Source organism: Cucumis melo, chromosome 12, assembly GCF_025177605.1.
Source record: "Cucumis melo cultivar AY chromosome 12, USDA_Cmelo_AY_1.0, whole genome shotgun sequence".
In the NCBI taxonomy this organism is placed as follows: Eukaryota; Viridiplantae; Streptophyta; class Magnoliopsida; order Cucurbitales; family Cucurbitaceae; genus Cucumis; species Cucumis melo.
In genome coordinates, this window is record NC_066868.1 from 13209303 (window position 1) to 13281391 (window position 72089).

The 72089-nt window shown below is 35.2% G+C and overlaps 3 protein-coding genes across 4 annotated transcripts; 2 read left to right on the forward strand and 1 right to left on the reverse strand.

The window, feature by feature from the left end:
• Window positions 1–5848: 5848 nt before the first annotated feature.
• LOC103499860 (protein FAF-like, chloroplastic) lies at window positions 5849–8368 on the forward strand. Its single transcript, XM_051079923.1, has 2 exons — window positions 5849–7007; window positions 8059–8368. Exon 1 carries the CDS (start codon window positions 6225–6227, stop codon window positions 6996–6998), a length of 774 nt encoding a protein of 257 aa, XP_050935880.1. The 5' UTR covers window positions 5849–6224; the 3' UTR covers window positions 6999–7007; window positions 8059–8368.
• Window positions 7978–27204, reverse strand: LOC103499840 (N-carbamoylputrescine amidase). 2 transcript variants are annotated; one of them, XM_051079922.1, is made up of 10 exons: window positions 26891–27204; window positions 26480–26581; window positions 25829–25877; window positions 25002–25093; window positions 24689–24840; window positions 24558–24604; window positions 24421–24454; window positions 14768–14934; window positions 8915–9011; window positions 7978–8321 (listed from the first exon to the last, which is right to left on the reverse strand). In XM_051079922.1, the coding sequence occupies exons 2-10, from the start codon at window positions 26566–26568 to the stop codon at window positions 8146–8148; spliced, it is 903 nt and encodes a 300-aa protein (XP_050935879.1). In that variant the 5' UTR covers window positions 26569–26581; window positions 26891–27204; the 3' UTR covers window positions 7978–8145. The 2 variants fall into 2 exon arrangements, with proteins under 2 accessions (XP_050935879.1, XP_050935878.1); XM_051079921.1 differs by having other exon boundaries at window positions 26794–26932.
• A 14566-nt stretch (window positions 27205–41770) lies between these two features.
• On the forward strand, window positions 41771–59751 carry LOC103499828 (mitochondrial fission protein ELM1). Its single transcript, XM_008462944.3, has 10 exons — window positions 41771–42191; window positions 42449–42687; window positions 42771–42867; window positions 52377–52526; window positions 52648–52774; window positions 57735–57847; window positions 57925–57988; window positions 58093–58186; window positions 58299–58407; window positions 59206–59751. Exons 1-10 carry the CDS (start codon window positions 42009–42011, stop codon window positions 59305–59307), a joined length of 1278 nt encoding a protein of 425 aa, XP_008461166.1. The 5' UTR covers window positions 41771–42008; the 3' UTR covers window positions 59308–59751.
• Window positions 59752–72089: the final 12338 nt, after the last annotated feature.

Sequence of the window (72089 nt, forward strand, 5' to 3'; positions counted from 1 at the left end):
GAGAATATACTAACAACTTAATTCTTGTAAGTGTAACCCTCCATTTTCAAATCTCAGATATAAGAATCATTATGCTCCCGAAAGTGGAAAGAAAATATGAAAACCGATCTAAGAGACCATATCATGTATGGAGTTCCCAATGTTCCGATTCCTATATAGCCTTCCAAAAGGAACATCACTCCAGGGCAGACAAGTAAGCACATATAGGAATCTCATGGTGCAACCCAATGGAAGAGACCGTTGGATGTGTTGTCACATATCTCTCACCCACTTACTATGAACTACTTCCCCTATTCACCTTGATATTGATCCATGCAAACACTCTCCAAAGGGAGTCCGCTCCTATGCACGGCCCAAAGCCCTACATGGATCTCACGGTGTGAACTCCTAGGGACGCTGGAGCTAAAAGTACGCTACTTTTCTCTAGCCGAAGTGTTCTAAGATGGTTTAAAAGGGTACTCAGAGAAATAGGATCATATTTAGGCTAACTTAAACATATCCTAAGTCTAGGTGAAACATTCGACATAACCATTATACCGTATTTTAACCTACGATGTCTTAGTGAAAAATAAATTTTATTACCTCACATCTCTCATGCATACTCATAAAACTAGGTTAACTAGGCTCAAGCACTAGTTACGATCTCCAAGTAGCAAGTGTTTCGTAAACCGTCAACTTAAGAACCTCCAACCTTAGTAATCTTATCTGACTTGTTGACAAAATCGAAACAAGGTGAGCCTATTGTAACCAATTATACAAGATATCGACCTAATTCTATAAAAAAATTGGTTGATATGTTTTTAGCCTAGGTGAGCATGCAAGTTATCTTGGTTATAGATTTTAAATGTCTAATTCATTGTACAGCACCTATAAAAGAATTAGGTTATCCTATAACATACATCTAACAATATATAACCGTTATATAAACAAATTGAGTAATATAGATTTTTTATTTATTTAACTTTTAATTAAATCATTTTTAATTAAGAGAAACTTACATAAATGTAACAAAACACCAAACTATTTACGACCCATATAACAAAGCCCATAAAGTTAGCAATTTTTAGGTTTGCCCTTCCATCTTTCTTTTGTGATTCGTCTTCCTCCTGCCATTTCGTCTTCCTCCTACGATTCGTCTTTCTTTTTTCTTATTTATTTTTGCAATTTTTTTCCATCATCTTTCTTATTTTTCAATTCTTTATTTACATCGTTTAATCTTTTCATCGTTTTTCTTCGTTTCCTCTTCCTTTTTTTTGTTTTTTCATCGTCTTTCTACTTTTTCTATTCTTTCTTTTTTTTCGCTATGATTTCTTTCCATCGTCTTTCTTCTTTTCCTTTTTTTTTACGTCGTGTACAAAAAAATAGCAAAATCTAAAAGATCGTGTATAAAGAAACTTGAAAAAAATCATTTAGATTGGAGTAGCCAAATTAAACGATCGTGTAAAAAAAATAAAAGATTATGTATAAACAATCTTGAAAAAAAATCATTTAGATTGGAGTAATGAAATGTAAACAATCGTTTAAAAAAAAAAGGTAAACAATCATGTTAAAAAAAAAAAGATCTTGTATAAATAATCTTTAAAAAAATCATTTGGATTGGAGTAGCCAAATTTAAACAATCGTATAAAAAAAAGTAAACGATCGTGTAAAGAAATCTAAACGATCATGTACTAAAAGAATTAGAAAAATCGTGTACCAAATTTTGAAAAAAAAAATTATTTAGATTTGGGTACCCAAGTTTAAACGATCGTGTAACCAAATTTAAACGTAACCAAATTAAACGATCGTGTAACAAAATTAAACGATAGAACCGAAAAGATAAATTGTAGCCATATCTAAACGATCGCGTATAAATTGTAGCCATATCTAATCCGATCGCAAATATATTACGTGTGCATTATTGACGGCGTGGTTGACGGGGCATTTTTGTTATTTTACACGGTAGACCTCTGGACTTTTTCCGTTTTTGGAATTGTTCTATAGAATGTAAATATTTTGCCACTTTTTTATATTTTTGAAAAGACCCATTTAATTAAATCATATTAAATTATATTATATTTAATTAAATTAAATAAATCATTAATTAATTAATTTCATTAAATCATATTTAATTAAAATTAACCTAATTAATTAAACCATTAATTAATCATATTAATTAATTTCCATATTAATTAACTAATATGCATATTATACATTATAACTATTATAACATACTTTTAATGCATAAACATGTTGACCTATGGTGGGATTTTAAATTTATATGGCATATATTATGCACATACAAATTTAATTTAATTAAAATATACGTCAGATGCGACTCTAATGATTCTTATAAAAAAATTATAGACCCTTGCAACAATAATTAAATTTTTTTAAAAAAAACTTAATTTAATTGCCAAAACCACTAATCCATTTTAGTCCATCACACAATTTATCAAATAAATTACAATACCCACCATATGCAATTGAGTAAAATCATGCATCCTCTGATACCACGTGATGAAAATCAAAACATGCGTAGGAAAGAATAGGAACAAAAATTTACTCTAATTGCATCTAACTTATTATAGATTAACATGCAAATTACCCTAATGAAAACTAAAATTAGGGTTAATAGAGGATCATACCTTTGATGTTTTCCAATTTCTCGAACTGGGACCACCACTAGTGTTTACTGCTATCCTCCAGACCTGTTAAGTGAAGGGAATTGAGAAATAGATGGAAATTGAAAGGTTGGAATTCAGGGTTAGAGATTTTTAATTTTGGAGATATGAAAAAAATTTAATTAAAAAAAGTCAAAAAGAAAAGGCCAAAAGTCTTTTTCAGTTTGAGAAGAGACCTATAAATAACATAACTACATGCAAAATTGCATGTAATTAGTGGGTCAAATCTCAAACACCTAACATTCCACTAACTCTTAGTGGGCTAGGTGTCTACATTTTATGTAGCCACTTGTCCTACTAACTTAGTCCAAGAGCATTTTGGTCATTTGACTATTAAAGTCAAAGTCAAACTTTGACTTAAGTCAAAAGTCAACATTTTTACTTTTTACCATTTTTTTCATCTTGACTAATTTCGACCTCTCGAGCATGAATTCGCATTTCTTTTTCTGAAATTCAAATCACATTGCAATATAAAGCAAGTCAAAGTTTAACTTTTTAAAGTCAAAAGTCAAACATTTTAACTTTTTAAAGTCAAAAGTCAAACATTTTAACTTCTTAAAGTCAAAAGTCAACATTTTAACTTTTTACAACTTTGACCATTTCCATCAATTCCGAGCTTTCAAATATGAATCAGTATTCATATTTTTAATATTTAAATCACATTTAAACATAAAGCTCTATCAAACATATAACCGATGGTTATATCAAATATATTTGTCGGTTTCTCTCTCTTTACCTAATTCAAACAATTCGAATTATTCCAACATATTGTTCTAAGTTAATTTCATATGAGCTAGTAGGGGAATCTAATGGACTTATAGATCATGGGCTCTAACCATCTGAGATTAACTCGCTAAATGCTTTTAGGCCGAGCTAATCAACATTCGTTAACTAACAGGTCATTCAACTAAATTCCCGTAGTTACACTCCCCTCAGTGTAGATATATTTATGTCCATCTGATCTAACCATGGTCAGTAAGTTAATCCTTCACAGGTTGTTCGTAACCTCGACTTGGTCAAAATATCGTTTTACCCCTAAGATTACATCTTGTTCCTTAAGTCCCACTGATCCACTATTGACGAATTGGTTTAAGGTCCAACCAACAAATCGAATCCTTCTCGGGCCAATGAAAGGTTGGGCCTCTTGTTCAAAACTTGAATTTAGTTCTTAATGGAACAACCTATTTACTAACCTTAAAAGTGAGTAGGAGTGAATTCCATCATGCACCCTATATCTTTAGTCATCCACCAGGTCTTACCCCTGACATGGGAGGTTTATTGGGCCAACACCGTTAAGCTGCACTCACCTATGCAAATCTAAAGATAATTCCATGTGAACAGAAGTTCATAGTTAGCTCAGGATTAAGATTAAGTTACCTAGGTCATTAATAATCAAAATAAATAGTTTTATATAGTCAACGGTGTTATAACTTAAAAGTCATTATTTCATGGTTCTAGTCATGTAAACTTTTTACATAAGATGCCCCCACTTCCATGTCTCTACATGAACGATTCAGGATCACATCGTTTATACTAACTACAAAGCGGGTTGCATCCATAGTGTTCCCAAAATAAAGCATCTAACCTTATTCATACACTATAGACCATTTGGGCTATAAACTCGAACTTGATCAGTGTTTATGTCTTTACATAAAGTTCAAGTCTATACTAGATAGCACCAGGACCTTAGTTTATTGGATTTAAGATTATAGTGTTCTATTTTCACTAATAAGTCCTCAATAACCAATTTATTGAATAGCATATATTTTAACTACAAACTACAAGTTTTAGGACATAAATTCCAACATTAGCGAAGCTCTTCCACTTAAACCTTGAGACTTTCACTAATTTTATAGCAGAAACAACTTAAGAAAATAACACATGTATATAACACAACGAAAAACTTGAACTTCTTCCTTATCAACTTAAGGCTTACAATTTACATATTACAAATTAAACTTTACTTTGCACAAACTAAACCCTCTGGTCTTCTCGCGTCCTTCTTCTTCCAGCAAGGTGTAGCCCTTCGTGTCATGGTGGAAGAAACTTAGTGAAACGCTCTTGGCACTAATACTCAGCCTCCGCTTTAATTACTGCCTCTTTTCCTTCTTTGTCTCTTCAATTACCTTTCTGAGGCAGGCGCTTAGAGGTGTGAACCATCTCTTTCTCTTCCTTACTTCATTCGCCCCACAACCTTGGGCTGGATGATAATCGTCAGGGCTTGCTTACCCTGCCTCAGCTATTCAAGATTCTCACGCCTCTCTTCCCTGTATAGTTGAGGTTCGAGTGTTAAAGAACGGCAACCTTACCAACCAACTCCTTGAATATAGACTATAGAGACACTCTGTCTTCTCTCCTTAGCTTGGCTACATAGCCTCAGAACTAACATTCGCATGGCCTCAACGCCTGACAACCTAAGGAGGGGAAACACTTAAAACGAAAGTTAAACGAACTTAGTGAACGACATATTTTAAAAGATCCTTTTTGGAGAAATCACAAGGAATCCACGATAAAATAAGCCATAAGCCATAACACATAAAGTTTGTCGCAACGAACAATAATCCAATCAAGAAATGCTTCCATATCTCTTTTCCATTGAAAATCGACAAGTCAATCTTCATCTTGTGATTATGTGTGTCATTTCGAGCTTCATATCTTTCTTCTCTTCTTTTTCTCGGTGCATAAACTTCATCATCTTGATCATCCTCACTTGTTGAATTCGAGTCTTGAGATTGTAGCATCCTTTCTTGAAGAATAGGTTGTCTTCTTGGATTTTCAGACGACAATATTCATCATTTTATAGAAGAGAAGTTAACCAACTTTCTTTACCCCAGCCCTTTACAAACAATCTCTCTGTACTTCTCAGGTATACTACAAGGGTATAAGAAAGCTTGTATATCCATTTTTATTCCCATATTCATTCACAACCCATCCCCTAAACATCAAGATATATATTTATTAAAAGAAATAGAAATTAATCTAATACAAGCTTGGCTGAAAAACTCCCGTTTTCTCTTCAAAAAAAAAAATAATAATAATAATAATAATAATGTCTAGAAAAACTCCATTTACCGCGTCTGAGAATAGATTCAATTATACTCTTAATATCATCCCTTTTTTTGAATGTTTTAGTATCCCTCTTATCTGGATTTAGAAAGATGGAAAAATGTTCTCACGCGTTTACTCTAATTTAACCTTAAGCACTTTTAACCATTTATGGCTATGTTTTCTGGTTTTAAATAAAACCAACATACATAATAATTTGAACATATCCTAAAGACAACATAAAAACCGATTCATAATAACCACAAAATTTAGATTTGGTTCCAAAACCACTCAACCACATTCCACTCAAACCAACAGATCCCCAAAAGCCAGGATCTCTCCCTTCTTTAAAGCAATTTCTTTTGATCAATTCAAACCTCATTACAATCCCCCCACCTCATCTTCTTCATTTTCAATTTCAACCATATAATAAACAACACAGTTTATCAACTTCTCTTTCTCTCTTTCTATCTATATATCTATCTCTCTGCAAACACTGCAGAGACTTATCCAGCCATGGCTGCCTGTGGAAGCCTGCAACACATTTTCGAAAACCCATTACCTGAAAATCCAACCCTTCTTGAACACCTCTCATCATGGAACCAGATAATGCCCTTGAAGCCGACCGAACCATCGTCATTTACAGAGATCTTTGGAGAGCTTCATTTCAAAGAGAGTTTTGTTCCCCATTCTTTTTCGTCATTGTCGTCTTTGACAGAATCATCGAACTCTACATCTGCTGCTGATGACCTGTGGAAAGAACCGTTGTCAAATGGTGAGCGTGAACCGTCCAACTTCCATAGGAAAAGCAATAGCTTCTCGTCGACCAATTCTGAAAGCTTGCAACTTTGCACAGAAGGGCTTGGATATGAAAGCTTAGATGATGTTGAGGATTTGAAAGGGGTGATGGATGAAAAGGAATGGCACAAGGAGGATGAAGAGGAAAGGACCTTAAAAAAACAGATTCAGTACCCAAATTTGAAGCCTGGAATGATTAACAGGACAAAATCAGCAAATATGGAAGATTTTCCTCCACCAATTTCTTGTATGGGAAAGAGTGGGAAGCCTTGGGTTGGTTTCAAATCTTATAGGTATGGTGGAAGGTTTATATTGAAGGAAGTGAGAGTTCCCACCCATGAATTTCTACATGCTTCCAGAGAAAATGGACGTTTGAAACTGCATATTCTTGTACCAAATGAGCAGACCAGAGAAGGCGAGGATGAGGCTGACGACAACCACGAGAACTGTGAAAATACTATTGGGAAATGCAAGGTTGAAACTAGGCCATGATGATACAAGGTTCACTTTCTTAGAATATTTCAAGATTAGACTTGTCAACTTCTCTTCCATAAAATGATGAATATTGCCGTCTGAACCTTATTTTTCCTACCTGGTTGTTGATTGATTGCCTTGTTCCCTAGGAATTATCATGTGTCCAATTCGATTCACTCTAACTTTGATGTTCTCTGTTTCATATTTTACCAAACACCATCTGGAATTCTGGACTAATACCAACTGAATTCCATAGGGTGAAGTCGTCAGAACTCAATAATTAAGAATTCTGATGATCAATTATGAATTGATCCTAACCTCTCACAAAATTGGAAAATTTGTAATTCTCAAGACCATTGTTAATATCTACAACAAAAAGAATATGGAAACCTCAGCACTATACAGCAAAATAGTCTCTGAAAAGCTGATAATGTTTTTAGAAAATGGCAAAGTTGGAAGAATATAATCCCAAGCATTATATTTAGGAAGAATGAACAAGGTTCAATAAAACAAAGAAACTAATACTCCAGATCACAGTAAATAATCGAGAAATTTGCAAATAGTTTCTAAAAACGAGTGAAAATTGGGAAGGTATAGAACTCAAATGTTTTGAACTAGTAGCCAACGAACCTTCAATATGATTGACAAGCAATGCAACTATATTTCAAAGTTTATTTCATGATCGTGTTGATTTTGCCTTGTTTGGAACACTAAATTGAAAAAGAGAGAGTAAAGTTGAATCTAAGACTCTTCTACGGGAAACTAACAACTAATATATTTGATAGATGCGAGTGTGTGAAGGAGAAATGGGCCCCTGGTGGTTTATATAAACAAACTAGCTTTTCTTAAGATGAACTGAAACTATGCAAAGATCACATGAAATCAAAGCCCAAAACTATAGTAATAAAGAAAAAGAGAACTGTAATTATGTGTGCAAATTGAGAACTCTAAGCATCTCCAATGTTTGAAGCAGCTAAATATTATGGATTGAATGAAATTGGGAACAGAAATCTGGTCAATATATATATTTCCACTTTCAAAACTAGATTATTGATTTAATAAATACTTCTTTCTGCAGATCTTAAGAAGATAAACAGGGGAAAGAAAGTTGTTTATGACTTTACAACTTTATAGAATAGAAAAATGACAGGGTTAAGACCGAAGTTTACAAAATGGGGTTGATGCCATCTAAAGTCAGAAGCACCTTGTATAGCTCTGGTCGGCGATCGCGAAATACTCCCCAAGCATGTCTCTTGGACTTGATTTTATCCAGATCAAACTCTGCTACCAAAACATCTTCATCTTTATCATTAGCAGCAGCAACAATTTCTCCAGTTGGTCCTGTTATTAAATAATTCATATTAATACAGTACCTTCTTTTAGTTTCTCTTCTGAAACCAGAAATGGGGCAACAACCCCACCAAATAAAGTAATCTCTCCTCATGATTGAAGGAGGAGAGAATATTCTTAATTACCAATTGACCCAAAAAACTTAAGCTAGTGAGTAATCGTAAATTTAATTATATATCACTAATTTCCCTCACTTGTATATGGACTTGAAATATGATAAGGATCCAATAAGTGGAAATGAATATTAATCGGGAGGAGGAAATAATAACATTGCAGGGGCTTCAACCCAAAACATCCTGAAGCAACCTGCTTTGATACCATCTTAAATCACCTATTAACCCAAAAGCTTAAGTTGATGGATTAAACTTAATTATATGTCATAATAGCTTATGTTGATGGGTGAATGTAAACTTAATTATATATCATAATAAATATAACTTGGAAAGCTCTCTTTTCTAAAAGAAGAATCACCAAGAGAGGATGCTAATGCTAAAGCAGCAATGAAATGAACTGCTAGGTCTCCACTCTTAACACCTTCTCACAAATCCAATTGTATTTAAAAAAAAAAAAAAAAAACACAGTACCTGCTATAAAAGAGTTCCCATAAAACGTGATCGTGCTTTTTCCATGTTCTGTCTCGATAATCTCTCTTCCAATGCGGTTTGAAGCCACCAACGGCACCTGAATGTTCTTACATTAATGAGGTCTCTTTATCATACAAAATGCATATGACTGTGTGGTATAGTGAAAATCTAAGTTTTTTTCTTTTTTTTTTTTTTTTTTTTTGAGAAACATTTAACAAAATTTCCATTGGTGAGATGAAATTAAAACAAGGCTATAGAAGCCATGTGTTTTATAACTAAAGCTATTCCAATGTGCAGTAAGAGATGTGAGTTTATAATCATAAAAGTGGGGTGAATTTACACCAAGATAAAGAAATATGAATAAGATGTTCCATAAACATAGGGAATGCAGTTTTTTGTCTTTAAAACAACGGTGGTTTCGTTCAAAAGAGGCTGAAGGGTTTGTTTGTGTGAAGGGAAAGAATCATGTCCATTCGAGTAAAATCTTCTTTGCAATTTCAATCAGGCCAGCACATGCTCTACTGATGTTCGAACTATGCTCCATCTATAAAGAGGCAAGTTTGTTTTTTATCTTTATCCAACCTCCATAAGAAGGGACTTTCTAGTCTTTTTCGAGTGTCTATCCCCATTTTTCAAAACTAACTTGCTAATCTCCAACTGTGCCATTGATGTTCACTAACCAGGCTGCTTGTTTGGGGCATTCACAAAATACGATGGCCTCATTGGCTTGAAAGGCACTAAGAGCAGAAATCATTGACGCTCTGTTCAAGGGCATTTAATAAGGCATACCAGTCGTCGTGGATATGTTGTCTACAGAGGATGACAACATAGGTACCAAGGTCAAAAGAAAAGAGGCTGTTGGGTGGGTTTGGAGAGTGGAGAAGAGACATTAATGCTATTTTGGAAGATGGATTTGTAAGAGGATGTAAACGTAAAATCAAAAAAAGGTAAGTTCTCTCTCTCCTTTCTCTCTTCTTCCCCCATTCCGTTCAGTCCGATCTCTTCAACCCGTCTTCTGCGGCAATCCTTTGCTTCACCTCCACCCTCCAACATCATCTCCAGCTCTTCTTCAACAACCTTCTGACGTTCATCTTTTACACGGCTCAGCTTCTTGACTTTTAGATACAATGGAAGTCGGAAGCTGTAAGGTTCTTCATTCATACTCCTGTGTTTGGTGGAGAATGAACTGAGTCCACTTAGAAGACCTTGAAGCTCAGATCATCTTGGTTGTTTCAGAGAGTCAATTGAAATGGTGTTCTGACGCCTTAGCAGAGCTTATCAGAGGTCCAGAGGATCACTTCTTTCAGAGATATGGAGAGTTAGACCGCAGGACATTGAAGCTGTCCAAATTCAGGGCAGACACCAGTTGGATTCTTTGCTGTGATCTTTGGCCGGCTTCAGGTGCATGCTCAACAATTAGAGTATCCCCGGGGAAGCAAAAAGGGGTGATTGTCATTCCTTCAGATGCTGGAAAATTTCATTTTGAATTTGGAGTACAAGAAATGGTTCTTGACCCCGCAGCCCCAGGTTTCAATACCCTCCTCCGGATCAGAGCTTTAGTTATGCCAGTAAAGTTAAAAATCTGGGCAACTCAACTTGTAAGCTGAAAGGAGTTGATCAGAGCATCAGTAAAGGAGAGAAAACAAGCTTTCACCCCCCTGTTTTGAAAACAGTTGTACAGAACCAGCAGACCCCTGCTTTGACACCATTTAAACAGAGCAGCTTCCATCATAAAAAAGACCTCATCCTATTGGGTCCACAAGAAGGATGAAGTTTTGAAGGAAGATTTCAGAAGCTTATGGGTTGTTTCAAGACTTTTCATGCATAATGATTGGAGGGATATCATTAAATTCTTGCAGGAACATTTTCAAATCAACACCAGCCTCAATCCTCTGTTCGATGATAAAGCTTTAATACGCTCATCAAGCAGAAAATTGGAAGACTTGATTAAGAACTGGGGAAATGGACGATATGTGCCGTTCTACTTTCCATTCGAAAACTGGAACAAATTTAAGCATGGTAGGCCAGATTTTATTAGAGGTGTTGGTGGGTGGATCTCCATCAAAAATCTCCCTCGTGACTACTGGACAAAGAATATCTTCACTGCAATTGGAAATTATTTTGGAGGCCTTGAAAATATTTCTTTAGAACACTATGAATGTGACCAATGTGTTGGAAGCTAAAATAAAAGTAAGACAGAGCCGCAGTGGCTTGTTGCCGGCAACTATAGAACTGAAGGATGAAGTCCATGGCAATTTCTTTCTTAATTTTGGTGACACTAATGCAATTGAAGAGCCTGCAGCCATTCAGAACACTCTTTTTATCAGGGATTTTACTAATTCAATTGATTTGGTAAGAATAGATGAAGCCTTAAGGATGAAGGAATAGATTTGAAAGTTCTGAAACCAGAATGGGCATTTCTCAATTCACTCCTTTCAAAACCGGATTTTGCAAGTCAGAGTGAGTTCCTCAATTTAGCACAAGCTTGCCCAGCCGGTGAACCATCCTCATCCTGCCGAAATTCTTCCCCCACTGCATTAAACTTGAAAAAGTAATTCAAACGAGGGGAAAAAATCTTGCAGAAGTTGAAGAGCCATCGATAGGAGAGACTTTTTTGGCTAGGCCATCTGTTGTGCCCAATGAAAAATCAGGACACATGCACACGCTTGATAAGAAATTAAATGCAGGTGATACTCCACAGAAAGAAGGCCAAATGGCATCCGGTTACTCTCCAAACGTTCCATTTTCTCCAAAGAAACGGTCGTTGTCCATTGCACAAGTAGAGCAGTTAATTTCTTCCTCAACTGGCGCTCCAGTGCCCATCAGAATTCCTCCTGGTAAAATCCCATCCACCTCTTCATCTTCAGCCTCTCTCTCCTCTACATCTCTCTTCCTTGGCAAGATTGAGTACAAAATTAAAAACAAAAGCAAGTCAAAAACAAAAAAATTCCCTCATCTTTTTAAACCATTCCCGAAACATTGTTAGAAGAAAGAGATCGGAGGTCACAAGATTAAGATCTTTAAAGGCCAAGTTAATATCAGAACAAACCCTGATTTGTTGGAGGAAAAATGTGCCCATTCCCATTCTTCATCTCTATCTAACAGGTCAGAATCCCAAACTTCCACTCTTCCTCGATTTACACACTCTGTTTTCTCCTTTCCTAACTCTAACATTAAATTCTTGAGAGGTATTCCCAACCACACTCCGACTCCTCCACCCAAATCAAAGGTCGATAGAGATGTTCACTCTCCTTTTAGTGTGAGTAGTGAGGAAGATGTTCAATTAGAAAGTTCAGATGAAAAAGAGACTCAGCACGGGAAGGAACCCTGGACACTGATCTTACTGCTCTGTTTCACACCAAGGAAGATTTGATGAATGAAACACATCGTTTAGAACCATCATCACAGAATCAGCCTTGTGAAATTCCAGCATTCTTGAAATCTATTGTTGGAAAGTGCAATTTGATCTTAGCCTAAGTTCTACAAGAAGCATTTGTTTAACTACCTTGACAGGGAACAATGAAATTATATCAGGAATACGAGGATTGAAAAATGTTAACAAGTGATTGTCCCTAAAAAGATTCTTAAAAATTCACAATCCAGATGTGGTACTTGTACAAGAGCCTAAGAAAGAAGAATTTGATGCACTTTTCATAAAATCACTGTGGAGTTCAAAAGACATTGGATGGGACTTCGGGAGGAATGCTAATCATGTGGGACACAAGTAAATTAGCAGTCACCAAAACACTAAGGGGTGGATACTCTTTGACAGTACAATGCACCGCTTTCTGTAGAAAAACTTGCTGGATAACCATTGTGTATGGTCCAAACGATTATAGATAAAGGAGATTTGTATGGCCTGAGCTCCTCGTTCTCAAAATTTTGCTTGGAAGCTAGGTGCATTGGAGGGGATTTCAATATCACAAGATGCCAACATGAGAGATTACCTTTTGGAAGAACAACTAGAGGTATGCGGCTGTTTAATAATTTTATTGATAAGGCTAAGTTGCTGGAAGTTCCCCTTTGTAATGGCAGGTACATTTGGTCTTGAGAAGGAACTTCCATTGCAAGATCACTACTGGACAGATTTTTCATAAATAAAGCATGGGATGATGAATTTGAAAACACAAGAGCTAATAGGCTAGCTTGCCTACTTTCTGATCACTTTCCCATTTCTCTCGAGGCTGATTCCTTCGGTTAAGGACCCTCCCTTTTCAGATTTTGTTCTTAATTCTAAACAAAGGAAGGTTAAAAATGCAGTAAAAGCTTGGATGGTTGACTCACAGAACAATTAGAAAAGAAGAGATGAACTGATTACTGAAATAGAAAGATTAGATCCTTTGGCTGATTTAACAAGTCTTTCAGATTCTGACCTAGCTTCCCAATCCTCTCTCAAGGCATAATATTCGGCTACATGTTGGGAAACCTGTTTAAAGAGTTTAAATTATCTTGGGTTTTTGGAGCAGATATTAGAGACAATTGTGAAGACTTAATTAAGAGGTTCCAACTTGCATAAAGAAGCTACATTACTTTGAAAAAAAAGAGGGTGTCAACATAGTTCAGATGTCCGGGTGTGACTATTGATCCCTATTTCTTGTTAACTCTTGTATAACCCTCTTGTACTTAGAGCTATTGTCTCTTTTTTTTTTTTTTCAATTATCTATTAATAAAGAGATCCGTTTCTGTTTCATAAAAAAAATGGCGTGTAAACGTACAAGGGTGGTGGGTGAGCATCAGGGGTATGAGGGAGGGGCAATGATTTTGGAGCATCTTCCATGGCTTTCAAATTTAGCTAACTCTACATAGTGGCCTTGATGAGGAGAGTTTTTCCACACAGAAAACATGTCCCTCATAACGTTTTTGTTTGAAAAATATATGGTTGAAAGGTGAGCCGAGTAACTACTTCAGCATTGATGAGAGCCAGAGCAAGGTGTTGTGGTTAAGGCTAAAAGAGAAGGATTGATCTCAATGGTTTTTGGTGAGGCAGAAAGTTCAGGTTTGGGTTTTTCAATAAAGGCCAATCGAAAAGAAATTACGCTTAAAAGAGAAGCACACGTGGATTTTGATCCCAGCCATTCAAAGATAGTAGAATGGTTGGCGGCTCGCAATCATGATGGGACTTGGTGATGAGGAAGTGGGTGGGTACAGGAAGGAGGGGAGTTGAGGGAGATTTTTGTAAGGCCCCCTATAATTAACACATATAAAAGGAGGGGGTAAAAAGGTAACTTAAGGGTTGGTTATGGAAAAGAAAAAGGTCACTGAGAAAGAAGACTGCTGTGGGGCCCGTTGGAGTGGAATTTGATGGAGGCCATAAATAGTATCTTTTAGGTCTTTTTAGGGTAGGTTATCTTTTGTGTCATTTTGGGTGTAAAGCTGCTGTAGCCTCGGGATTTTCCCAGCTCATTGTGAGGAGCTGGTAAGCTTTCTATAACCTTGTTCTTGTTTTTTTCCTGGCTGTTGGGGTTGTTTTTCATGCTATTTGGCTTTATATATATATATATAATCCAGCAGAGTACCGCCTCTGTTTCAAGCCATTATTAGTTGTTTGGTGTCTTTATTGTTAAAAATCTTAACAATTTTATAGACATTTTTCCTTCCTCTTTGTATGAGAATCCAAGGTATCCATGCTTAAGGTACGTTGCCGTATCCAACACAAAGAGTACATTTAAAAGCAAAAACTTCACAACACAGAATCAATATTCAAATTGTTCAATGATTGTTCATTAGTAGGTCAAGGAGGGATCCAGAAAAGACAACTCATTCAAGGCCCTCAAACACAGCAGATAACTAAAAAAGAAAATAATTCTTAAGCTAATCTAATGTATACTTGTATATTTTCGTTTAGAAACTTACCACATTAGCACCAGCGTGCCCTTGCATTACGCGTTTCCAGTGATCACAAGAGTCAAGTCCTTGATCTTGAGGTTCGGAACCAATAGCTGTTGGATAAAACAATATCTCCGCACCTTGAAGAACCATTGCTCTTGCTGCCTCGGGAAACCACTGATCCCAGCAAATTGCTGAAGTAAAAGTGATTTTGCCACGATTAAATTTTCTCAAGTATGACATGCACTTCTTCACTTTTAAAAAACTACATGTTACCTCTAACTGTCAACTTTCTCGTTTTCAAATTAGACCATAAAGTTCTTGTTTCAGAAGTATAGTCAAGTATAAAAATGAAATTGTCCTCAATAATTAGCACCAACCAGATGCAACATTAATATATTTTATGTTTTGAATGTTGAATGTTGAATACAAAAGAAAAAAGAAAAAAATAAGCTTAAATCTATAAAATAAAATGAAAAAATTTCTAAGCTCTTTTCGTTTCATTGATGAAAGCCTTGTTTCCATTTCAAAAATACAAATAAAATGCAAAATTTTCTTTTAAAGAGTGAACGAAGTGATGATTTTTGGAGAAATATTTGCTTCTCATTCCTCCAAAAGGACCCAATAATGGGTAAATGTAATACAAGAGGTATTCTAACCAAGGCAACTAATTATAAAAAGGAATGAACATTCAACAGTGATAATTATAGCAACTAAGCCAACTATATTATACACAAATCTAGATAAAGTCTTCAACCTGGGATCTAAGTTTGAATCATAAATAAAAAGGTAAACAGAGCATTTAATAAGGAATTGATGTGCATGTGCATAAAATTAACATTCAAGAACCCAGTTTTTAAAATTTGTAACATGGTTACGTAGTTATTTCTTTTTACTTTACCAATGTCCAACAGAAAGGATCCTAGGAAACAATATAGCAAAAGTATGATGAAACCATAATCAGCATTTACAAGATGTAGCTATAAACCAGACCCCACTTTTGAAATGGTTTCTACACTAAGTTCAATTCAAGGGAACTAACTACATTTTCATATATTCATAGATTTATCACCCCCCTAAGTAGAATATTTGATTGGTCGATTCAGGGTTGAGAAGAAGGAGGTGGATACATCTGATCACTACCTACCTTGCTTCTGAGTGAGCTTTACCATTCTCTGTGTGATCACTACCTAATTTCAGGGTTGAGAAAAAGGAAGTTGCCCTTGCTTGCGGGTCCTTTGTTTTGCATTCTTTGTCAGAAGGTGAAGCAAGACCTGGACCATATTTTTTGGCATTGTGAGTCAGCACGGCTTGGAACTTTTTGTTGGAGATGTTCAGCATTTTGGTTGGTCGTCCAAGAGATATTGGTATGTTGCTTCAAGAGTCCCTTCTCAACCCACCCCATGGGGAGAAGGGTCACTTTCTTTGGCCTACGGGGGTGCGTGCTATTTTTGTGGGTGATGTGCAATGAGTGGAACAATAAGGTTTTTAGTGGAGTGGAGAGGGTTCCTAGTGAGATTTGGTCCCTTGTTCCTACTTGGGTGAAATATTATTTCCTTTTAAGTTATTTCCATCTCTATTTTTTCTATGTATCATATCTTGTATATCATTGTATATCAGGAGTCATTGGAGAAATTAATAATATATACATTTTCCTCCAAAAACTTCATGGTATCAAAGCCCCAACCATAACTCTAGATTTTTTTCAACATTGATTTCTCCCTACAGCAGCTTTTCCAGCATCCATTCTGACATTAGCATTTTTGTCTATGCCTTCTCACCCTTCATCGTTGTTGGCTTCTCCGGGTTTCTCCATCCTAGAAAGCATAAATATCGACACGCGACAAGGCGACATGGTGACACCAACACAACACAGCAACACACCAATTTTTAAAAAAAGTAGGACACGATACGTTAAAGACACGTCAATTTTTTAGAAAATAATTCATTATGTCATGCAAATAAACATATTACGTAACAAGAATTTCAATTAAAAACATCAAAACAGCAAGTTTTAAGCCATAAAACATAACAAGTTTTAGTAGAGTTGTTTTAATGAAGATCAGACAAAACTTTCTTCAACCAAATTTCTTCACAAATTCCCAAACTCAAAGCTCTGTATTCAGCTTCAGTACTGCTTTTAGCAACAATACTTTGCTTCTTACTTCTCCAAGTAACTAGGTTGCTCCAAACAAAAGTACAATACCCAGAGGTAGATTTTCTGTCAATAACCGATTCTATCTAATCAAAAACGATATAAGACTCAATGCATTTCCTGTCAGTTTTCCTCAACATCAAACCTTTACCCGAAGAGCTTTTCAAATATCTTAGAATCCGATAGACAGCTTCCATATGTTCTTCATAGGGTGCCTACATAAATTAACTAACACTGACAGCATATGAAATATTTGGTCTAGTGTGAGACAAGTAAATTAGTTTTCCCACTAGACGTTTACATCGTCTTTATCAACAGGAACTTTGTCAACAGAATCTCTCAATTTCGCGTTGAATTCAATAGGAGCGTCAACAAGTCTACATCTAATCATATATATTTCTTTTAACAAGGTCAAGGGCGTATTTCCGTTGCAAGACATAGATCCCTTCCCTTGATCTTGCCACTCCCGTTCCAAGGAATATAGATTCCCTAGATTTTGTTATTTTAAATTCGTCAACCATCTAAGTCATATCATCTACTGACAAAACAATATCATCAATATGCACAATTAGGACAGCAATTTTTCCAGATACTAACCTTTTTGCAAAGAACATGGGATCAGAGTGTCCCTGAGAGAAACCTTGGGACTTAACAAATGTAGTAAAATGTAGTAAACCTGTCGAACCACACTCTTAGGGACTATTTCAAACCATACAAAGACTTCGTGAGTTTACAAACCAATGATCAAACTGAGTTTCAAAATCGAGGGAAGGACTCAAATAAATTTCTTCTAATTCACCATTCATAAATGCATTTTTCACATCAAGTTGATGGAGAGGTCGGTCTTTATTAACTGCAACAAAAAGACTCAGACCGTGTTTAACTTCGCTACAGGGGAGAAAGTCTAAGAATAATCTATCCCATAAGTTTGAGTAAACCCTTTCGCTACAAGTCTAGCCTTGTACCTGTCCAGAGTTCCACCTGCTATACTGCAGAGTGAACACCAACTGCTTTATGCCCTTTAGGAAGAGCACAAAGATCCCACGTATTATTCTTTTCAAGAGCTCCCATTTCTTCCATGACGACAATCTTCCATTCAAGAATTTCTATAGCCATTGTATGCTTTTCGGTGTTGTTGTTGTATCAAGCCTGGCAATGAATGCCCTGAACTCATAAGACAAATTATTGTAAGGCAAAAAGTTAGACATGGGATACTTGGTAAAGGACCCGGTGCCCTTTCTCAATGCAACGGGCATGACAAGAGAAATATCATAATCCCCTGATTTGTCTGATTCTTCATCTGTAATGGGTTTTTTATAACCTTTTCCAGCTTGAGGAGGAGTCTCACCCTCCTATATTTCTATCGAAGTTTCATAACTACTTGCAACTTTGTTGTCCTCTGGAACTAACATATCAATTTTGTCATTCTCAACTAAATCAGCAATACCATCCTCAAAACACAAGTTAGTATTATCGGGAACAACAATACCGTGAACTTGTGTTGGTTCAGATCCATGGACTGCAGCTGGCGAAGTAATAGGGGACACCATTTCCTTTATGAGATTCTTCTTGTAGAAAGTTATCCAAGAGACTTGTTGAGTGGGTAGAATGGTGTCATAGGCACTCAAGATGGGTTCAGGAAGGTCAGTAGGGGTTGAAGATGCGGACTAGTTAATTTCTTCACTGGACTAGTCAATCTCTTCACTTGTACTCTCCCCTCAAGATGACTAACAAGGAAGAATGCTAGATCCTCAAGAAAAGTGATATACATGGAGATGAAGTATTTTTTGGAAGGAAGGGTGGAGGCATATATAAGCTCACTAGTGAAGGGGATACCCAACGTAGACAAAATCTAAGCACAATGCGCAAACTTAGTTTGGTTAAGGCCATGACTACGGACAAAGGCAATGCACCCAAAAAGGGACATCAGGAATAAGTTGCGTGGTAGGGTATGACTCCTTGAGGCATTCAAAAGGGGTTTGGAGTTGAACGACACAGGAAGGTATTCAATTAATAAGATGAGCTGCAGTGAAAATAGCATCTCCCATAAGTATGATGGAAGTGAGGTAGATAGCATGATCGACCGTGCAACCCTGAGGAGATGACGATTTTTTCTTTCAGCCACCCGAGGGTATAAGCACACGAGCTTTAGTGAACAACGCCTCTACAAGATAGAAAGTCACGAAGGGTTTTATTAAGGAACTCATGGCCATTATCACTTTGAAGAATATCAATTTTGGTGTTGAACTGAGTCTCAATAATAGTGTAAAATTGTTGAAATATTGATGAAACCCCATATTTATCAGTGAGGAAAAAGGCCTATGTGAGACGAGTATGATTATCAATAAAGATGACAAACCATTATTTCCCCAAAGAGGTGGTAATACTCGAGGAACCCCAAATATCACTATGAATAAGGGTGAAGGACTGAGAAGGTTTATAAAGATGACTCTATGTTGTTTTGAATAAATGTACACATCACAAGAAAGAGAAGTGGCATCAATTTTACTAAATAAATGAAGAAATAAATATTTCATATATTGGAATTTGGGTGACCAACGAGGAAATGCAACAATATACAATTTTTTTCTGAAGTTGAAAAATAAGAAGATAACAAACTAGTCCTATATCAATTCCTACGGGGAGCATCATCGTCAAGAAAATAGAGTCCTCTATTGTGCCGGGCATTACCAATCATCTTCCCTAACCTTTCTTGAAAAAAAAGACAATATCTGGTGGGAAGGCAACTTGACAATTCAAATATAGTAAATTGTAAGATATTCTAGGTACATGCAGAACATTTTGTAAAATTAAACCATCAAAGGGAGAAAAATAGCCCTTGCCAACAATAGGAGCAAAGGACACATCTGTAATCCGAATCTTTTCATTACCAATGCTCGAAAGATATGATAGAGAATTATCATAAGATTCAGCCAAATGATCTATAGCCCCTGAATCAAGTAACCATGGTTTCTTACCATTTATGCTGAGAACACTTGAGGATTGAGAGATACTTGATTGAACACAGCCCCAAGGGTAACACAAGGGTCACTTTGACAATTCACCTGAGGTTGTGACTGGGGCACTCACCGATTCACTCATAACGAGACCTTCCAACATAGTCCTTTCATATGTCAAGGTTTCTTGCAATGTTCACACACTGGGGTCTGTTTCCAATTTTGCTTGTCACTATCAAAACCAGATAATTATGCATCGAAAGCAATAGAATCAGTAGTAAATGTAGTCATGATGTTCATAGCACTAACTCTGTCTACCTTTAGACGCACCTCAGAACACACTTCCATAAGAGAAGGTATAGGCCTCTGTCCTAATATACGACCTCGGACTACATCGAACTTGTAGTTTAAACAACTAGGAAATAATAAACACAATCGACTTATTAAAGTATGACACAGCCCATCTTCTGCCAGATTAGGGACAATTTATTAAAGTATAAGGTGACATTCATCGTCCATGTTTACTCTCATGAGCCTGCTTACCCAGAGTGTAAAAGCGAGACATATTCTGTCTTTTAGAATATAATTTTGAACTGCATCCCAGATATGTCAAGCAGACACAGCATACAACAACTATTTCCCTATCTAAGGCTCCATACTACTAATCAGCCATGATCAAATGAGGGAGTTTTCTCCTTTCCAAATGCGCTCCTGAGGATCACCTAGTCTAGGTCTTGGTATCTCATCAGTTAGATACCCAAACTTACGACGACCAGGAGAAACAATTATGACCATTCAACTTTCATTCAACTTTTCTCCTTTCCAAATGCGCTCCTGAGCTTCCAAGACTATGGTCCCAAAGGAAGAGCTTAATCTTCTTATGATAAAAATCTCTCCACATAACTGAGTAAAGATCTAGGAAATGTGGTTCATCCACTCCAACTAAATCATCGAACAGAGATTTAACAACGAAGAATGAAGAGGCCAAAGACCAAGACCATGAACCAGGAATAGGACACAACCTGATCAATGATAAAATATGAGACAAAGAAGCCCACCCATCAGTCTCCAAATCATTAAGATTACCACGGAGAGGACTCGTTTAAGACAATTTGGAGACCTTTTACATTTTTAGTTTTCTATTTTGAATTCTAGTTTAGTATGCAATTAAGTTTCAAGTTCTTAGGTGTTATTTTCTACAATTTGCATTTTAAAAAAAAAAACCGTACACGACCTTTTGGTCTTAAAAATGGCTTGTAATACTCTTCAAATTTCAGATTATTGATATTAGAAAGATTGCACTTATTCGACCCCTTTGGTGTTGTTTTTTCTTTCAAATTTTGCTTTCTATTTGGTGTTTAAATCAATTCAGTGGATTAGTGTATCAAGCTAATTCTGGAGCAAGTTGTCTTAGGATCATTGAGTGACCTTCATAGATTCTAAGTTTGGTCTAAGAGTTATTCATCCTTCTAACTAAGCTCTTAGAAAAACATTGGAGGAATTTCCTATGGGAAGGCAATCCCAATGAAAACAAGCCTCATATGATCAATTGGGACATTTGCACACTTTCAAAGGATAAGGGGGGCCTTGGTCTAACGAAAGTCAAAGACACAAACTTTGCTTTACTCACCAAATGGCTCTGGCGCTATTATCAGGAACCAAATTCCTTGTGGAGAAAGGTAATTGATGCAAAATATAGGAAAGATTTCATTGGAAGTATCCCAACAACAGGCAAGTATTGTAGCTCAAACGCTCCATGGGTTGCCATCCACAAGGCAAAGACTGGTTTGACTCTAAGATCTCTTGGACTACAAACAGTGGAGACTCCCTCTCTTTTTGGCATAGTAATTGGACCAATGATACCATGCTTGCCCATAGAGTGCCAAGATTATTTGCCCTCTCAACGTGTCAAAAAGCTACTGTTAAAGATGCTTGGGATCCAGTTGCCAATGATTGGAATTTTTGGCCAAGGACTCTCAATGAAAGGGAATCAGCAGCTTGGCAGGCGATCAAGAACTCCCTTCCTATCAAAACTGGTAGTGTTTCTCCAGATAAGCCTAATTGGATCCCTGAAAGCAAAGGTACTTATACAACAACATCAGCAAAAATAGCCATTTCCGAAGGCTATAACTCCACCCCAGCAAATCAGGATCAAAATTACAAAAACCTGTGGAGTTCCTCTATCCCTCCCAAATGTAAGTTTTTCATATGGACGTTGTTATACCAGAGAATTAACATAATGGATGTCATCCAAAAAAGAAATCCATCTTGTTGCCTAAGTCCAAACTAGTGTATCACTTGTAAAGGGGCTCAGGAGGATATCAACCACCTATTCATTCAATGCCCCAGAGCGAAAAGTATATGGAAAAAACTCCAAACTGAGATGGATTTTACAATCCCATCAACAAACATTAAGGACTTATGCAATTGTATCTGCTCCATTTAAAGTAATAGCTTAAAGGACATCATTTGTTTCTCTGGTATTACTGCAACCTTATGGACAATTTGGATGGAGAGAAACAATCAAATTTTCAAGGACAAGATTTCAAGCTTTTGGAACCACTGGGAAAATATTTGTAACTTGATAGGCATCTGGTCAACAAGAAGCTCCCTCTTCAAAAACTATTCTCACAGCACAATCTCTCTCAATTTCAATGCTTTCTTTCACTAATTTGATACTCTTAGGCTGCCCTCTAGCTTGTTGTAACTTCCTTCATTAATGAATATCTGTTATGGTTTGCTTTATGCTACCATAACAAAAGTATCTTTCCCAAAAAAAAAAGAACTAAGCTCTTAGTTGGATCAATTTGTTAAGTTAGCTTTATTTGGGAAAGTTTGCAAGGATACTAAAGGTCTTAGTATCCTTGCATCCATCGAGGTCGAGCATAGTGGGCACTTATCACACCTCTCATTCTCAAACTTTACACCATCAACAATTGGAGCTATGACTTGATAGGCCCTTTTGTATCTTATTTAATCATATCGGTGAATGGTTACTGTATCCTATAAAAAATATCGTTGGGAGGCATCTGCATTTGATGAGAGGTTTTCTGTTGGCCCACCAGGGCTACACTTCAATAGCCACTTAATTGGTTGGAAGGCTACACTTCAAAAGCCACTTAGCTAGAAAAGGGTCATACGGATGATGGTACTTTTGTAGTCATTTTGTACTTTATCACGGATGGATTCTTCTTCTTGGTCTTAGTCTTATTACCCAAAGGATTGAACTTTTGTATTTTTGGCCCAACATATATCACTATCTTATGCTGTAAAAGCAGTATGGTAGCCTTCTTCGACAGGTCTTTTCTTAGTTTTGTTTGGATACAATGAGGACGCTAAAGCTGATTAAATTTTCTTTTGCTCATTGTATGATTTTGTACTATGAGCTTTAATCGTTTATTTTTAATAAAAGAGACTTGTTTCCCTTTACAAAAAAAGGTCATATGAATAAAGGGGGCATTAGTCTTACAAGTATTAAAGAGGGAGGCACCACTTAGAAATACAAATAGGTATGGAAGTTGTTGTAGATTATGCCAATTACGGCAAATGTTCCTTAGATAAGGAAATCTCCAAAATTGCCTCTTTTTGAATATATGTTTTTTCGTAATTGTAAAGAGCAGTATTTTTTAAGGTTGAAGGCACAATAAAGAGCAATAGTCTTTTGCGGCATTAGCGCAAAGGCACAACAAAAGAGCATGGCTTTTTTTGTGAGGCATACTATATATAAAAGTACCACATAAAGAAGAGAAAGAATAGTTAAATCAAGAATATGGAAGAAAAAACACCCTTAAACACAAGGAATTTTGAATTTTGGACTTAGTACATTTTATTTTTATAATTAATAAAGCAAAAACCCTTATAATTATTTTTTAAAAAGATAATTAAACGACCCAAGGCCTAGGATTTTGAGCCTTAGGGCAAATGTTCTCGTTCTTTTGTGTGTCTTGCATTTTCAAGGTGAGGCGCCAGACCTATACACACCTAGGAGGGCCTTTTAAAACACAGGTAATGACAAAAGTCAAGATACCTTTTTGTCCACTACTCTTATGTCTTACATTCAAAATCATTCTTTTGCAAATTTTCAACCAACATGGTGTCTTCTTCAATTAGCCTCATTGGCTTTTAGAAAATTTATTGGATACCAATTGAAAGAAAAGGAGAGTTCCTATGAGCAGATGCACAGAAGATAAAAGATCGAGAGGAACATTAGATAGTTCAAGGATATGTCAAAAGAAAGCAAGAGAATGTAGGAAGTGTTTATCAATGACACCTGGGAAAACCTTAGTAGTCCCCTTGACTCTCTTGTGTTGATTACTAATCACCTTCATGGTCTCATTTGACAAATGGAACTTTTGTTTCTTAACCAAATAAGTTAATCAATTTATGCATCAATCAACAAACAACATAGCATGCCAACATTTCCTTATGATTTAACTCTGCTCTAGTAGTGAACAGTACTAACTAGCTATAGTGTCCGAAATGATCGAGGATCAAGCCAAAAACTTTTAAAAGACTATGACAAAGCTATAAAATTATAGATTAGTGAAAGAAGTAAACAAATATCTCACCAACTCCAATTTTTGCAAACTTTGTCTGGAAAACCTGTTCAAGCACCAAAGAGGCTCATGATGAGCTCCACTTGTTATTTAATTCAATTCATTTCCACAATATGTGAAGACTACGAAGAATAAAGACAAGTACTCACTTTAAACCCAGTGTCACCAGGATTAAAGTAGAACTTCTCCTGGTAGCCTGTAGAAAATTCATGTTAAATATAAAAACAACATGAAGTCAAACACGCAAATTTTTGTGAAGGGAACTTATGCTTTTCTCTACCTGGTCCATCCGGGATATGGGACTTTCGGTAAAGTCCAAGATCTGACCCATCAGCATCAATTATGGCTATGGAGTTATAATGGGCATTATTAGCTTCCTCAAAGAAACTAACAGGAATTACCACACCTAACTCTTTTGCAAGTTGTTGCATCCTAAACAAAAAGCAGATAGTGAAATGAGTTTGACAGAAAAGTATTCATAAGAGATGAAGCCATGAATGAATCTTTGTCCTTCTGATACGAGGTCTAGATAAAGTGTAGCCCTATCCTAAATGCCAACATAAAAAGTCGTGCCATTGGCTGTTTATCTTTACCTAAAAATTGTAGGATGGCCTTTATAAGGCTTCGCTCGTTGAATAAAATCCTCCCTTTGTGCCTGGCAAAAGTAGTAACCTTCAAACAGTTCCTGGGGAAATACAGCTAGTTGCTATCAGTTGAGTACGACAAAACAGAACACCCATCTCGTCTGTCAGGATCTTTACAATAGATTAGCAAGAAGACAGCAACAAGATAAAACCCAATGCGACATTCTCTGAATTTATTTATATGCTGCAGTACCATTAGTTTCAGGCTCTCATATATGTCTTTTTCCTTTAATAACATATTGGCTTTGAATCATGTTGTTTGATAGGTTCATTGGCTCCTTGCTTCAATTGTAGGTTGGACAAATTTAATAGATTGCCTTTGTTTGGAAGGAACTTTTCTGAATGATTTCTTCACAGTTTTTGAGGTGTAGGTTGTATTTCCTCATAAATATTTCTAATGAAACCGCTTCCAGTTAAATACTGATCTTTTTATCCTTTTAAAGCATTCAGTACTAGGTAGAGTGTTACTTTGGCCTCTTGATTTGAAAAGATCAATTGTGTGTGATGTCTTAAAGGGAGGATATCCATATTTCTCATAGCCTCCTTGATTCGAAAGTGATGTCAAATTTTTGGACCATTTGTCTATTCACTGGTAATTTGCAAAGAGGGCATGCTTCAAGCAGCTTTCCTAGTTTTATTCTTCATCCATTTCTCATCCGAGACAGCTTTAATTTTTATGAAATTCTAAAATATATAATTAATAAAGCAAGCATCAATACAAAAAACTTAACATTTCAAAGGGAAAAGTTCATAGGTTTAGTTTCTAATTTGTATACCTGAATTAGTATTATGTTTGCACCCTTTGCATGAGCTGATCTAACCAGCCTGCAAAGAATTGACGTCCAAGCTGCATCAAACATATACAGAAAAACCAACTCCAAACAATACTCAAAGGTAGCCTTCAGGTGGAAGAACTAACATAAAACATAAGGAGACAGCATTCGAAGGTAGCCTTCAAGTGAAAGCATTAACATAGAACAAATGAATATGTATATATACATGAAAGTTGAATGAATTCTCAAAATCAAGGTTGAAGGTTCAATCCCAGGTTGTACTAAAAAATCTGATAAGCTCACATGTGATTTACTCAGATTCATCGCTAAAGAAAGTAATAGAGAAAAAATAAATAAAACCAAATTGTAAATACAGAAAGTCGACAGCATAAGACCTCTCTGCAATCAAATACAAATTACAAACTAATATTCATCGGCCATAATAAGATAATCCTGAAGATAACAAGAAAAAGAACCCATTTATCACAGTCCCCTAAAATTTGAACCAATCACCTTACACTAACAACCAAAAGCAAAGAGAAGCAAAACAAATCAACACGATGAATAAGTAAACAGCTATTGAAGCTTCTTCAAGGAAGTAGAGTAACCAATAGAAATCCCAAGTAAAAAAAGCATTGAGAAAAAGAGAAAAACCTTTCGGCTGTGTTAACATTAGTAGAGATATCGTCCGTACAGGCAAATTGCACGGCTGAAACTGCAACCGCTTTTCTTGGCGTCACCATGTTGGTTTCTTCGCTGCGTAGGTTGATGAAGAAAGAGTATGAGTCCCTCTCTTTTTCTATACCAAATCCCAACTTGAAAAAACTGGGTTTGAAATCATTTCATCCGTTTGAAATGAATACAGAAAAACAGAATTTAAAATCATCTTGCTTTGAAGCAAATACATTTTAGACAAATTTGCCAATTGTTGAATTATAGTTGGAAAACACAAAGAAGAGACAACATACCGAGACGGAAAATTGGGAAGATTGATGTGTTGAGAAATAGGAATTTAGTACATACAAATTTTAAGAAAGTGAAGAATAAAGAGAAAGATTGACAGACCTTGAGAAGGAGTTTTGCAAATTGGCTCTCGCAGTGGAAGGTTAGTAAAGATTCTTTTTGCTTTTAGTAGTGGAATATTTGAGTGGCCTCATTTTTTTGACCTTTGACTACAAACTATATGTCGTTTCGTTTTTTATTTTTCAAATCAAATTGAGTTTTGATTCTATTTTTGTTCGGAGAGAGAGAGTGGATCCATTAGTTCAAAATCCGATGCCTAATCAAATATTTCTCAGCCAGGTAGATGGGGGTAGGAAATCAAAAGATAGAATCGGCCCAAAGAAAGGAAGACAAATGAGTCGAAGCATGAGCAAGTTATGGTATGGTTTGATTTATTACAAACTCTAGAGAACAATTTAAGGCTCACATTTTTTTAATTCTACTAGCATTTAACATGTGTGATCTCTGTGATATTTCAAATCTTTTTATGTCAATGTTTTAGTAAAAGGTTTATTATTGTTATCATTAAAATTATTTGATGAGTTGTTGAAGAAAAATGTATTCCAAAATGGAAGTGGAAAAATGAGAAGGATTAAAAGTCATTTAATATTAATGTTTTAATGTTTATGAAAGAAAATGACACATGCACGGTAGAATCAATGATCAATTCTACTCTAATTATATCTAAACAAATTTAGAGATTACATGCATAAACTACCGTAATTAAATGAAATTAGGGTTAGAAGAAAACTTACCTTCATAGCTTCCTGTTTCTCGTAATCTCCTCACAAACTCGAACTAGGGACCACCACTAGTGTTGACCTGCTATTCTCTAAACTTAGAATCGGGTTGTGAGACCCCATTAAGTGAAGGAAATTAAAAGAAAGATGGAAATTCATGTGAGATTTAGGTTGGAGATTTGGGAGGAAAAAGAACAATTTGGTATAAATTTTGTAGAATTTAAATTACCAAAATTCCAAGAGTTTTGCAGTATTTGAAAAATTGCTTTAAATAACCTAATTACATGCATTCCACTAACCATTAATGGAATTTATAGTGGGATTATCCAACAAAATGTTGGATTTTTGCACTAACTTAGCCCAAGTACAATATGGTTATTTGACCATTTAAATCAAAGTCAAACATTGACCTTTCCAAGTCAAAAGTCAACATTTTGAATTTTTACCATTTTGTCCATCTTGACTAATTTTGACCTCTCGAGCATGCATTCACATTCATTTTTTCTAAATTCAAATCACATTTGAATATAAAACCAATCAAAAGTCAACATTTTGTCTTTTACAACTTTGACCATTTCCATCAACTCCGAGCTTCTGAATATGAATTCTTATTCATATTTTTAATATTTAAATCATATTTAAACATAAAGCCCTATCTAAAACTTATAACCAACGATTATATTACATATATTTGTCGATTTCCCTCTCTTTACCTAATTCGAACAATCCGACTTATTCTAACATATTGTTCTAAGTTAATTACATATGAGTTAGCGGGGGAACCGATAGATCATGGTCTACAACGATTCGAGATTAACTAGCTAAAACCTTTTAGACTGAGTTAATCAACATTTATTAACTAACGGGTCATTCCACTAAAGTCCTATAGTTGCACTTCTCTCACTATAGATATATTTCTGTCCATCTGATATAACCATGATCAGTAAGTCCTATAGTTGCACTTCTCTCACTATAGATATATTTCTGTCCATCTGATATAACCATGATCAGTAAGTTAATCTTGCATAGGTTGTTTAAACCTTAGTTGGGTCAAAATATTGTTTTACCCCCAAGATTACATTTTACTTCTTAAGTCTCACTAATCCATTATTGAACAGTTGGTTTTATATCCAACTTATAAACCAAATCTCTCTCAAACCAATAAGAGATTGGGGTCCGATGTTCAAGACTTGGATTTAGTCCTTCAGGGAACAACCTATCTACTAACCCTAAAACGGGTAGAAGTGAATTTTGTGTTGCACCCTATGTCTCTAACCATCCATCCGGTCTTACCCCTGAAATGAAAGGATTATTGAGCTAGTGTCATTGAGCTACCCTCACCTATGCAAATCTAAGGATAATTCCGTGTGAACAGAAGTTATTATTCATATAATATAGATTGTTTGGGCTATATACTCGAACTTGATCCATGTTTATGTCTCTACATAAAAGCTCAAGTCTACACTAGATAGCCTTGGGACCTTAATTTACTGATTCAAGATTATAGTTGTAACACCCCTTCCTACAGACGTTCTTGCTTGTCATGCGAGACACGGTGTGACTTTAGTATCTCTGACACGTTAAACGCCAAAGACACTCACTCAATCTTGAGGTCCTTAAGCTTTGCTTAATCGCCTAGCCTCTTAAACTCAACTTAAAAAATATGTCTTAGGCAATAAAAACAACTTAACACAAAGATTAAGAAGTAAACATTCCTTTTATTAACTTAAGTCATGTGATTACAACACTTCACAACATTTAGCCAAAAATGCATACTCAAAACTTAAACTTAAAATCTAAACACCTAGCAGCTCTTCTCGCCTAGCATGTCTTTCACCTTTCCTTACTTGGCCTTAACGCCAGATCACCAAGAAGTAAAACTTTAAAACATAAGTCTAAAAGACTCGGTGAGGTTTTATAAAATCCTTTTCGCGAAATACCTTTTGTAAACATCATTTCGTCAAACATTTCAAATCACATAAATTCATCTCTTATGTAAACATATCATTTCGCATATCACATCAATATACATTTCACATATCACACATTAGTCAAGTCATTCCTTTCGCTAAGAATCCTGAATCATTTTTTACACAAGAACTCATCATCCCGCGTTTAGACTGCTGAGATGACCTTTTCATCATGAACATCCAAGAATATCCTGATTCATTCTTGTTGCTCAAACCGCTAAACACAATGCAGTCCTTTTCTACATTGGCTAGCTTCACTCTACCATGTAGTCCTTTTCTACATGGCTGCCTTTACTCCTTATGTGCACATAATAGTCAGCTCGTTTATAGGAAGTAGACTAATGGTTTAAACATCATTTCATAATCATTGAAACACAAAACATGCTTTAAAACATAATAAACATGCTTTAAACATAGAATAGACTTTACTTATGAATCTCTTTCGAAACATTTGTATTGAAATCATCACTTCAAATCAGTAAACACTTTAATAAAGAAGACTTGAAATCATTTAAATACTTTGAAGAAAACACTCATACTACTTAGCTACTTAAACTTCAAATGATTCATTTCTTCTTCTCGCGTAGACACTTTAGCAGCACTTCAACACTTAAACTTTTCTCTTTAAATTCTCAGAATAATCATGACTAATAATTTGGCCGAAGACCCTTATTTATACTAATCCTTAAATAAGCTTAGTCGCCCTTAAGCTCTTGATAAGTGACCACCTTCTGCTTTTTAGCAGTACACGTGTAATCTTAAGATATAACTTAATCATACTTAACTTAAACCTTCCCATTAAGTAAATTTAGGAAATTTCTGAAAAGTTTTCTTGTTTCTTCTCGCTAGGTTCCATTTCGCAAAGAACTCTAATCCCCTAACCTTTCAAAAGTCTTCTCGCATAACCTTTCAAAACGTCTGTTTTACGACACTTAGTTAAATTTTTACTTCTTATCTTAACTACAGATATTAACTACGAGCCTTAACTATGAGTCTTAGCTACGGGTCTTACAATAGTGTTCTATTTTCACTAATAAGTCCTCAATAACCACTTTTTGAATATAATATAATTTTAAACTACAAACTACGAGTTTTAGGACATAAATTCCAACAGTTTATATGTATTCTATAAGATATAATGCATATAAAAAATAATCTTGTAATCAATGTTAAATTTTTTAATTATAACAGAACTTCGCTTTTTAACAAAACATGCTACTTTCAGTTTAAAAAATATACAATTGGTTTTTCAAAGTTTGTATCATTTCTTATTAGGAAGAATATGTTCATTAAAAAAAACGCGAAAACTTCTATTGGAGGAAGAGATTAGTATATGCCCTTGAGATTGTTTTTTTTTAATCTATTGGTAATGTTTAAAATCAAATTAAAAATTATTTTTCAAATATATTAAAAACATATATTTATTAAAGCACTTACTTCATAATTTATTCTAGGAAGGAAAAAAAGAAAAAAGAAAAACTTAGTGCACTTGTATCTCATATCATACCAAATGAATAAGTTCTTTGTCAGGAAGAAAGAATAAACTTACGTAACTTTTTATAGAAAAATGTGATTTACTATTAAGATCTAGCACACTGTACATCAAACAAATAATTTTAGAAAAAAAGGTTGAGTGTGAAAAAAAACAAATACACATACAAGATTTTTATAGAAAAAAGGTAAGATATCTATTTAATTTCAAGAGTTGAGCAATGTTAAATTATTGAAATCTTCGTACTTTTCAAATTCTAAAATTTATTATAATTTATTGTAAAATCATAAATTTGTTATGACATTTTAATAATTACTCGATAAAACTTTTAAAATTCTAAAATTAAAAAATTTAAAGTTTTTATTATTTTTGAATAAATTTCTTAGGAAAAAAATGGAGAAATTATTTTCATATTTCTACCTTTACACATCCTATTACCTTTAACTATAATTAATAATTAGATTCCAACAAAAGTTACATAATTCAAACACAATAAAAGTATTAACCACACTTCACCATTTTATTAATAAAACAATTCAAATAAAAAATAATTAAATGAAAAAAATGAGCAAAGAATGTATCCTTTTACAATGTCCAAGATCCCCATGGTTACATTCTTAAAAAAAAAATTCATGGTTACATGATTCAAACATCTCATAAAGAAATACACACAAATATATTTAGATCCATAAAGGAATACACGCAAACATATTTATATATAGAAATAATAAATACAAAAAAAAAAAAAGAGAGAGAACATAAGAAAATGGTCATTTGATTTCCTCTTCATATCTTACTTTTTTGTTGTGATTTATGAGTATGAATGGAAGAAAAGAATAAGATACCCATATTAAAAAATTTCGAAGGGGAGAAAATTGAAAGGTTGGAAAATCTAAGAGTTAATAAGAGAGAAAGGAATGTGAATAGATGTGAGGTAAAAAGTTAGAAAGATAAAAAGAATGGATGAGGAAAAGAGAAGTTTTAATAAGGGAATTAATTAATTAGGGAGAAAAGTGAGTTTTTTTCTAGATGTGGGAGAGAGTCACTATAAGAATCAAGGGTTCTCCCAATGCATATGATCGTAAATTTGACACGCCTAATAGTCGTACACTACAAGAAATGGGGAACCTCCCGATGCATAAAACTGTCAAAAGATATATGAAAATCTGTCGGAAAAGGATCTCTTGACGCACAAATCGCCGTCGAGACCAAGATCGGGAGAGAAATTCCCAACATCATGAAATGAAGCATCGGGAGAACAAAGAACTCCCGATGCTACATGCAATGAACTCCCAATGCCAAGTTTGTTTATTATTAAAAAAAATTATGATGTAATCAAATTGGTTCTTCTTCCTCTTCTACAAGAAATCAAAAAACATTGAGAAGATTAAATTGCTTGTACGAAAAAATAGTCCAAGCAAACAAACCATACAACAGTACAATTAGTAGCATTGCTTTTCTAATACACTGATAATTACACTGCACAATTTAGAGCCTATAAGAATGATGATCTAAATCTTCTAAGGTCAGATATTTTCTCCATATATCAAGAAAGAATTACCTAGTATGATTTTAGTAATTGTTGTAAGAATGTCGATCTGTAAAACCCAAGAATGACAGACCCTTCTATGGTGGAACAAAGAAAAACATCAAATATGCAAGAATGCCCCAAGAAAAAATATGGAAAAATGTAAATATAGCTTAAACTTACGAGAAGATATAGGGCCAGTGGTGGCACCGAAAGAGACATCATAAGCGACGAGGATGGCAGTGGTAGGAGCGACGGTGGTAGGTTATCACGTTGTTCGTTCTCTTCAATCTCCTCATCGCAAATCGTTTGTTCTCTCTTTAACCCCTCTTCGCAAATCTGTAAAACAGATTAGAATAGGGATTTTAAATGGGAACTGCCGACGCATTATTGGTAGCATCGGTAGTTCCACAAATAACTCTCGATGCATCAAAAGAGCGTCGGGAGTTGTTGAGCATCTCTCGATGCAAAGTTGTGTAGGCATCGAGAGATACTCAATAATTCTTGACGCTCTAATTTTTGCATAGGGAGAGACCCTATCTCCCGACGCTAGATCTTCTGACTATGTGAAGCTGCATCGAGAGATCTAGAAATTCTTGTAGTGGTACCTTAACCTACCAAGCACATGGCGTTTCTCTTCCTATAATAGAGATGGTGAACTTAACGTGCCTAATGGTCATACCTTTTGCACGAACACTTCAAACTCACCAAGTACCTCATCATCAGGAATGCTATCATTATTTCATTTATCTTGAGTAAATCGAGTTTTAATCACACTTAGATATCTCAAACAAAAAGTCTCTGATTCATTCATCACATATGCTTCTGCAATAGACCCTTTGGGTCGTGCTTTGTTTCGGACAAATTGTTTCAACGTGCATAGACTTTTCTCAATATGATACATCCAACTATAATTAACCGAACCAATAACTTTTACTTCATATGGTAGGTGAATGGCAAGGTGTACCATTACGTCGAAGAATACAGGTGAAAATATTTCTTTTCCAATTTATAGAGTATTATTATGATATCCGTTTGCAATCGGTCCAAATCAGTTATTTGTATTATTCTTGCGTACAAGTCACGAAAAAACAATATAATTCAATAACTGTAGCGTACACATTTTTAGGTATATATGCTCGAACACCAATAGATAGAAGTTGATGTAGCAAAATGTGACAGTCGTGGGTCTTAAGACCTGATATTTTTCGTCTTTGTCATTCACACATCGTGAAATATTAGAAATGAATCCATCGAGAAATTTATCTTATTTTAGATACTTACAAAACGCAACTCGCTCACTGCTAGTCAACATGTAATTTACATGGGACTTCACCAATCTGTTACCGACTTCTATCAAGTGTAAATTCTTTCTTATTTTCAAATTTTGGAGGTCTAACCGATCATTCATGGTATCCTCCATTTTTCCTTCAATATTCAATAATGTACCAACTAAGTTGTCTTAAACATTCTTCTCAATATGCATTACATCCAATTTATGACGTATTAGTAGACTTGTCCAGTAAGAAAGTTTGAAAAAGATACTTCTCTTCATCCAATTCGGAGCTCTCTTTGTTTTCTTATCTTTCAGTAATAGATGTTTACTGATCACTGGAAACTTCAGCGAATCTAGTTGTTTCTAGATATCATGCTCATTAAACACAACTGGAGGAGAGCTACGCTCTACACTTCCATCATATAACTTACTTCTATGCCAAACATGGTTATCTGAAAGAAATTGGAATAAAAAAATTTCTTCTCATCCATGTTTTTATATATACTATTGAAAAAGAAATATATATTCATAGAAATTAAAAAGGTTGAGCTCCATGTGAGCTAACACACTCCATCATCTTTTATTTTCTATGTTACTTAAGGAAATAAGAAAAAAAAAGTAATAAATAAGGTTGTCTTCTTCTTGAGGATGCATAGCTAGCTGAGTTAAGGGTGTTACGAAATGAACTGCATCTTTAGCCTCCTTTATGTGCACTCGATCTTCTTCAAACGAGTTTCCATCTTCACATATCAAATATTGAACTTCTGGAGAAAATTTTGAGGGGGAAAGAATAACAAACTAATTGAAGAAGATACTCAATAATGTTGGTAGAAAAAATCAAGGAAGCCTTTTATGTGCAAGTTGAAGAAATGTTACAAAAACTTTTGAACTTTCAAGTCTTTAAAGTTGTATTGTTAATTAGAATTAATGTAAGATCTTTAATTTTTAATTAATTTCTAAAATGCAAATGAAAAACCAACATAAACGATAATCATCTTCATCTTAAATGTGGTCGTCATCTTCATCTTCAATGCAACACAGTAGAGATGATCATCATCTTCATCTTCAATACCGCGCAATAGAGGCGATCGTCATTTTCATCTTCAATGCGACGCAATCCAAGCGATCATCATCTTCAATGCAGTGCAAACGATCATCGTCTTCAATGCGGTGTAGACGATCATCCTCTTCAATGCAGCACACATGATGATCATCTTCAATGCGGCACAGTCGATCTTCATCTTCAATGCGGTGCAGTCAAGTCCATTTCTCTCTTGGTTGATTTCTATCTGAAAGTACTACGACGTGTCGAACTCCGGACAAGCATCGTTCTGTGAAGTAAATCATCGTTCTGCAAATGAAGTTCACCAGAAGCAAGTTAGTGCTGATGACATGATATTGGAGCAAAGAATATGTGAAAGCAAAGTAGACGGATGAGGACGCCATGATAAAGTTGTATCGTCTATCATGAACAAACCCTAAGAAACAGGAGGGCGTCATGATAGAGATTCATCGGCTATCATGAACAAATCCTAAGAAACCAGAGGGCGTCATGATAGAGTTGCATCGTTTATCATAAACAAACCCTAAGAAACAGGAAGACGTCATGATAGAGTTGCATGTCTATCATGAAAAACCACTACTACAAAATCTACTTTACTTGACACTAGGTACTTTTATATACTTGACGCTTTTGTTAAAAAAACGTCAAGTATTGACAATTTTAAAGGAAAAACGTCAAGTATAGTCTCAAAAAAGCGGAGTTTTCACGAAGTTTTTCGGATAATTTTACGCTAACCTTTACTTGACATTTTTTTCGCGTCAAGTATAAAGAATATTTTACTTGACGTTGTATTCGTGTCAAGTATTGCGAAACTTTACTTGACGCGAAAAGAACATCAAGTATAGTTTAAAGAACACAAAATTTTCGAATTATTTTTACTTGACGTTTTGTGTCGCGTCAAATATAGTGGAGATTGTACTTGACGGTTTTTTAGCGTCAAGTATAGTGCGGATTTTACTTGACGTTTATTGCACGTCAAGTATAGTTGACATTTACTTGACATGGAAATAACGTCAAGTATAGTTAAAATTTTTATTTGATACTTTGAAATTAATATTTTAAAAATGTCAAATATAAAAATATAAAAATATAAAATATAAAAATATTTTTTATTTCTTTCATTCCATTAAATAAACTTATTAAAATAAAGTTACTAAAATAAAGTTATTACAATGTTATTAAAATAAACTTATTAAAACAAACTTATTAAAATAAATTTACCAAAAGAAACTTATTAAAAATTAATTTAGTAAAAAAATGTATTAAAATAAATTTAGTAAAAAGAAACTTATTAAAATAATTAAATAATTTTATTGAAAACAAATTTATTAAAAAATTCTCTCTAAAAAAACCTTTTATTTTCCCCCTTTCTCTCTTCCAAAACCCTTCATCTCTCTATCTCCATCTCTCTATCTCTCTTTACAAAATTTCCCCTTCACTTTCAATTTCCCTCCAACTTTTCATTAAAAAATTTATTAAATATATATTCCTTTTTTATCTTCCCCTTTCTCTCTACCATCCTCACGAAAACCCTCCCAAAAAACCCCAACCCCATTTTTCTCCATCTCCACCGGTTGGCCACAAATTGACGGCGACCCACGATTGATTCAGCCGACGACCCACGACTTTTCGATTGGTGATCCTAACTGATTCAGCCAACGACCCACGACGACGGAAAAACCCTCTTTTCCACCGGCCACATCTCCACTGTTTCAGACGGCCACACATTGAAAGCTTCAGACGGTGACCCACAACTGTTTCCGTCGACGACCCACAACCACAAAGGTTTTCTTTCACCCATGACCATTTTCATTTTGGTCGGCGACCCATGACCACGAAAAAGTTTCTTCTCTTTCGACCGGCGACCTACCACATTTCAAGTTTTCTTTCTCCTCAACCTCAAGGTCTGTTCTCAACCTCAAGCTCTGTTCAAGTTTTTTCTCCTTTTTACTTCTCCTTTTGAAACTATTTTCACTAGCTTTTGTATTCATAAAAGATGGCTTATTGAACTAATTATAACACTGTGGTTTGATGAAAGTTGTGGTCTAGATAATAATTCAATATCATACATGTTTGTTTTTATTGATTATATTACTTGATAACCCATTAAGTATTGATGCAATATAATGTTTACCCATGGTGTTTGGAGGTTAGGTGTGCCTTTTGAGGCGTTGTTGTCCAGTAAACGTTGCAGTTTCAATAAGCTTTAGGTAAGTGTATTCATTAGCGAGAGATTGGTTGATTATTTTTGGATTGAAAAAGATTTTAGAATCTCTATGTTGCAATTGGTGAACTTATTGATTTTGCTTGTTTGAAAATTATGGATTGTTTATAGGCTTTGAGCTTTGATTGGTATTAGTGTCCTTTCAAATGAAAGGAGTAGACTTAATAAGACTATGAAATATATATTGCTTTTGTTTCCTTGTTCATTTCATGAAAAAAAGCCCAAATTCTTTCTCATTGTAGTTAATGTGTAGTTGTGGTTGTGGTTAATGTGTATTCCCTTAATAGAGTAAAGTAAAGCTAAGAATTGATTAGAATAAGGCTATTTATAATGTTTGTTGTTTCTTTGTATGTTTTTGACGTTGTAGGCATTTTAAGTGAAGCTTCTATAGAATGACCTTCACATATTCCTTTATGGAATGACCTAAGAATTGATTAGAGTATAGTAAAGCTACGCCATTGACTATAATTATTTCTTTTATGGAAGTTACACTTGTAATAATATGCTGCACTTCAAATTTTCATCAAATTTGAGCCAACTAGATTATCAAAAGCTACTCTTGACTTGATTTAAATTGAAAAACATGTGCTTTTTGTTTCATTTTTTTGTGAATTGGTTTGTTTGTTAGTCTTTCAAAGTTTTCTTGCTAAACATCATTCTTGGTTGATATTCAAAGACCTTAGAATGAATGTTAATTGGATGGTTTTGATTTTCATGATGGGCCTATGAACATATATTACAAAATTCAAGTATTGTTCAACACTCTTCATTTATCTTTTGCTTATTTTTAGTCATTTTAACTATTTTGTAATTCTTTAAAGGTATCAACATTACCCATATTGATAGCTTACATTGTGTTTGATGAAATGCCTTAATGAAGCATTTGGTTGATTTTCTATTGATCTTTTGTTTATGGTTTCTATTGAGTTGTATAATAATTGCATGATAGTCATAGCGTAAACAAACTATAAATAAAACTTGAAACTTTAGTTTGTTCTAAAATGTTGAATTCAATAGAACATATGTTGTGTTGCCTAAGACTTATTGCCAGCGTTGATCGTGTAATGCTATTAAAAGAAAGGTAAACTATTTTGAAAAGATTGGTAGATTAATGAGTTTTCTGAAAAGATATTTATTCCATAAACTATGTTTCTGATTGCAGTATTCTTAGTTGGCTTGAATCTTACTTGTCAGGATTTTATATATGCTCCTGTCTCTGTGTTATAAAACTAAAATTCTAAATGTTCCTATGAAATTCACATCTTCTCCTAATCACAGTATGAAGGTCAGTACAACGTTTACATTTTCAATGTGAAACCCTTTCATAGTTTCGTTTTATATGTGTAAGTGTTGAGATGATCTGACTAAAAAGTTTTAAAGATGAATTGTTGTTCTTTTTTACTAAAACTTGCGAAATTCTATTGTAGGTTGTTGCTTCAAGAATTATTTGGTGAAACTTACTACGAGGCTTCGTGAAGTATTTAACACTCGTAAAGAAGTAATTATTGAGGGTTAGAACATAATTTAATGTTCTAGAGTCTTATAGTTAGTAATTTTATTTATCTTTGTAAATTGAGAGTAGTTTGTGGAGAGACATGAATAGTCATACTATTTGTAAATTATGTACATATATGACTTATTGTTGAAGAATGAAATTGTTGTTCGAGAGTTTATTTTGTTGACGAATTTGTCATTGTTGTTCATTGAAGAGTTTATTTTGTTGACGAATTTGTCTTTATTTAAATGAACGTAATACAGGAAATGAAAAATAAGAAATGTAAAAAGTGTCAAGTATACGGCTTTACTTGACACGCAAACAGTGTCAAGTATGATATCTTACCTGACACGTAAAAAAGCGTCAAGTATGATATCTTACTGGATACGTAAAAAAACGTCAAGTTTGATATCTTACTGGATACGTAAAAAAACGTCAAGTATGATATCTTAGTTGACACGAAAATGACGTCAAGAAATATAATACTTAACGTTTTTTTAGTGTCAAGTAATGGGACTATACTTGACAGTCGATTACTTGACGCTTTTTAAAACGTCAAGTATAGGTTTACTTGACACTCTATCAACGTCAAGTAATCCAATTTTTGTAGTAGTGAACCCTAAGAAATAGGAGAGCATCATGATAGAGTTGCATGTCTATCATGAACAAACCTTAAGAAGCAAGAGGACGTCATGATAAAGTTGCATGTCTGTCATGAACAAAACCCTAAGAAGTAGGAAGACATCATGATAGAGACTTATCGGCTATCATGAACAAACCCTAAAAAGTAAGAGGGCATCATGATAGAGACTTATCGGCTATCATGAACAAACCCTAAGAAGCAGGAGGACATCATGATAAAGACTTATCGGCTATCATGAACAAACCCTAAGAAGTAGGAGGGCGTCATGTTAGAGTAACATGTCTATCATGAACAAAGCCCTAAGAAGTAGGAGGGTGTCATGATAAATACTTATCGGCTATCATGAACAAACCCTAAGAAGTAGGAGGGCGTCATGATAGAGTTGCATGTCTATCATGAACAAACCCTAGAAGTTGACGGTCAAAGAAGTAGGACATCAAAGAGACTGTAACCTCATATATACTTGCATGGGACCTTCAAAGGCTTGCAAAAAAAAAAAAAAAAAAGAAGGAACGGAGGAGTTGTTTCTCTCGTACTTATGTTCTGCTTGATGAGTAAAGAATGATCAAGGTAAAGGTCTATTTATAAGGCTAACAAGTTCAATTCCTAGGAGAATTTGGAATTATTAAATAATAGATTAAAATTAAAGGTGAATTATCTTATGTTATTTTATCTTGGAATAAAATCTCGGATATCACTTTTGAGATATTTAAACATATTTTAATTTTTTAATTTTTTTTAAATAAAATTAAATGTGAATTATCTTATGTTATTTTATCTTGGAATAAAATCTCGGATTTAAAATTAAATTAAAATTCAATTATCTTATGGTATTCTTGGAATAAAATCTCGAGTTCCACTTTTTGAGATAATTAAGCATATTGAATATTTCAAAGTTTAGACTTTATCCCCAAATTTAAATTTAAATTTAGATTTTATCTCCATTTGTTTTATCTCAAATTTTAATTGGAGTCATAAATCCAACTTTATCCCAAGATTGAGATTTCATATTTATCTCAAAATTAAATTTGACCATTTTATCCCAACATTAAAATTGATCATTCTAAATTCTTGTCCATACTCAAGACAAATTAGGGTATAATAGAAACCTCATTCTTATCTCAAACAAAAATATGGTTCCAAAATTTTATCTAAAAAATCAAATCATCATCAAATTTAAATTTTTATTCTCAAATTGAAGTAAATTCAAGATAAAACCTTAGGGACCGTTTAGGGGAAGGGTTGGGTTATGGGTTAGGGTTATGATAAACCTAGTGTTAAGATAAACATAGAATTATAATAAGATGTGTTTGGGGGAAAAGTTATGGAGAAAGTGTTATGATAAGATGTGTTTGAGGAAAGGGTTATGAAGGAAGTGTTATTATAATGTTGTGATAAGATGTGTTTGGGAGAAGGGTTATGTGGGTAGGATTAAGGAAGAGTTGAAGAAGAGTTAAGGAAAAGTTGAAGAAGGGTTAAGAAGTGTTGAAGAAGGGTTGAGGAAGGGTTAAGGAGTTAAAACTAGGGTTGCATAACCCTTCCCCCAAACGGGGGTTGGATTACATACCCCTAACCCCCATAATCCAACCCTTCCCCCAAACGCCGCCTTAAACTTTTCTCAAATTAAGGATTGACCATATCCCAACCCTTATTTCAAATTTAAATCAAACTCATGTACTAAATTCATAGTTTGATTAATTGGATATGTCAAATTGAGCAAAAAAAAAAAAAAAAAAAAAGCTCGTAATTGGATTTTAAATTTATCTTTTCGAGATTCACCCACCTATACACGTTCATAAATGCAAAAGGGTGCATTTGTTGAATAAGAAATTTTGGAACCAATCACAAATTGTCACCTTATTTACTAAAATAATTGTATTTGGGATTAGCTAAAAATTTACATGTGTCCCAAATTAAATTTAAAGACAAATTGGACCATTCTAATCACGTGTATCAAATTAATTATTTTGGTTCAATTAAATATTATTTAGTTGGACTAAAATTCAATTGACCAAAAAATAAGCTTAATTTAGCCTAAAATAAAATATGACCCAAATCATGTGTATCCAAATCATGTGATTGACCCAGGGGTAAAATAAAATACGACCCAAATCATGTGATTGACCGTATGGTCCATGGACCAGACTAGACTCAAGTCCATAAAAGCCCACCAGAAAATTCTATAAATAGAGGAATTCGAAGAGAATTATGAACTTCAGAAGTTCTAGAGAGAATTCTCAAGAACACGATAATCCTTATCCTTAACCTAGATTATTAATCCTCTCCTCTCTCCTCCCACAGTCCAGAACCAAATGCCCCTAATCATCTTTTGGTGCAATATTTATTGGTCTATAAGAGGAAATAAAGAATTCCAACAACCGAGGAAGAAGTAAAAAAATGATTAATATTTCTCATATTATCCAAAATGTTAAAAAATAACATGTTTTTTATCTTAAAAAAAAAGAAAGTAAAAACGTGTTTTCATAAAAGAGATCAACTTGATAGAAATCTTGTCAATTTTTCAAATAAAAATATAAAAAAGGAAAATGTAAATGGGAAGAAGAAAAGTTAGGAAGACGCAAGCGCAGTCGAAGAGAGAACTCCCATCGCCGTTGTTCTGCAGAACTGCGCAAGTTTTGTTTTCCTTTTCACAACGAATTTCAACATTCTATTCACGTTTGTTTCTGGAAAAAGGTTGATATTTTTCTGGAAGATTTAGGGTATTGATTGAAACAATCGTATTGTGATCGATGAGACCGATACGTCTGAGGGAGCCATCTAGCCCTACCATGGTCAAAGCAGAAATCTTCGAAGGAGGCGTTTATGGCGTTATAAGGCGTGCTGTTGTCATCGGCAACGGCTCTTCCTGTGCTGAAAATCAGTGTATCGGTTTGGTTCAGGCGCTTGGTCTGGCTGACAAGCATGTGCTCTATGTAAGTTTTGCAAATTCACCTATTTTGAGAGTTGAGTTGTTTTCGTGTGGAATTCATTAAATTTTACTGTTTAATTTGGGAGGGGGTGGCTATTGCTTTTACGTGCGTTCTCATCCGGGTCTGGGTGTTAAATTTATCTAGTAGTCAGAAGCAACTCTAGTATTTCCAAGTTCAATGAAAAACGAGAAATACTCATCATTCATAATGAAAACCTGAGACTAACAACTGTATCTAATATGTGCTCTCCTTACATGCAGCGGGTTACAAGGCCTAGAGGAGGAATAAATGATTGGCTGCACTGGCTTCCAGTTTCTCTTCACAAAAAATTAGATTATATCATGACCCTGATAGGTGTTTACACCCGGGTCCTGGTGAGATCCAAAGGGAGAAAACTTGTGCCTCTATCTTCAGAAAATGGTGGAAGCACGGGCTTGTCATGCATTTTAGAAGCTGACTTGAAGCATATTGTATCTATGGTTCGGGAGACTTATGAAAAGTAAATTATTTTTTGGAATATCTTTACAGGAAGAAATTTGATTATCAGAATTCATTTATGATGTGTACTTTTATAATTTCCAGGAATGGACCTCTATTGGTGGTTGCATCTGGTAGAGATACCATAACTATTACGAGTTCCATTAGGCGACTGGTATCAGAGAATGTTTTTGTTGTGCAGGTATGGCAGTTATTATTCTTGTCATATTTCATATGTTGCCTGCATTTGGCTAAGGGATATGTTTGATGATCATTATGTAAATGGAATAGTTCTTCTGCAAGCTACTTCTTTTTGCAATCCTATCAAGTATTTGGTTGGAGTGAAAGGGATGAACAGGGTTTGAAGGAGTCCTAGAAGGAGGTTTGGAGTTTGGGACATTTCAATTCCTCCATTTGAATGCTTTTGACTAAAACCTTTCATAATTATCCATTTTGTTTTCCTTTTTCAACTTGATTTTTGTCATTATTTTTCAACTATCTTAATCAGACCTGTCTTGTGTTTGACGTGTGTTATTGTTCATGTTTTTGCTTATATTCATCTTAACTGGAGTTGGTTACTCCAATAAAAAGAAGATGACATTATGAAGGTGCATGTTATTGGTAATAAGGGCAACAACAGGGTCCCTAGTATGGCCGTATGGATGAATTGATTGAGATGAAAAGTTTATCTGCAATCCTTCAGCTCAGCCATTTAAGGCTCTTTGGCAAAGCAAAAGTAGCCTATAGTTGGGAGAGAAAGCTGTTGGTGTGCCCTCTCAGAGAGGTTATTGTATTTATTTATTTTTTTTTTTGTGAAATTTACTATTCTTTTTCTTGGGTGAAATTTTGAATTGAAATATTAGAGAGAGAAGTAGTTGATCCTTGTGTGTGTTTTCTGTGTGTTGGGGGAATCAAGTTTCTTGTTTACTTGAAAATTTGTCCCTTTTTGTCAATGACCCCTTGCTCTTCTTTCGTGTTCTCATGCTTTGGAGGTTGGTAGTTTGGGCTGCTCTTTTATCCAGGAGTTTGTGCATGTGATTGAAGACTGAACTGATGTAGTAGGATTAGAGTAAATTAGGATATCTTCGTGACTTCGTCTAATCCTTAATTGACTAGGATTAGGATTAGTTTTCTTGGTTTATGAGGACTAGGATTAGTTTCATTGATTCATTTGGATTAGGATTAGTTTCTTTGATCAACTAGGATTATAATTAAATTGCTTTCCAATTCTCTATAAATAAAGGGATTATCTTCTTTAATTGATAAGTTTTGATTCCATATAAAGACTTCGATTTGATTCTTGAAGAAGGTTATTGTTTTATCTCTTAGGCTACATCAATTTGGTATCAAATCAGTCATTTTGCCATTGACTGCTGCCGGTGGAAGACCAGGGAACTCTGTTGGTGTTGATCGCAAGAGGGAGCTTTGTGATTTGTGCTTGTAGTTTGAACAACACACACCTAATTAGGGAGAACCCTTTTAAATCCAAGAAAAGTAAGAAGAAATCTAAAGAATCATCCAAGAAAGAAATTTTATAGCAGAACTAATACATTTAGGGGCAGAAATTATGGGAGAATGACCAAGAAAGGTTGAAACATATTCAAGAAAACTGAAGAATCAGTCCTATAACAGTTTTGAGGTTGAAACTTATTCAATAACACCCAATTTGTACATCATCCTAGAGTATTGGAGGAAACGAAGAAGGGATTAAAAGAAATCCAACTTTTGCTCGGAAATTTTACTCAAAACGTGAATCAACTTTCAGAACCAATGACAATAGTTCAAATTTCAAAAAAGAAATAATTAAAAAGAAAACCAAGAGCTTGTTGGGTTAAAAGAAGATTTAGAATTCAACCAAGGTTATGGAATCTTGAAAGAAATACATACAATAGGAAATCCAAAAGAAATTTGGAATCCATGCATGGACCGAGTAAGATGGACAAAATTAGGGAAGAAAAATCTAAGGCAAAAAGTAAGGAAGTTGTGCTTATTTCTTTTTGATATGAAACAAATTTCATTGATGAATGAAATCACAAAAAACAGCTGAAGCTAGAACCAAGGGAGTTGCATTATATTTCTCCAATTGGATATAAGGGACGAAAGGGTGTAAGAGTTGAAGAATGCTAAAAATTTACACCAATTCATAACATGAAGGATAATAATGTCGAAATAGATGTCAAAAGAGCGTTTCTCTCCTTCCTTGTGATCCAGAAAAAGGTTCAAATCAAATGCCTCCAAATGAGCTGTTTTCGTTTGGTGAATGGATGACCAATGAGGATGAATGCATGGGCTCTAATGGTATCATTGGGAAGTGCACCATCCAAAGGGAAGGAGGATATCCTCTTCCAAAATCTGTCAGCAAAGGTGCAATGCAAAAAAAGATGATTCATAGAGTTTGGTCCTGCTAAATAGATGGGGCAACAATGTGTTGAGTATGAAGCTTTTCCAATGTGTTGATGGCTGAATGACTAATCTCCCTTAGGAAGAACTTAATCTTTTTAGGGTAGAAATCACTCCATATGGTGTCATGGAAAATGAGTTCAAAGGTGTTTTGGTTTAATCCCAGATTAATGGTTGGGGATTTAGTAGAGAGCTGTCCTTTGGTATCAAGCTCCCAAATTCATCTCTCTTTAGACGAAGAGAGGTGGATGTTATGAAGGGCGTTCATGAGATTAAGCCAGTCACAAGTCTAATCATCTTTTAAATTTCTTTGAAAGATAGGTGACCATTTGTGGATAGAATTCCAAAGGTTGCAGGTTGAAGAATCTTTTTGTGTGGATAAATTATATAACCTGGGATACAGCTTCTTGAGAGGCGTAGAGTTGATCCATCTATCATTTCAAAAGGATGTGTTTCTACCATTGCCTATGGAGATTTTGACTTTGTCTTTGATAAGATATAAAAGTACTAAATGTCTCTCCATGGTCCTTTAGTGCTGTTCGGGAAAGAGAGATTAGGCGAAGAGCCAAGAGGAGGAGCCTTGTATTTGGCGTCAATCACCTGTTTCCAAAGAGCCAAATGATAGTACCTCCAAATCTGTTTGGTCAAAAGAGCTCGATTTTTGTCCATAAGCCTTTGCAGACCAAGGCCTGCTTAAGCATGGGGGTTGAGAATCTTTTCCCATCTAAAGCCATGTTATGAAGTGCTACCCTCCCGGTGGAAGTTCCTGTAAAGTTTTTCTAATGATTGTGCTACTGTAGTGGGCATTTTGTATAAAGACATGGAATATGTGGGAAGGCTTGTGAGAGTGGCTTGTAGGAGGGTGAGGCAAGCACCCTTTGACATTTGATTGTGATACAAAGAGGATTGTCTTTTCTCCACCTTTTCAATGATCAGCTTCGAAGGATACCTGTTGGGGCTTACCAAATAGAGGGAGACTGAGGTAAGTATTGGGCCAGTGTTGTAGTTTACATTTGAATTTAGCGGCAATCCTCTTTAATTCGACAAAGGGCAGATTAGTTTCCCAAGAGCTCAAATTTGGTGAGGCTAATATTGAGACCCGAGGCCTTTTCGAATGAGTCAATAAGGTTGAAAAGGTTTTGTAGAGCGTCCTCCTTGTGTTTAGAAAAGAGGATGGTATCATATGTGAAGAGAAGGTGACAGATTTGAAGAGAATTATTTCCAAGAGAGAAACCTTTGATTTAACCATTAAGTGCTGGCATCAATGAGCATTTTGCTAAGACAATCCTTAACAATGATGAAGAGGAAAGGTGATAATGGGTCTCCTTGTCTGAGGCCTTTTGTAGCTATGATCTTCCTTCTAGGCCAAGGTTGACCAGTAATCATTATAGAGAAGCTAGAGGAAGATATACAACCATTAATCCACTTGCACCATGTGTCACTGAATCCTTGGACTTTAAGGGTAAGGTGAAGAAAATCCCAATCAATTTTATCGAAGGCTTTCTCGATATCAATCTTAACCACAATCCCCTGCTTGTTTTTCTTGAAGTATTATGCAATAATCTCAATGGCAATTAAGGAGGCATCAAGAATTTGTCGATCCTCAATGAAAGTAGATTGAAATCGAGTGACTGTGCGAGGCATAACTCTCTTGAGTCTTTTTGATAGAACTCTACCAATGATTTAGTATTGACAAGGGATAAGACTAATTGGCCTGTAGTCACTCACAGTACGAGCGTCAATCTTCTTGGGTATGACGCAGATGTAGGCTTCGTTGAGGCTAGCATTGAGGATGCCTTTCATGAAGAAGTCATGGACTACACTCGTGGTATCTTTTTGTAGGATGTTCCAAAACTTTTTATAGAATTCAACGGTGAAACCATCAGGACCAGGAGATTTGTTGGTACTAAGATCCTTCGTTGCTGCCAATATTTCACGTTCAGTGAAAGGAGTCTCAAGGTCTTTTGCTTGTTGGGGGAGATAAGATTATGATAAAAAACTGGTGGAAGATACTTGTGTCTAGAAACTTTTTGTAAAGTCTTGTAGAAGGAGACAAATTCTTTTACAATCTCTTCTTCAGGAGGAGAGGATTTCTCTCATAGTGCTCTCTTTCTAGCATTCATAAGGCGGTGGAAATAGAAAGAGTTCATATATCCTTCTTTATGCCATGTGTTTGCTTTTATGTCTCCAAGATATCTCCTCTTTGGTATTAATAGAAAGAATCTGGGATTTGAGGAGTTTTTTCTTGTCTAAGTTAGTAGGGAAGAGAATACCAATCGCTTCTAGTGAGTCTAATCCTGCCAGGTCAAACAAAAGCTGATTCTTTAATGGTGTGAGACTTCTAAAGGTGGATTTGTTCTACTCCTTGATAACAATTTTGAGGGCCTTGGGTTTCTGTATGATCCCATGGTCCGACCAACCAAGCAAAGGGGTTTCGCTCCACCATTTTTGAATCAAAGAATAAAGGAGGCATGTCCCATCCATATATTTTTGAATATGAAGGGGATGGGTCCGATGTTGCAAAACCCAACTGTAATAAAATGAGATAATGGTTTGAAAGTAGGCCTGCTAAGTCGTTTCACTGAAGCTTCTTTAGATTTTGTCAAGATGGAGTTGTGGTGGGGTTGTCTCTACTTTAGTTCATGTATAGAGCCCGTTTGATGGGGGAGATAAATTAGATTGCTATTGACAATGAAGAAATTGAATTGCCTCATGCATTTGGTGACTGGTCCTCCTTTGGATTTTTCATGTCTCCATCTAGATACATTAAAGTTGCCCCCTACAATCCAGCTGTCTTCACATAAGGCTGATAAGACATACAATTCCTGCCAGAATGTAGGCCTATCCTTGTATCGGCAAGGGCCATAAACCTTTGTCAACCAAAAGGAGAAGCCGTCGCCAATAGTATTTGTAGGGAGAGGGAGAAGCGGCCTTTGGTGATGTCAAAGGTGGTGAAGGCGGGGTCATTCCACATGATAAGAATACCTCTCGACAATCTATCCAATGAATCGAGAGCTCCATAGGAATCAGATAAAGAGTATGTTGATGTCTTTGGTATTAGTCTCTTGGAGGATGACAATGGAAGGGTTGTGTTTGACGATCTCCCTTTTGGAGAGAGCCCTCTTTTCCCGGTCATTGAAACCAAACCTCTAGCATTCCAAGAGATGATGATTACGATAAATCAGTGATCCTGTTGTGATGGATGAGGAAGGTCTGTTGGCTTAAAGTCCCAATTCATTAAGGAGAAGTTTTTGTTTTTTGGCCAATTGGTTTTTCTTTGCAGTAGGCATAGACATAACACAGAGTTTATTCTTGAAAGCCGAGGGAGGACAATATGTAGCCATTGATTGGGATCCAAGTGGTCGTCTTCCATGTCTGAGGTTTGAAGGATGGTGGTTAACTTGGTATTAGAAGAAGAAGCCAAGAGAGTCTGACCCACCATAGTTTCTAAGATCGTTATTGGAGACGGTGGCGGCATGGATGGGTGAACGGTAGTGAGGGGTAAGAGGCTGGAAAAGTAGTCGTGATAGTAGATAAAGGCAATTTTGACGAAGAGGATAACAACCGCAACTGATTTGAAGAAGCTCAAATTTTTAGTTGCAACTGATTTCTTGGAAGACAATGAGGTAGAATCCGTGGAAATGCATGATTATTTTGAACAAACCCACACAATTTGACCCAACAAGTGTGCTCAATTCCTAACACGTGTTTCACACGATCTGACCTTTTTAAATTTGTGCAACCCGTCTTGGGTTTGGTTCTCCTCAACTTGGTTTGCTGCTCTCCTTTTGTGGGTTTATTTCAACTCATTCCTTCACAAATTCTTGGTCATGTAATGATATATTTTCAAACGGGTTTAATGAATTGTTTTGATACTCCAACTTCGGCTAAAATGGTTGGGCAAAATCTTGGTGGTAGGTGTGCTACATTTCTCAACAACCAAAGAATTTCTTTGATGAGCTTCACACTCTACGATTCTCAAATTTTTTATTGGCTCCTTCAATCTTTGTAGTTGCAGTGCAATATTTCCACAGGCCATCATTTTCATGCAAGACTCAAACCACATTCTTTTACATTGCTGTTTTGCTTTTGGTTATGGTGCAAGTTCATCAATAATTTTTGTATAGTCTTCATTTTCTAATATATTGTTCCAGTGAAATATTTGGGTTCTCATCCTTTTTTTTTGGGAAACATAGATAGCCTTTTTGTTTTCTAAAGTGGGCTGTCTTTGTTCAATAATAATTAATTTAAAGGTAATAGACACTCAAGGCCAAGCTGCTTCATCTTGAATTAGGTCAAACATCCAGAATTCAGAAAAGAGTGCCTTAAGGGCAGAATGGAGCTTAGATCAAAGCCCTGATTGTTTGGAGGTTAATTGCACATGGATTCAGGTTCCTTCTCTTTCAACTAGATCAGACCCTCAGAGATCCTGCCAACCACATTCTAAATGTTCTGTTTTTTCTTTACCTTCCTTCCTCAAAAGTAAAAGTTTTTAGAGGTTCCCCTTGCCAAACTCCAGGTGCTCCATCCATAAAGAATTATGATTCAGATTTTGACTCTTCTTTTAGTGTAAGCAGGGTCGAAGGTGATCATTTGTGGAAGCTACATGAGTTAGAGGATCATTCTTTGAAGGATCCCTTAGAAACGGATCTCAATGATTTGTTTTAGAATGAAGAGGATTTGATTGATGGAAAACAGACCTCAGGAAACCCCTTTCAGTCTAAGGATTGCGAAATTCCAGCCCATTTAAAGTTGATAGTAGAAAAATGCAAACTAGTTTTTGTTTGAAATCTGATTTTAGTCACTTTTTGTTTCAATAATCGGTTTCAGTGAGGTTAGAAGGTTGTAGATAAAGAGGTTGGGATTCATGTCTCCTGAACTTTTAATTTAGTTCTCCCCCTAGATTCATTGAAGATGTCGGGCTCAAGAATAGTTTCCAACTGATTGAACAATTAAAACTTTTAGTAATTCTTGGTTTTCATCTTAGTGAAGATTCAGCAAGGATGGTTCCCTCGGCGTTCCCTCTTCTCTCATCTTGAAGCTTATTGTGGGCATCAATTTTCGGCACTTCGGTTGAGTTGGTTTGTTTGTTTCATCTTCTCTCATCGGGCGCAAGAATGGTTTCCTTTTTCATAGAATTTAATGTTACTTTGCAGTTTGTTGGATTGAAAATTGTTAGCAAGTCTTCTCAAGCTCAAGATCGTTTTTGTATCTCTTTGGTGTTCCATCTACTTTCTTTTCGAAACTTTTAGTGTGCAATTCTTCCGCAGAAACTGGCTTCTTATTGAAAGAGCATTATTTTGCTTGGTTATTCATTCTCCTTTTTGGTTTAAGTTATAGAGGATTTTGGCTTGTTTGTATCGTTATTTTGTTTGTCCTTTTAGTCATTTTTCTCCCTATTGGTCATAGTATATTACTCTTGTACTTTGAGCATTAGTCTCATTTACTATCATTAATAAAGAAGCTCGTTTCTGTTTCAAAAAAAAAGGTTGGCTTCTTGGAAAAAGAATTTCTTTTCTGAAGCGGGCCATCTTATTTTTAATAAATTGATCCTTGGTGGCATTCTGATCTATTTCTTCTCTCTTCTTAGAGCCTCGGGGAAGTGTGCAAGTGTTTGGAGATGTTAATGCATGATTTCCTGTGGGAGGCTGTGGATGAGGGGAAAGGAAAAGGGGTTCATATGGTCAGATGGGAGGTCATTGAGAAGCTGGTGTCTTTAGGGGGTCTTGACATTGGGAATCGTAGGGCCCGAAACAAAGGCTTCCTAGCCAAATGGCTCTCATGCTTCTCCCTTGAGCCCAATTCTTCGTGGTGTAGGATTATAGCTAGTACACTTGGCCCCATCCTTTCGAGTGGTTGACTAAAGGGATTAACGACATTTATTGGATTGCGGAATTCTTAGAAAGATATTTCGATAGAGCTTCGTGTTTTTATTCCTTGGTTCATTGTATGGTTGGGATGGGAGACAAACGTATTTTTGGGAAGATCACTGTGTGGGTGAAAGACCTCTTTGTGGTTCTTCCCCTGGCTCTATCATTTATTGTCTCTTAAATCATACTTACGTGGACTGGGAGCTCTTGTTCTTTCTCCTTTGTGTTCGGTCATGCCCTTTTCGATTGGGAAACGGTTGATGTGGTTTCCCTCCTTTCTCTTCTTGAGAGCCACCCTTTTCGTCTTGGGAGGAGAGATGTGGGAGTCTGGAGCCCCAATCCTTTGGATGGCTTCTTGTGTAAGTCCTACTTCCTGTGTCTGATGAACCCTTTTCTTGGGGTGAGACTGTTTTCTCATCTTTGTGGTGGATAAAGATCCCTAGAACGTTGAGATTCTTATTGGCAGGTTCTCCACGGCCGTATTAGCACGCTGGATAGGCTTTTCAGGAAGTTGTTGGGTTGGTTGGGCCTTTTTGTTGCATCATGTGCAGGAAGGCGGAGGAAGACTTGGATTCTATTCTCTTGTATTGTGGTTTTGCCTAACATGTTTGGCATTCCTTTTCAGTCGTTCGGCTTTATAATGCATACGTAAGAGATATATAAGAGATAGCTTGAGCAGTTCCTCCTCAATCTGCCATTGGGAAGAAAGGCCCTTTCTTTGGCTTGCTTGTGTGTGTGCCATTGTTTATGTTTTGTGGGATGAAAAGAATAGAATAGTGTTTAAGGGCATTGGTAGGGATGTTAGAGAAACTTGGGCTTTGGTTCACTTGCATGTTTTTCTGTGGGCTTTGATTTTGAAGTTTTGTAACTGCCCTTTGATCTCGATCCTGTACAGTTGGATGCCATTCTTGTAAAGGTCTCCCTTTCTTTTGTGGGCTTTTTTTTTTATGCCCGTGCATTGAGGTTGTTATTCTTATTACAAAAAAAATAGAATACTTCGTAAAGCTGGCATATGGAAGGCATGTTTGGTTATATAAGTACTATTTTATTGGATAAAGAATAAATCTTGATCTCTTTAGATATATTTCTTATGGCTCTCTCAACTTTTTAGTTCCATTTCTTTTTTGAAAAAATGTTCTTACTCATTGGGGGAGTTACTGAGTTTTGTAGGGTTTGATTCAAGTGGCTTTTTGAGGTTCACCATCTCTTGTGAATTTTTTTGGTATCTCTTCTTATTCGTTGAAGCCTCTCTGGCGATATTGGAACATGTCCAGATTGAATATACTTCAAAGTTTGAATAATTTTTAATGTAGCTGTGACAGTTGCTCATTTTGATTTTTGTGTATGTTGATCAGCGGTTATTACTTTCTTAAGGTTTAAGCTCTTATATTTATTATTCATTTTTCTGATAAAAATATATCTCTTTTCTTTTTGGAGTAAGATTCAACATCCAAGGTTGCAATTGAATCGGTTCGACTTGGTCATCACCCCGCATCATGATTATTATCCTTTAACTCCACAAGCACAAGAGCAAGTTCCTCGATTTATAAGGAAGTGGATAACTCCACGGGAACCACCAGATCAACGCGTGGTAAGTGTGCTGACCATAAATATCTCTTTTTATTCTTTAATAACTTTTCTAGTCTTATTGTGTCGTTTTCCCTTCTCTTTATTGAGAAAATACAGTCTGTTCTAAAATTTTCAAAATTTAGGTATTGACTGTTGGAGCCCTACATCAGATTGATTTTGCTGCATTACGTAGTGCAGCTAGTGCATGGCATGATGTGTTTGCTCCTCTTCCAAAACCCTTATTGGTGGTCAACGTAGGAGGGCCGACTAGTGAGTTTTTCCAATCTATTGGGTTGTCACTTGGCCTTAATCAAATTTTTGCTATCCACTGTTTTTTGTTGATATTCATTTTCTACAGAAATGGATTGTTCCATGTTTATTTGCTATTGTGATAATTATATTCTGATCCCCAGCGTATGCATTTCCATATAGTGGGCGGATTTTTGTTTATGTTTTTTTGTACTATGATGTATGAGTAGTTTCTTACCAAAAATAGATGTATGAGTAGATTCAGCTGTTGCTGTTGGTATGTCTTTGATTGAATTTTGGTCTGTTGTTGACATTATATTAATTGTGCTTTTTTTAGAGAGCATTTTGACTAGCTAGGTTTGAGAAAGGTTATATGGATATGTTTGAATCAGAAACAAATTTTTGTTGATACATGAAAAGGAAAAAAATGTCCAAGGATGCAAGTAAGCAACCCAAAAGAAAGTAAACAAAAAATAGAAGAGAATGAAACCTTTGAAGAACTTATTGTTTTTAATTCCTAAGAAATCTAGTGTTTAAAGTTGTTGATTATTTACCCATAAGCTTGGTGACAAAGTATGTATAAGGTGGTGCCGAAGTCCTTGCAAACAGAATGAGGAGAACCAATCGGCCTGTGTGACAGTGACAAATCCTTGTTTCCATTTTTATTGCAAATAAGGTGGTGGATTATTATAGATGCAAGAAGAAAGGTTGGGTCATGAAGTTGCACTTTGAGAAAAGCTTACGATATGGTGGACTGGGATCTTTGTTGGAAGTCCATTGAAGAAAACGCCTTTGTTGAAAGATGGATCAAATGGATAAAAGGCTGACTTACAAACATCTCTCCTTGGTGTTTGTTAATGGGCAACCAAGTTGGTAAAATGGAGCAACTTTATATGCTTAAGAGGAGGCAGGCTTACCCTTGCTAATACTGTTCTTTCTAGAATTCTATTGATTTCTATCCATATTTATGCGTGCTGGAATAGTGAAGAATCTGGAGGAAATCATTCCAGATTCCTCTCTCTTTTTTTTTTTCCTTCTTCTTCTTCTTCTGGTGGAAAGGAAAGGTTTTTTTGAGGAATATGGGAGCATCTTTGTGAATTCGTAAGTTGTAGTGGAGGCCTTGGAATAGGCAACCTGACATGCAGAAATCTGAGTCTCTTGGCCGAATGTGGATGGAGATTTATGATTGAAAAAGGTTCTTTATGGAAGGATATCATTGTCAGTAAACATTCCTTTAAAATGGGTGAATGGGTTCCTAAATCAAAGGGTCATGAAGCAGGAAAAGATCATTGACAGTCTATTTTTAATGTGTGTAGCATTGATGAGAGATGGGACAAAATCAATCTAGGCAATGGGAGTAAAATGTTTTGGAAGGGTGTTTGGGTGGTGGATTAGAACGTGGAGCGGACCTTCAAGAATGTTCAACTTGGCCCAGTCCAAGGAGAGTTTTGTAGAACAATATGTTAGGCCACCAATTACTTGGATATCTAGAGAAAAGGAAAGAAGGGTTTTTCCCATAACTTGGGCCGTATGGCTAAAAGTTGGGGGCCCAAGTCTGGATTTGTGCTTGGCCAGTAGAATATCAGGTTGGGATCTCTGGAAGGTATTATGAGTCGTATTCTTGAAGGATGAAGGTTGTCCTGGTTGTCTTGGGCGTAGCTATGGAAGCTTAGGGTGGAGAGTATGGATCTCTCGATTATCTGGGTGCTTGGCTTTATCTTCTTTAACATTTCCTTGTATGAGATTGTATCTTATTATTTCCTTATTTTGTCTTCCAATCGTGGAAGGGAACCATATTTTGAGTAGCATGCGTCAAAGAAGAAGTTTGTCTTGGCCATAGCTGTGGAAGCACAGTGTGGAGAGTACGGATCTCTCGAACATCCTGGTGTTTGTTTCTATCTTTCTTTAATATCCTGATTATTTCCATATTTTTCCTTGTAATCGTGCAAGGGAACCATATTGTCCTGTGTTGAAAGCAATAACTTCCATATTGTGTCTGCTGGGATTTTACTGTTTGCAGGTGATCGCTCACCCAATTCTGGTCCCTTCCTCTAATGATTGGATGTCTATGGTGAAGGTGCTAGGGGGTGTCAACCTAGTTGACATGTCCTAGTGCGCCTATTGATCCTAAGTTTCTATTTCTCGCTGCTCTTTGTATACCCCTAATGTACTTGGAGCTTTGTCTCTTTATTATTACTATCTAATAAAAGAGATGCGTTTCCTTAGAAAAAAAAATGATTGGATATCCCTTTCAGCAGTAATTTGGCGGATGCGGAGACATTAAAGGGGATCAGTTCAATTTCGTTATAGGTCTCGAGAGTAAAAGGTTATCAAAGGTTCAGGATTCCAAACCTTGGGCCCTTAATAGTGATGGGCACGTCTCAATTAAATCTTTGCTTCCCTAGTTACTTCTTTTTGGCCTCCTATTGATAGTAGTTTGTATTAGATAATTTGGGGGATGAGTATTCCAGAAGAAAGTGAAGGTTTTTATGTGGGTCCTCATTCAAGGGAAGCTGAACACAAGAGATATTATCCAGAGAAGAAGCCTGATTGTATTTTGAATCCCAGCTGGTGTGTTTTATGCAAAGCTAGTTATGACTTTTTTTAAAAGGGAAACACACTTTTCATTGTATTAATGAAAAGAGACAAAGTCTCAAAGTACAAGATTATGTTAGGATCAGGAGGTGCAACAAAGCTAGTGACGACTGATGAGGACCAATGTCATATGTTCTTCCAATTCTCTTGGGAGTGATCATCGTGGGCTAGGGTGCTGGAAATTTTTAAGTTGAGTTGGTGTTAGCCCAAGAGGTGGGTTGATGCTATTTTTCAGTTGACTCCCTTCAGAGGCATAGTTTGTGTTTTGTGGAACCATGCAATTATGACGCGTCTTTGGAAGGTAGGCTTGAGAGGAACCCAAGCGTGTGTTAAAAAAGGAGATTAGAAAAATAAAACAAACAACCTAGGGATAGAGAGCTGAGAAGTTCCTTCCGAGAAGAACTAACAAAGCCTCTCAATTATGGAGGACTTGAGGAAAACTGTCATCACACAAAAAATTATGTGTCGAAGATTCTATATAAAAGAACTAATTTGTACAATATTGCAAAAATCAACAAAAGAACAGGACTTTGTAAGACCCCCTAGTTATGGTTATATTAGGATTATTATTATGTTTATGAGCAAGGGCAAGGGCTTATTAGTAATTAGTTGCAGTGTTCTTTGGGGTTTTTAGTTATAAATAGAGGGGAGAGGATTGGGAGCAAGGTATGGATCACGTTAATAGGGATTTCCATTTTGGGAATTTGGAGAGTGTAGCCTTCTTGAAAGGTTCTCGATAAAATCTGACAAAATATTTAAATTCTTCTCCTTTAGAGAAAGATATTTATCGTAGCCTTTGGAAATTGAATTGTCTCAAAAGAGTCGATGTGCCGATGTGGATTCTGTTGTTTGGGACTCTAAGGGCCTGTTTCATATTCATATCCCTTTGAGTCGTTTAGGATTTTGGACAAACCTCAAGAACTCAACCTATTAGCAAAGCAATCTGGGTTGTCACAAGAGAGCAAGCATGGGAACGATGAAAGTGCTGCACCGTATTTGTCTTTGCAAACAACTAGTGGTAGATTTTAGGAAGTCAATGCTTACAAAGAAGCTTCTATGGTATTTCAAATACATATCTTTGGAAGAAGATTTTCTTGTTTCTAGGGGGTTTGTTCTAGCTTTTCTTTTGCACTATACCTGGAGAGTTGATCATTCTTCTTCCAAGTTTCTAGTAGCTAATTCTGACTTGTTAGAGAAGAAGTGTGTTTGAGCTTAAGTTCCTTTGTTTTGAGAAATTGTCTTCAAAGATTGGAAAGGTGTGATTGTTCTTGTTAGTGATATATAATTAAATTTGCCTTCAACCATCAGCTTAAGTTTTTGGGTGTATTGTTGGTTTAATATGGTATCAGAGCAGGTCGTCGTCCAGGGAGGTCTTGTGTTCAAGTCCTAGCATTGTCGTTTCCTCCCCAATTAAAATTGATTTCCACTTGTCGGGTCTTTCAAATATTTCAAGCCCACAAGTGAGGGAGAGTGTTAGTGATATATAACTAAATTTGTCTTTAACCACCATCTTAAGCTTTTGGGTGAATTGGTGCCCGGTGGTTTAATAGTTCTTCAAAGGATTTTAATGAATTGACCCTTTCAATCCTGAGTTCAAAGTTTCAATTTACTAGAGGTGTTGCTTATCACTCTTCTTCCAAGGATCTCTCTTGCCCTGATGATTCTGATGTGGATGCTTTTGTTAGCGTGAGTAGTGTAGAATTTGATTTTCATCGGTTGAACCAAATTCCTGATTGACTGTTTTTAGTAGAGCATATAGGGAAAGCTTTTGACTTATTGTTCCATAGGATTTTGGGAGAGCAGTTTGTTCAAGGTATAAGGTTGAATGTATCTCCATTGTCTCTCAGATTCTATCCATATTTTCTTCAATTGTAGAAGCTTGTTGTCTTTAGTTGGGTGAGTGTTAAGTTTGTCCTCGGTTTTAAGGAATGCTCCTTTGCACTTTGATTCGGTGGTAGTCTTTTTGGGTTGAAGCTACTACCCTCTACAGAATTAATTTTATTAAAGATGGTCAAAGTTTCGTTGTTATGTTGGGGCCCTTCTTTCTTCAATATTCTGTGTGCTTGTTCTCAAGCTTAGATGACACTCAAGATTTCTGGTAAAGCTTTAGTTTGAAAGAATTCAACGGTCTTTACTGGATAAGTTTCTTCATTAGATTCCTTGCTTTGGTTTAGCTCTGGTTGAAGCCTCTTCACATTAAATTTGAATTGATTATTTCTCCTGCTTAGTTCTTTTCTTCTTTTCTTTCCTACTTATTTGTTGGAATTTTTGCTTTTGGTTTCCTTGTACTTTTATCTTCGGTCTCTTTTCATTTTATAAATAAAAATTTCCGTTTTCTAAAGAAAAATGATAACATGTTCATGAATTGTAATATTTTTTTCTGCAGGTCGCTGTCGATATGGTGTGGATCTTGCAAAGCAGCTGGCCACTGGTTTGCTGAGTGTTCTTGCAAGCTGTGGAAGCGTCAGAATATCCTTCTCTGACAGAACTCCTGAGAAGGTAGTATCGAGTAAAAAATTCTTAGCAATGTCCAGATGTGACCTTTCTTATTAGATAGTTTGTTTTTTTCTTGACAGGTGTATAATGTTATTGTGAAAGAACTTGGGGATAATCCAAAAGTTTACATCTGGGATAGACAAGGTTCATTTACTATGAAATGAGTTTAATAAGTTTGTCTGTAGTTTTGAAGTGTTGTTTCCATATTTGCTAATTTAATTCAGTAGTTCAATATTAACATTTGTCAGAGCCAAATCCGCACATGGGCCATTTAGCTTGGGCAGATGCATTCGTTGTAACAGCAGATTCAGTTAGCATGATAAGTGAGGTTTGCAGTACTGGGTATGATCGTCTGTCTCATGATTAACTCCCTGGTTTCATTTTTAGTGGTTTAGTCACAGTGTTTATCCCCTGTTTTTTCTTTTTTTTGATAATTTCTGTGTTATTATTGCAGGAAGCCTGTCTATGTAATTGGAACTGAACGCTGTAAGTGGAAGTATTCAGCGTTCCATAAATCCTTGAAGGAGAGAGGAGTCATCCGCCCATTTACCGGGACTGAGGATGTAAGTATTTTTTTCTTTTCATGTTGCTTTACATACTTTCTGACCACAGTGATACACATCTTTCGATGTTTTTTTTTTTCCTTCCTTTGAATGTGTGATCTAATTAACTCAATGTTGCAAAATTAAAAGCTAACTTGTAGTATGGAAGGAATATTCTAAATTTATCTCTATCTTATTGTTTTTGTTTGGCTTTGACGAAGGACACTTCTCCTTAAGTTTGTCCCTTCTAATTCAGTGTTTGCCAGGGGTGATACACCATTGAGTACGAGGAGGAATATTAAACAAAAATCTAATTCTTTATGGGCTTCGAATTCAAAGGCTTTCTGTAAATTTCCATTGTGATTGATTGGTCCACTTTTCTATAGGGTGTGGCCTTCCTTTCATGGTTTTTGTTTTGGTCTTTTTTCTTATGTCCTTGTATTCTTTCACTTTTTGGCTGTGAAAGTTCATAGTTTTCTTTTCATTAAAAACTGTGTTACCATGTTAATTTTACCTAATTCGTGCCATTTTGATGACAATGATAGATAAGCATGGAATAATGTAAAATAAGAAATTGCATAAAAATACGCCCTGATTTCAGAACCACAATAAAATGACACCTCTCACCTTAATTCCAGTATTCAGGAAAATTGGTCTAGTCAGATTCAATTTGCATTTACACATTTTAGCGTTTGTTCTCGTGTTCTTTTTCTCTCCTTCAAAACTTTGCTAATCTTCAGCGTGAGTTCTCCACATCCCTTCTGATGTTGACCTATGGATGTCTGATCCTCCTTACATGTACTCTATTTAACATTTCAGATCTCAGAGAGCTGGAGTTATCCTCCACTGAACGACACAGCCGAAGCAGCTACTCGTGTGAGGGAAGAACTAGCCAAGCGTGGCTGGGGAATACGGCCATAGCCATAGGAAGCACAAAGTAGGCTCCAGTTGTAAAAAAAAAAGGGGCCCTTTCATCATTTGAGCATTACTTTTGTACAATGGTGCACATAGGAACAGAGAATTACAAGCATTAACAGTTTCAAATCCAATTTTTGGACGAAATTTGAAAGATGAAATAATGAAGCTAGCAGCAGCTGTTTGTTAGTGCGGCTTGTATTATAGGCAGAGGCTTTTGCTTGCTCTTTACCACAGATCTGGCACTCTTAGATTTTGTTAAGGATAATTTTTATACCGTACGGTGGAATATAAACTTGTAAATTTTTTTTCATTATACTGAGAAAATAAGTAGAGTTTTAAATTCATTTGTTCCTAGCCACTGTGGGAAAGAACAGACGTGTATAAGTAATTGAATGAGTTTGACAGGTGTTTCATGGTTTATTAATTGAGCTTTGAACTTTGCGGGCATTAGTAACTTTTTAATAAATTGTGCACCAACTGGCATAAAAATCAAAATATGATAGAAAAACAAGCTTATTTATAAATATTAATATAATATATAGATGCTCATTACAATGTGTTTAGTAGTTATAGTCACATGTCGACTAATTAGTTTTATAATGGAAGAAACATGGAGAGAAAGCAAAGAAATTGGAGGAAGGGTGAAACTTGAGATCTCTTAATTTTTCTGTTATTTATTTTATTTATATTATATATTATATTTTATTATATTATTATTTTAATATTATATTTTTTTCGTTTTTGTATTTCGGTTGTACTTTGTTTTCACAAGTTATCAGCACGAGCTTCAGTTGCCTCTTCCGTCAAAGGTAGGCCTTGACTGTATGTCGGTTTTTTCCTACTTATAATTAATAAAATAAATATTATTTTGCATATTTAATATATATTAAATTCCTAATATAATTATAATATTTTATGATAGTGTTACCATGATAAATCTTATGAAGCTAGAATTTAAGGCTTTTCATATTAATGGTATCAATTATTTGTCAAGGGTTCTTGATGTTGAAATGCATCTAAACATCATGAATCTCGAAAATACAATTAAAGAAAGTCATGTAACGACCACTCAAAAGAAAGCGAAAGTCATGATTTTCCTTCGTCATCACATTCATGGGGATTTGAAGTCAGAATATTTAACTGTGATAGTTCCTCATACGTTGTGGAATAAATTAAAAGAAATGTATGATTAATTAAAATTGGTTCATCTTCCTTATCGTTATGATTGAACACATTTAAGGCTATAAGATTTTAAATTAGTAAGTGATCATAATTTTGAATTATTCAGAAGTAGTTCAAAATTGTTGTTATGTGGAGAAGAAATTACTGATATGGATATGCTGGAAAAGACATTTTCTACTTTTCATATCTCGAATATGCTCATACAACAACAATATCGAGAGAAAGGTTTTACAAAATACTATGAAATCATTTCACGTCTTCTTGTTTTCGAACAAAATAACGAGTTGATGAAAAATCATGAATCTCAACCGACTAGAACAACACTATCCCCTGAAGCGAATGTTGTAAATTTTAATCGTGGATGAGGTCGTGGTGGTCGTTCTTATAATCCAAATTTTAAAAGAGCCACATGGAATGATGATCATGAAGGGAAAGCTCCACAAAATAAGAATTCAAAAAGTGATTGAAGAGATTCTACCAATGTGGTATGATCGGGCATTGGTCACGTTTTTGCCGTACATCGAAACATTTAGTTGAGCTATATCATGCTTCCTTAGGGAAGAAAAAAAGGAAAAATATAGAAGCCAATGGTGCCTATCAAGATAATGATATATTCAATCCATCCAATATGCGATCCATCCAACATGACAATTTAGATGTGACAGATTTATTTGAAATTCCTGAAGAGAAAATTGACATAATTGGTGAAACAATAAGTGTTTCTTTCGACTTTAAAACTATCTAGAATAATATTGTTATTTTGTTATTTTTTCTTCATATTTTGTTTTTATTAATATACAAGTATGTTTTACTTATTGTAAGTATTTCCTTTTAAATGAAGAAATATGAATCATTTTCATACGTTCGGTGATTTAGAAATGAATAAAGAAGATCTATGTCTGGCAGACATTGCAACCGCACACAATACTTACAAATAAAAAATATTTTTCCAAACTGACAATGTTGTAAGCAAAAGTCAATAAAATATAGGTTATTAAACTTGATTGAAGGGTTTGGAAAAGCAAATATTATTTTGCCTAGAGGAACAAAATTCACAATTGATAATGCATTGTTCTCTAGTCAATCAAAGAGAAGTTTATTTCGTTTTAAAGATATACGTTGCAATGATTATCATATCAAGACTGATAGAAAGAATGAAATTGAATATCTTTACATAATATCTACTGTCTCAGATGAAAAATGTATATTAGCAAGGTTGCCTGTTTTATCTTTTGGATTATATTATACTCATATAAGAGTAATTGAAACATATGCAACAATGAACCTGAAGTTCATGAAGCCAAACATATTTGCAATTTAACATAATCGGTTGGGTCATCATCCATGATCCATAATGATGAGAAGAATTATTCAAAATTCACATGGACATCCACTGAAGAACCAAGAGATTCTTCAATCTAATGAATTATCATGTGATGATTGCTCTCAAGAAAAATTAATAATTAGACCATCACCAACTAAAGTGGGAATTGAATCACCTATATTTTTGGAACGAATTCATCGCGATATTTGTGGACCAATTAGCCCACCAAGTGGACCATTTAAGTATTTTATGGTCTTAATAAACGCATCTAGCGATGGTCACATGCGTGCTTATTATCAAGTCGAAATCTTGCATTTGCAAAATTACTTACTTAAATAATTAAGTTAAGAGCACAATTTCCTGATTCTACAATTAAAAAAACTCGACTTGATAATGCTTGTGAATTTACATCCCAAACATTTGATAATTATTATATATCTATTGGGATAAGTATTGAACATCCTGTAGCTCATGTTCATACACAAAATGATTTAGCAGAATCATTTATAAAACGTTTGCAATTAATTACTAGACCATTGCTTATGAGAGCTAAACTCCCCACATTTGTATGGGGACATGCTATTTTGCATACTGTCACTTGTGCGTATTAGGCCAGCACCTTATCACAAGTACTTGCCATTACAATTAGCATATGACCAGGAGCTAAATATTTCTCATTTGTAAATTTTTGGATGTGCAGTATATGTTCCAGTTGCTCCACCACAACATACTAAGATGAGTTCTTAAAGGAGGTTAAGAATATATGTTGTATTTTTTTATTTTCTATCAATTATTAAATATCTTGAACCTTTGACAGGTAATTTATTTACTACACGATTTGCTAATTGTCATTTTAATGAGACAATTTTTTCAACATTAGGGGAAGGAATTAAGAAGTTGGAAAAACAATTACATGAAATGTATCATTATTGTATCATTTAGATCCTTGTACATATCAATATGAACTTGAAGCTTAGAAAATAATTCATTTGCAAAATATAACAAATCAGATGCATTTGCATGCAGATGCAAAGAAAGTAACTAAATCACTTATAGCAGTTGCAAATGTCCATCAAAGATCGATATCCCTACACAACATGTTGCCATTAATGAATCTGGAACACACTAGAAGTGTGGTAGACCAGTTGGTTCCAAAGATAAAAAACCTCGAAAAAGAAATCAAGTCAATAACTCAATTAAAGATGTGCATGTTCCAGAAGAAATCCAAAATTTGACTTTTGACAAAAATGTCGAAGAAGATAAAACAATTAAGGATGATAATGAGATCTCGATAAACTATGTCATGACAAGAAAAAGATGGAATTGAACTAATGTAGTTGTTGACAACATTTTTGCATATACTGTTGCTCTTGATATTATATCCAAAAATGAGCATTTTGGACTAAAATTTGTTGAAGAATGTCGACAGAGAAAAGATTGGCTTTTGTGGAAAGAAGCAATTGAGGTATAACTAAATTCACTTTCCAAACGTCAAGTTTAGTGATAACTTGTAGAAATACAAATTATTATAGACTTTTAAGTAAAATAATGAAGTCTTATAGCATGAAAATAGAAGAAAATAGAGGAAAAAGTAAATGATTTGATTATTCTACGAAATGCATGATACAAAAGAACCTTATCCTTGTGTTACTATGTTTTAGTGCTCTTATCGCAAGATTTTAGGCAAAAAGGAGTGAAGCTTGGCGATATCATATTTATGCAAGAAGACCTATTCAACCTTTGCGGCAAAAAAAGTACAAGCTAGGCTTTTAAAGTACTAGGAAACAAAATTGGTTGGTGGAAAATTTAGAGAAAGTACAAAAGAACATTTGCGCATCGTCGTTGTAGCTTTTCAGAGGTCTTAATGACGAGTGGCGTCCTGTCAGCATCAACTCTCACCTTTAGATAGAGCCTCTCACTCTAGAACAAGGTGTGCACATTTGGTTAGAGAGAAAGTTCTTACATCGTTCATCTTCTCCTAGTTTTAGGTGAGAGATTAGAACAAAAGAGAGAGAATCATCCCCTCCATCTTCCCCCTCATTAATAGGAAAAAATCAGTGCCAAAGAGTATGAGAAACTAGACAAGTGGCGAGAAAATTGTAGCAATGTAATCTTATTGTCAAACTCATCCTTTGCATACATTAGCGAGAGGATATTGTGTGTGGTGATAGCACCGAGAGGTTGCCTGCCTTAATTAAGGATAAGTTACTAACAGAGCATTTAAGATGATCAGATACAAATCATAGTTTAACTTTGAGTATTTGCATCCTGAAAGGCGAGCAAGTATGGAAAAAACGCTGAGAGGTTGCTCGCCCTAATTCTTAGTTAATACATGCTTTGTATCGCCTTGAAGTATTAAAGCACAAAATATTGCTTTTAGATAATTAAACTTCTCCTTCCTCGCCATGCCTATAATGAGTTCATAGTCCATTATTTCATCTTGCATGCTCACCTTGCACCGTCAAGCACAATAGTGTAAATAATTGGGATAATTAGCATACTGTTCATAAATATACTGTATAGCTTATACTGCATGATACAGTGCGCGATAGGATAAATTAGGAGCTTAAATTCCCAGTGTTCGCCCTTGGATTTACTAGGAAACCTCTCTTCGATTATACTTGGACGATAGAGAGAGGAAAACTTGTGCGATAACGTTTATTTTTCTCAGCTTAGCAATGCATGAATAGGAGTGCACCTTTCATCACATCACCCTATTTAGTCTCCAAGTCACTCATTTAGAGCTCCCTAGTTAAATCTACGAGCATAATACTAGTAAAGATATAACGCAAAACAAAATAGCAAGAAACCAGTAGTTCAAACACTAGAAGGTGTCAAACCTGTGGGATATAGATGAGTATTTGTGAGAAAAAGAAATGAAATAATGAGATCACAAGATATAAAGCAAGATTAGTTGCACAAGGTTTTTCACAAAGGCCTGATATTGATTATGTGGAGACATATTCTCCAGTGGTGGATGCAATCACATTAAGATTTTTAATTGGTCTGACTATGTATGAAAATCTGGACATGCATCTTATGGATGTAGTCACAACATATTTATATGGATCTCTTGGTAATGATATTTACATAAAAGTCCTAAAAGGATTTAAGATACCTGAAACATATAAATTAAGTTCCCAGGAACTATATTCAATAAAGTTATTGAGATCATTATATGGACCAAAACAATTAGAACGAATGTGGTACAATCGTCTGGGTGAATATTTGTTGAAAGAAGGATATCAAAATAATCCAATATATCCATGCGTTTTTATAAAGAAATCACACTTAGGATTTGGTATTATAACTGTATATGTTGATGATTTAAATATAATTGGAACTTCTGAGGAGCTTTCAAAGGCAATAGAATATCTTAAGAAAGAATTCAAAATGAAAGATCTCGAAAGAACAAAATTTTGCCTTAATTTGCAAATTAAGCATCTACCTGATTTTTGTTCATCAATCAACTTATACAGAAAAAGTTTTGAATAGATTTTATATGGATAAAGCACATCCATTGAACATTGCAAAGCAAGTTCGTTCACTAGATGTGAAGAAAGATATATTTCGACCTCGAGATGATAATGAAGAACTCCTTGGTCTAGAAGTACCATTTCTTAGTGCAATTGGTGCACTTATGTATCTTGCTATAATACAAGACCTAATATTCTATTTTCAGTAAATTTATAAGTTAGATACAATTATTCTAAAAAAAAGGCATTAGAATGGAATTAAACATATACTTCGTTATCTCCGAGGAACATTTAAAAAGAAATTATTTTATTCAAATAAATCAAATTTTAACCTAGTTGGTTTTGCAGATTCTGAATATTTATCTGATCCACACAAAGCTAGATCTCAAACAGGTTATCTATTCACATGTGGAGGAACTGTTATATTTTGGCGATCAGTGAAATAAACCATACTAGTCATCTATTCAAATTATGCTGAAATTCTTGCAATTCATGAGGCTAGTCGGAAATGTATATGGTTAAGATCGATGACTAAACATAATCGGGAATCATGTGGTTTGTCTTCTAGTAAACTCCTCCAACAACACTATACGAAGATAACACAACAAGTATATGTCAAATTAAAAGAGGTTATATTAAAGGCGTGATAGAACAAAGCACATCTCATCGAAACTTTTCTATACTCTTAATCTTGAAGCAAATGACGACATCGTAGTACAACAAATTTGTTGAAAGGATAACCTGACAGACTTATTTACAAAATCACTACGTATTGCAATCTTTAAAAAGTTAGTGCACAACAATGGAATGCGGAGACTCAGAGATCTCAAGTAATGTTACCATTGTTGGAATTTGTGTTCTAAAAACTTGTACTTTGTTATTTGATTCAATATAATTTATTATTGAATGCTATAATTATAAAACCAATAAATTAAGGTCCAAAGGCTATTTACTAGTTTGTGATATATACTTGAACTTTATGTAGAGACATAAACATGGATTAAGTTCAAATTAATAGCCCAAATGGTCTATAGTGTATGAATAAGGGTGAGCGCCTTATTCTGGATAAACACTATGGATGCGCCCCGCTCTGTAGTAAGTACAAACGATGTAATCCTAAATCGTTCATGTAGAGACATGGGGTGGGGGCGTCCTATGTAAATGGTTTGCATAAGACTGGAACCACGAAGTAGGCAATTTTAGTTGTAACACCGTAAACTATAAACTAACTATTTCATTTATGATGACCTAGGCAACTTGATCTTAATCCTGAGCTAACTATGAACTTCTGTTCATTCGGTAGTATCCTTAGATCTGCATAGGTGAGGGCAGCTCAACATCGCTGGCCTAATAAGCCTCCCATTTAAGGGATAAGACCGAGTGGATAGCTAAGGACATAGGGTGCAAGATGGAATTCGCTCCTACTCGCTTCTAGGATAGTAGATAGGTTGTTCCCTTAAGAACTGAATCCAGGTCTTGAACAAGGGGCCCCACCTTCTCATTGGCCTGAGAAGGATTCAGGTTTATAGGTTGGACCTTGAACCAATTGTTCAATAGTGGATCATTGGGTCTTAAGGAACAAGATGTTGTCTCGGGGGTAAAACAGTCTTTTGACCTAGCCGAAGTTACGGACAACCTGTGAAGGATCGACTTACTCATCATGGTTATGTTAGGTGGACAGAAATATATCTATAGTGAGGGGAGCGCAACTGAGAGTCTTTAGTGGAATGACTATTTAGTTAACGAATGTTGATTAACTTTGGTGTAAAAGAGTTTAGCAGTTAATCTCGAATCGTTGGAGCCCATGATCTATAGGTCCATTAGGTTCCCCTACTAGCTCATATGGATTCAGCTAAGAACAAGTATGTTGAAGTAATTCGAATTGTTTGAATTAAGAAAAGAGAGAAACCGACAAATATATTAGATATAAGTCGGTAGATATAAACTTTAAGCTTTGTGTTTAAATATGTATGTAGATTCATATTTAAAAGCTTAAAAAGTTTAGAAACGGTCAAAGTTGTAAAAGTCAACATGTTGACTTTTAACTTTGAACTTTGACTGGATTTATATTCAAATATGATTTGAATTTTAGAAAAATAAATATGGATTCACACTCGGGAGATTAGAATTAGTCAAAACAAGAAAATTAGTAAAAAGTCAAAGTTTGACTTTAACTTAAGTTGGTCAAATGACCAAAATGCCCCTTTGACTAATTACTTTAATTAATGGTTAATGGAAAATGTGGCAAATTATTATGAATTTGAAGCCACTAATTTCATTAAAGTGTTAATGAATTAATTAGGTGTTGATAAGATATGAAATAATTTACATGCAATTTGCATGTAAATTTCATATAAAACTTCTCATTACCGAATGAGAAAAAAGATGAGGTTTTCTTTGAAAAAATACCTAAACGATTCACTCCCAATCTCTCTCTAAAATTCTCTTTGCATAACCGAGTCCCATAACTCCGTTCTTGATCCTGAGCATAGTAGGTCAGCTTGGTGGTTGTCCTTGTTCGTGATATTTAGGCAAAGAAGCGTTGGATTAAAGAAGAAGTTCAAAACTACAAAGGTAAGAACATCGTTTACCTTTTGACCTTTCTTTTAAGTCCATCGCATAGTAGATGCTTGTAACTTCTAAATCGTTTAGATCCATATAGAGTAAAACATGATCCTTTAAATTCCGCTGCTGCATGTCTCTAGTGCTTTGTTTTTCCATCAACCATGAGGGGGAGTAAATTTTACTTTTATAAGTATATATGAAATATATACTCTTTTTCCTTCACTAGGATTTTTTTCCCATTGTATTTTTTCCTAGTAAGGTTTTTAATGAGGCATCTAAGGAGGAGTATTATAAATATTAATATAATATGTAGATGCCCATTATCCATTAGTATGCTTAGTGGTCATAGCCACATGTCACCTAACTAGTTATCCAACATTCATGTCATGTGTCTTTCAAGTACTCAATCTTAGTGGCCATGTAATCTACCTCATGCTTGTCAAATTGCCTATGAATCATAGATTTTGGTGGAGTTGTAAGACACACTAACGTTGTAAAGATCCAAAGAAATTGGAGAAAGTGCACTTTTTCCATATCATCTAACCACATTGGAGTTATAGATAATGGTGACATATTTATTGCGTCAAGGCAAGGGTATTAATGCCACAATTTTGGTGTCATCTAAGCATATTTAACGACACTTTTTCGAAGTGTCGTTAAATAGTCTTTCTTGACAGGAGCTTCACTGACTCAAAAATTATGTCATTGAAACTCTTTACGATGCAAATTTTGCGTCGTAAAAGCTCAAATTTCTAGTACTGATGGAGAATTTTGAGATTTCTTAATTTTCCTATTATATTATTGTTTTAATATATATTTTCTCCATTTTCGTATTCATGTTGTACCTCATTTTCACAACAAAGCTCAAATTCTTTTGAAATTTCATAGTACAAATAGTGTAGTGACGGTATGTCAAGAGTAGCCTTTTCACTCATTTTTTGATCTAGTTGTTTCATTAGATTAGGAGTCCAAATGAATTGTTTTACCTCTATTTTTACCCTAATCTTCAATTCTATCTTTTAGGGAATTGAAATCTACAAAATCATGAATTAAACAATACAACGATTTCAAGTTAATTTGAGTGAGATACCACACATTGGTGCCTTCAAATCATTCCTAACTTAATTCTTGATCTTCCTCAATCAAGGCATAAACATAAGCCCAGACAAGATATTTGCTCAGCTTCAATAATAATAACCCTATTCATTCCAAGAACATTGTTTGCTAGAAAAACAAATCAAAGTACATAGTCCTCAGGGCAAGATTTGTTACAACCCTTAATTTGTTTTTCCGGCTCAAACACCAACCTTCAAACATTAAACCAATCAAGAAAGTAGTATATCAGATAAGGTGTTTGAACAACCGCTAGAGGGTTCTAACTTGCAATTTTTTTACCTAGTGACCGTAGTTCTTACATATTCACCGTTGGCTCCATGGTGGTCTAACTAATTACGACAATATTTTTATCCCTAATCATGCACATACATTACAAGTCTTTTTATATTTTTATTCTTTATATTTTTTATAAATTATCTCCTTCCTTTTCTATTCTCAAACTCTACTCAATTTTTTTGCAGGCATGTAATAATCTCTCTCTCTTAGTATTACATTACAATCCATTATGCAAGATACTCTAATCAGTATAGCATTTTACTGTGACAACAAAAGTATAGGCTTAAGATAGACTAAAAAACTTCAACTTGCATGAGTGATAGCTCTCGAAAGAAGCTACTTTTATGCTTTTTATGCCTCTAATCTCGCTTGTTTGTGATAGTAAGCCTAAATATTTGTATTTGTAGGAACTTGAGTAGAAGTAAAGTGTTATATATATATCATTCAGGTTTAATTTGGAGCTATTAGAAGTCATGTCCGAGCAGGAGTGAAAAAAGTAAAAAATGTCCCAAAAAAGGTTAAGCAGCCTACCATCATGCGGTGCTACGCATAGCATGAGTTACAAAAGGCTGCAACAAGGACTATTTTTGAGTCACTTCAAACTTTGATAGAAAAACAAGTCAACAGCGCTAATGACTTCAAACTTTGATAGAAAAACAAGTCAATAGCACAAATGAAGCAAGGTGTTGCGTTATGACACTACGCAAAAGGGATTTTTATACATACCCTATAATTTTCTAGAGATTTATTAAGCTGGACTTGATGGAGGTTGTGGTGAAAACTAAAAATTATTCTTCTTCATTCTATCAAGTAGTTTAGCTTGGATTTATTTTATTTTGGATTGTAATTTCAAATTGAAGAGTTCTAAATTCTTCTACTTCTCTATGGTATATTTTTTTGAAAAGGTCATTTTATAGAACAACAAGGGGAACCTCACAGGCCAAGGCCAAGGCACTAGAGCAAACAAAGGCTCAAGAACATAGAAAGAACAGCGAAAGCACAAAAAGGAACATAATTAGAAAAACAAAACAAAAACAACCCCACAAATCGGGGAAAAGAAACAACACAAAAGAAAACTTTTCGACAGCCCGAGGACAAGCAGGTAGAAAACCAAAAAGATAAAAAACTAAATAAGATCCTGAATATCCTCACTCTAAGACACAACACAAGCACGAACACATGTTTGAATAATCTGAAACAGAACATTAGGCTCATGAGCTTGACCACCATGGAGACGACGACTATGATCATGCCAGATAAAATTGATCGTAGCACACCAAGGCACACACCACAACTTTCTTTCCACACCCTTCCCAATACACTGACAACAAACCAAAAACAACTAAACATCCCACCCCCCAACCCTGTGAGAGGAAGCCATGACTTGAATGACATAGAACTAAATATCACATCCAAAAGGACACGAAAAAACAAATGGTGACGAGACTCAGAACCCCCCTCACACAGAATACACGACGAAATTGGACTATCCCACCTATGCAACCTATCCCTATTACCCAATCTATCTTTTATGGCCAACCAAGCACAAAAGAAATGCCTGGGAATATTTCTCCCACCCCACAACAAACCCACCCAATGAGCCCAAACATTACGAGGACAAAAAACCTCCCACACACTCTCAATCGAAAACCCACCCTGACGACCTGAAACCCATACCCACTGATCCTCAAAACCCACACACGAATAGACAACCTGAACCCTTTCCCATAAATTAATCAACTCAATAGACACCTAGGCCACCTCCAGCTCTATCTGAACCAATAAGCTTCGACAATCTAGCCTTCTGACTACTAACTACATCATCGAGCACCCTCTCTTCAACCTGTTCAAGGATCATACCCCTTGCACCCACAGATCAAGCCACACTCTACACCATCTACCATATTGAAATTAGTAATTTTGTAGTTTTGGTAGTGAAGAAATTAATTGTATTTATTGTGAGACTGATTTTTATTCGATGCATGCATTGAGATTTCATTTTCTTTTAATCTTGTTTCAGCTATACAAATGTTAATGAATGGATTGCCACCTCCACCAATGAATATATGTTTTTGTTATAGATTAGGGCTTGCACGTTACCTTGTTCTTTTAGCTTAAATCAAACAAGTAGCAAAGCTTGATTCCATGCATGCTAAGGAATGTAGTCTATCCAAAGATCTTAATTGCATACTCAATCTAGGATCTAAGGATACTTTAGTTAATTAATTAAACTACCTAATCGGCTTAACTACACGATGGAAACCATAATATGAAGATTTAAGGAAGAAGACGAAAGAGATGAAGAGATTTCAATATTCCCTTTAATAAATAATTCAATACTGTAGCGGATAATATAAAGAAGAAGAAGATGCCACGTGCTACACCACGATCAGAGAACAAATAACAAACTAAAGAAAAGGAAAATACAAATAAATAAACCAACAAATATATATTTTTTTTGTAGGAATGACCTCTTTTTAAGGCTCAATCGAAAAATGACCCACTTTTCACTACTCAACAAAAAGCGACATTCTGATTGCATTAGCATTGTGTGATACTATTTGCTTCTAAGTTCATGTTGTGCGTACAAGAGCCACTTGCTATATGGTTCTCGTCTAGTCGATCCTCTTGCATAATACACCACACTCTTTGATTATGGAACACTTCAATACTTGAATTTTCTTCCAAAAAAGGTATATCAAAGAAAGAAACGAAACCCATACCATATCACAACTGGAACCCTATAAAGACAACATTTTATAGGAAGGCAATTAAGAATACTTGTACAATTGAATAATGTAAGTTGCACTCAAACACTAGTTTGGAACGTGCCAGGTTATACAATA

Excerpts from the sequence above, each read along its gene's own strand:
- LOC103499860 (XM_051079923.1), top strand. The coding sequence starts at position 6,225 with ATGGCTGCCTGTGGAAGCCTGCAACACATTTTCGAAAACCCATTACCT.
- LOC103499840 (XM_051079922.1), bottom strand. The coding sequence starts at position 26,568 with ATGGTGACGCCAAGAAAAGCGGTTGCAGTTTCAGCCGTGCAATTTGCC. Across the intron at positions 24,841-25,001 it reads GGCCATCCTACAATTTTTAG|GATGCAACAACTTGCAAAAG; the intron begins GTAAAGATAAAC and ends CTTTTTGTTTAG. Across the intron at positions 24,455-24,557 it reads CTGGTGACACTGGGTTTAAA|GTTTTCCAGACAAAGTTTGC; the intron begins GTGAGTACTTGT and ends GTGCTTGAACAG.
- LOC103499828 (XM_008462944.3), top strand. The coding sequence starts at position 42,009 with ATGAGACCGATACGTCTGAGGGAGCCATCTAGCCCTACCATGGTCAAA. Across the intron at positions 42,688-42,770 it reads GTTCGGGAGACTTATGAAAA|GAATGGACCTCTATTGGTGG; the intron begins GTAAATTATTTT and ends TATAATTTCCAG. Across the intron at positions 58,187-58,298 it reads AGTGAGGTTTGCAGTACTGG|GAAGCCTGTCTATGTAATTG; the intron begins GTATGATCGTCT and ends TTATTATTGCAG.